The sequence below is a fragment of the Schistocerca nitens genome, chromosome 12, assembly GCF_023898315.1.
Source record: "Schistocerca nitens isolate TAMUIC-IGC-003100 chromosome 12, iqSchNite1.1, whole genome shotgun sequence".
NCBI lineage: Eukaryota > Metazoa > Arthropoda > Insecta > Orthoptera > Acrididae > Schistocerca > Schistocerca nitens.
Window position 1 is genome coordinate 113,934,751 of NC_064625.1, and position 72,089 is coordinate 114,006,839.

General features: G+C 46.3%; 1 non-coding gene and 1 pseudogene across 1 annotated transcript; both read right to left on the minus strand.

Annotated features, from left to right (window-relative positions):
* Positions 1-35,537: 35,537 nt before the first annotated feature.
* Positions 35,538-35,612, minus strand: Trnas-gga (transfer RNA serine (anticodon GGA)). The gene has a single exon. It is a non-coding gene; the product is annotated as a tRNA-Ser (tRNA).
* Positions 35,613-37,082: 1,470 nt separating this feature from the next.
* LOC126215564 (5S ribosomal RNA) lies at positions 37,083-37,200 on the minus strand (annotated as a pseudogene).
* Positions 37,201-72,089: the final 34,889 nt, after the last annotated feature.

A 72,089-nucleotide genomic window follows, 5' to 3' on the forward strand; every position in this document is an offset into this window, starting at 1 on the left:
CGTGTATTAAAGTACATAAACATCTCGATGTACAGTAATAAACTTTCAAAACTTTACTGCCCTATAAAATTAGTTTTATAAGAGCAACACGCCCTGATTTGGCAGGGGAAAGAAGGGAACCAGAGTGGAAAAAAAAATGTCCTGTCGGAGCACAGCAAAAAGGTGAGGATTGAGGCAACTGGTCGCTCACTTTTGTCAGAGTCTTCTAAAGAGCAATGTATTCGCCCTTTCTGTGCTCCGACAGAGCATTTTGTGCTGATTAATTGTCGATAAAACCATTGCCCAAACAAGAAAACTAAATTCTCCTCTGTAAATTACGTAAGCGTTAGTTTCATACATGTAGGAAACTTAGCATGTCCATCATGTAATAGTTCGAGACAGTAAACTGAACTGCGTGTAAGGTATTAGTATGGAGACGTGCGAGCGAATATTGTGATCCCCTTGACAATTACGAGACGGGAATTTAGGGGAATCAGACAGACGTGCTTCCTGTCTTCCGTCGCAGAAGTCCAATACGGGCCAGCTCAGCGAAAGGAAATCGTCGGTCATCCAGCGGCGAACACTTGGCTACGCCTGGGGAGCGGGAGGAAGGGGAAGGGAGGGGGGTGGGGGGTATTCCGACCCGATAAAACCGGAACGGCCCATAAACCGCACTCAGTCCCGACAGGGGTATTCGCTGACCTCTTCTCTCCTCTCCCCCCCTCCCCTCCTGTCCCATTCCCTCTCTGTATCCTGTCCTACCCGCTCCTTTCCCCCCACACCCAACACTTTCACCATCACACGGGGTAGCCCAGTTCCTTCAGTAGGGCGGGGAGTGGGCGGAGGGGGGTGGGTACACATTAAAAATAATTTGCAGCGGCCGTAAAACTGCAGCGACAAAGCTGGCTCCACTTTGCACGGTGGCTATCTCAGTTACGGGAGGCGATTCCTGTCTGCCCCCATACCCACACACGGCCGCCGCAGTGCAGATAGGCCAGTGTCCCGAGCTAACACGTGTAGCGGTTCCTCGGAGCTCCATGGGAGTCCTGAAGTTTCACCCTCGATTGTATCGACGTTACGGGGTCGTTACCGGCGCGTTATATACGTGCCTCGGTAATTCCGCCGGAATCGTTTTATTCACTGTTAATGGCTTCTGGATGGTCCCTGGATCAGCCGGGGCGCTTAATGGCTGTAAAGGATATGCTACGGGTGAGCGGTGGGACAGATAGCAGCCGTCACGTACCAACTGGGAAACACGAATTTCCCCTCTTCGCTTTAGTCTGCCACCGTGCTATTGCTGAGCGGCACCTGCAAACAACGGATAAGAATTGTGGGACAATAACAGAATGATACCGCCGCGCACAATCCCGTATGGAAGTCACAGGCACAGGCATCTTACGGCAAGTTGAAAAAGAGAGAGTGAGCGAGAGAGAAGAGATACTATACGTGTGTATGATCAACCATTTCCCACAAAAATTTTTATCTCCTTCATACCTCCTCTGTGCTACTACAAATGACGTGTCACTGGTCTCATTTGCACTATGATTGCAGAACACGCGAGGGGCCTATTTGCTTCCACCGCCCTGACTGGAATGCATAGTAAGTTCTAACAAATGTTTGGTTTGGCAACCTGCAGTTCAAATGGTTCAAATGGCTCTGAGCACTATGCGACTTAACTTCTGAGGTCATCAATCGCTTAGGACTTAGAACTACACTCCTGGAAATGGAAAAAAGAACACATTGACACCGGTGTGTCAGACCCACCATACTTGCTCCGGACACTGCGAGAGGGCTGTACAAGCAATGATCACACGCACGGCACAGCGGACACACCAGGAACCGCGGTGTTGGCCGTCGAATGGCGCTAGCTGCGCAGCATTTGTGCACCGCCGCCAGCAGTGTCAGCCAGTTTGCCGTGGCATACGGAGCTCCATCGCAGTCTTTAACACTGGTAGCATGCCGCGACAGCGTGGACGTGAACCGTATGTGCAGTTGACGGACTTTGAGCGAGGGCGTATAGTGGGCATGCGGGAGGCCGGGTGGACGTACCGCCGAATTGCTCAACACGTGGGGCGTGAGGTCTCCACAGTACATCGATGTTGTCGCCAGTGGTCGGCGGAAGGTGCACGTGCCCGTCGACCTGGGACCGGACCGCAGCGACGCACGGATGCACGCCAAGACCGTAGGATCCTACGCAGTGCCGTAGGGGACCGCACCGCCACTTCCCAGCAAATTAGGGACACTGTTGCTCCTGGGGTATCGGCGAGGACCATTCGCAACCGTCTCCATGAAGCTGGGCTACGGTCCCGCACACCGTTAGGCCGTCTTCCGCTCACGCCCCAACATCGTGCAGCCCGCCTCCAGTGGTGTCGCGACAGGCGTGAATGGAGGGACGAATGGAGACGTGTCTGGCCGTACACCACTGGTGATCGTCGAGGGGACACTGAATAGTGCACGGTACATCCAAACCGTCATCGAACCCATCGTTCTACCATTCCTAGACCGGCAAGGGAACTTGCTGTTCCAACAGGACAATGCACGTCCGCATGTATCCCGTGCCACCCAACGTGCTCTAGAAGGTGTAAGTCAACTACCCCGGCCAGCAAGATCTCCGGATCTGTCCCCCATTGAGCATGTTTGGGACTGGATGAAGCGTCGTCTCACGCGGTCTGCACGTCCAGCACGAACGCTGGCCCAACTGAGGCGCCAGGTGGAAATGGCATGGCAAGCCGTTCCACAGGACTACATCCAGCATCTCTACGATCGTTTCCATGGGAGAATAGCAGCCTGCATTGCTGCGAAAGGTGGATATACACTGTACTAGTGCCGACATTGTGCATGCTCTGTTGCCTGTGTCTATGTGCCTGTGGTTCTGTCAGTGTGATCATGTGATGTATCTGACCCCAGGAATGTGTCAATAAAGTTTTCCCTTCCTGGGACAATGAATTCACGGTGTTCTTATTTCAATTTCCAGGAGTGTAATTAAACCTAACCAACCTAAGGACATCACGTATGTCGTGAATCCGTAATCTTGAGGCTGTAGGAAACTCTTAGCGAGGAACTGTAGCTTTAGAAATGATTAATTTCCAATCACTTTGTTTGTGTGGGATGTTACTCGCTTTGTATTAGCAGAACACGAGAAACTGCACAATTACATTTCTGTTTAGAGTGACAAATGATTTCTATCCTTCAACAAATTAATGAACTGCATATTTCCCTAATTGGTATCACGCTGTACTCAGCTACATGTCTGTCTTCCGACACTGCCGAATCAGCTCTGATTTGCAAACTGGACATCGCTAACTAAGTTTTAACTGATCCCGCGGCAGAATACACGTCTGTGCTCTGAGACTGCCCGTCGCGTTATTATCTTCAGCCAAACCACTTCGTCCGCCATCCAAGTTACGCGTGATCAGTAGATCATCGAAGTGCTTCGTCTGTCTTTTCGTTATACATCTGTTTATTGTTCTGCTGGTTATTAATACTTGTGAAATAATGGAATGATAGCACGCTATTGTGAGACGCTTTAATTTTAAATTGAAGTAAATACGCGGTTTAATTTTTCAAATATTGATGTCAGAAGATTACCATTTTGGCGTATAACTTCCGAACGCAGCAGCCAATCGCGGAGAAGGACCACAATTTATGTGGTCTTTCTCAAGACACCCGCACCGAACAAACCTTCTGCCATCGGTACCTCACACCACATTACGTCATCTTACCACAGTTGCCTTCTGAACTGCTCTAAAGAGAGCTCCATGTAGCCGAATATGACGGCTGCCAAGCCAGAAATATTACAATCCCTGGCACTAAAAAGCAAGTGAAAGTGTCGAAACAATCAAGCCGTCAGGTGCAGATTGAATCTCAGTTTTATTATAAAGAGCGTACTCTTTGCCATTGGCCCCTGAATTATCTTGGATTTATCGTGAATCTCTCGCCCAGGGCAAAGTCTCAAACTAATCGTAGATAGCGCAGGTGACTCCCGTGTATAAGAATGGTAAGATAAAGGATCCACAAAATAATGGAACAGTGTCCTTAACGTCGGTTTGCTGCCGAATTCCGGAGCTCATTGTAATTTAGAATGAATTTCCTTTAGACCGGAGTGCTTCTGTCCTCAAATCAGCGCGGATTTAGCGACGATCACGCGTGTGAAACTGAGCTTGCCCTTTTCTTATTAGATATCCTGTGAATACACAGAAAGAAGGATCCTTTATTGTATGATTATATGACAGCGGAACAAACACTGGTAGCAGTTACTTCTGTAAAATATCTGCGAGTATGCGTGCGGAACGATTTGAAGTGGAATGATCATATAAAATTAATTGTTGGTAAGGCGGGTACCAGGTTGAGATTCATTGGGAGAGTGCTTAGAAAATGTAGTCCATCAACAAAGGAGGTGGCTTACAAAACACTCGTTCGACCTATACTTGAGTATTGCTCATCAGTGTGGGATCCGTACCAGATCGGGTTGACGGAGGAGGTAGAGAAGATCCAAAGAAGAGCTGCGCGTTTCGTCACAGGGTTATTTGGTAACCGTGATAGCGTTACGGAGATGTTTAATAAACTCAAGTGGCAGACTCGGCAAGAGAGGCGCTCTGCATCGCGGTGTAGCTTGCTCGCCAGGTTTCGAGAGGGTGCGTTTCTGGATGAGGTATCGAATATATTTCTTCCCCCTACTTACACCTCCCGAGGAGATCACGAATGTAAAATTAGAGAGATTAGAGCGCGCACGGAGGCTTGCAGACAGTCGTTCTTCCCGCGAACCATACGCGACTGGAACAGGAAAGGGAGGTAATGACAGTGGCACGTAAAGTGCCCTCCGCCACACACCGTTGGGTGGCTTGCGGAGTATAAATGTAGATGTAGATATAGAACCGTGGATGAAGGGCAACAGGCAGATTCCATATTCCTACAAATCCGAAAGTGTTTGACACACATCCCAACTGCAGACAGTTAAATAAAGCCATAGCATACAGAACAGCTTCCCAGCAACCTGAGTGTCTCGAAAATTTCTGAAATGGTAGAACCAAATACGGTTATCCGACAGGGAGTGTACATCAGAAACAAGGGTATCGTCAGCAGTGCCCTAGGGACGTGTGGTATGGCCGCTGTTATTGACTGTTTACATAAATTATATGACTCGCAGGGTAAGTACCAGTCTGCCGTTGTTGGCTGATGGTACTGTGGTGTATGGGAAGGTCTCACCGTTGAACGGCTGTGGGAGTAGAAACGTTGATTTGGACAGAATTTCTCTCCACCGTGACAAATGGAAACTTTGTTTAAATGTAGGAAAAAACAATACAGTAATGTTGCAGCATAGCACGTGAGGACGACAGTGGGGAAGGAGAATGGTAAACTTCGGTGTACTGGGATAATTTTAAGGAAGTGTTGCCAATCTTTAAAGGACACCGTGTGTAGAACACCAGCGACCCGTTTCTGACTACTGCTCGAGTGCTTAGGATCTCCAGCTGATCGTATGAAGGGAAGACGTAGGAACAATCCAGACGCGTGGTGCTAGATTCCTTACCGGTAGCTCCGATCAAATCGCAAGTATTAATGAAAATGCTCCGTGAATTCAAATGGAATTCCCTTGAGGGAACAAGATACTCTTTGCGCAAGACAGTATTCAGAAAGTACATGAAACCACCATTTTCAGCTGACTCCTGTCACCAACTAGATATCGTTTAAGGACTGTGAAACCCAGTCAACAGAAATCAATACTCGAACGGAAGCAGGTATACAGTCGTTTTTCCCTCATCTCATTTCCGAGCGGGAAAGAAAGAACACCATAGACCAAGCAATATTGAAAACGGTATGAATATCATCAAAATCAGTAAAGACAGGCACCTCCTCCATTTCCAAGAAAATTATCCATTAAAAAAAAGCATTAACACAAAATAAACAGTTGCTCAATGACCAGATAAATATTAGAAACCAGACTTTATATATATATATATATATATATATATATATATATATATATATATATATATATATATATAACAATTGATGAAATTACATGCAAAAGAAAAGAGCCTTTTCAGTCCTTCACCCCTTCCCACTCTCCCACAACCCCCCCTCCCGCACTCACAGTTTCTTTTCACTTCTCGCTAATCATAGTTTCCTCCTCCCTTAAGAAAAAAAAAAAAAAAAAGAAAACACTTCATCGCTGCTCCTTCTCTGCTCTTACACTGTACATAAATACAGAGAAACATAATTAACTAGAAGTACACACATACAACAATCTAATTAAAAAAAGTGTTGTAGGTCAAAGACAAAGTAGTAGAAATGTTATGTTAGCAACACTACAAAACATAAACCACACCGCTACGGTCGCAGGTTCGAATCCTGCCTCGGGCATGGATGTGTGTGATGTCCTTAGGTTAGTTAGGTTTAAGTAGTTCTAAGTTCTAGGAGACTGATGACCTCACAAGTTAAGTCCCATAGTGCTCAGAGCCATTTGAACCATAAACCACAACACATACTTGAAGTACAAAAACACACAGAATACATTGGTGTGCGTAAAAGTGTGTCGTGAAAAAGATAATAAATGCATAGTGCTGCAGAACAGCTAAAAATAAGACCAAAATTATGAGTGTCTAACACAGAAAGACAACGATGTGCTGGCAGACGGCATTTACCGATGTAAGACAGAAATCGGCCGAAAAATCACCTTCAGCACAAATCAACCTATTCTTAACGAACTGTTTTTCGTTCTAAAAGGAAAATCAAAATGCAAATAACTTAATTACAGGTCACTGATGATACTTTACCTGAATAAAGCGAAACGCGGCTGGTGAAAAAATCACGCATTTTTGTAGTTGCAACGACAGAACAAAAATACCGTCAAGGAAACGAAAGAGGATGAGTGGCAGAGATACTAGGTACATTCCGCCATGTCCGTACGGTTCCTTGCGTAATATATATGTAAATGCAATTGCAAATAAGATAAGGAAAACGGCATGACATTTGCTTCTTGTTACCACGCTATAAGAGAGAAATCAGCCGAAAAATCACCTTCAGCACAAATCAACCTATTATTAACGAACTGTTTTTCGTTCTAAAAGGAAAATCAAAATGCAAATAACTTAATTACAGGTCACTGATGATGCTTTACCTCAATAAAGCGAAACGCGGCTGGTGAAAAAATCACGCATTTTTGTAGTTGCAACGACAGAACAAAAATACCGTCAAGGAAACGAAAGAGGATGAGTGGCAGAGATACTAGGTACATTCCGCCATGTCCGTATGGTTCCTTGCGTAATATATATGTAAATGCAATTGCAAATAAGATAAGGAAAACGGCATGACATTTGCTTCTTGTTACCACGCTGTTTTCTATCCTTTCTATTTTTTATCCGTCTATTGTCACAGCAGCGAAGATCTACGAAGCACAACTCCTAATAGAGGCATTCGTCGTCGTGTTGCAGAGACACGGTAATATGATGTCTGTTTCCTCTCCTCGAAGTTTATTTACGTTGTTTCTTTTTTCAACCTATGACCCTCATTCATGGAGTATTATAGTTCAAGACTTTGTTCACGTATTGTTTAAACTTATATTTGTATCCCGTAACAACGTTATTAATAGTGCGTGCAGTCTACTTTTTACAAACGTTTTGAGTAGTAATTCTCTTCTTACCACCCTTCCGGCTTCTTAACAATCTCATATCTGCTCCTCGAGTTTTGCTCTTGTGTTTGTTTTAATTTAACTTTCGCTTCAATTCAGTGGTAATAGCATCTGCACACATACATAAAATAAATTTTTTCGATCTTTTCACTTTTTTTGCTTCAATGATCTCTATATTTCCCACATTTTTCTTGAAATATCTACAGCTTATCATCAATATTTTTATCATAATCCTACGTTGTAACGCAGTGCAGATATCTAAAATGTGGTACATGCTTAATTATGAAGTTGTCAATTATTATCTTCGACTGCATAACAATTGTATTATGTAATGAACTTTGAAGAGAGTTTTCTGTGTATATTTAGTTTAGGCGGTGTAGTGCTAGCTAGCAAGCTTAACAGAAATAGTATTGAGTTCATTGTATAAAATTTGCAGATGATGCACTACACAAACTTACGACGACATATTTGTGTACTAGCCTTTTGTTCTGCACTCCTTCACCCATGTACATATCTAACACATAAGTTGCAGCAATTTCTCCTCTCCTCTCTGTGTTGCAACCTCTTCCTTCCCCTGTATCTCTGTTTACCTCCTACTCTCTCTGTCCTCCACCTCCTTCCTCTTTTTTCTCCCTGTCCATCTCATCCTTCCTCATTTCTCTGTCCACCGCATCCTCTCCCCTCTCTAAGTATTCATCTCCTTCCCACCTCTCTGTTCGGCCATGCCCATCCACACGTGTTGCCCCTACAAGCCGTACTAGCACCACCTGCACAACAGCCTGTCATACGGGGCAGACTACAGGTTAGGGGGATGATGAACGCTTTTTTTGTTTTGTTATTTCTAACACCCACAGTGCTCATTCCCAAATAGCAAGCGGTATGTGTACCAAATTTGGTAGAACTTGATTCAATGGTTTAGGTGGAGTGAGTGGACATTCACTCTCACGAGCGAACACACACATACAAACACATACACACAAACACACACAAGGATGGTACAGATGGCAAAAACATTTTTAACGATTGAGGAAACTAATCAAGTGGTTAACACATTGGAGTCATATTTGAACCCAGCGAGGTGGCGTAGTGGTTAGCACACTGGACTCGCATTCGGGAGGGTGATGGTTCAATCCCGCGTCCGGCCATCCTCATTTAGGTGTTCTGTGATTTCCCTACATCACTCCAGGCAAATACTGGGATGGTTCCTTTTAAACGGCACGACCAACTTTCTTCCCTAATCCGATGGACAGACTGACGTTTAAAATGCAAGGGCAGTATTTCTCAAGCACTGAGCTGCTATTGCAGATGCACAAGGAGATTGCAGACGGAGAGTGAACTTACCCACACGGTACCACCACGAGTTTGACATAAGTGTTGGATGGAAATGTCACAAAAGTGTAACATACACATCACGACACGGTTGTATGGATTAATATTGTGTTCCTGCGTGGTATTTTAATACGAAAGCCCATCAGTGCAACCTCTCATAAATGCACGCTGCGTACAGTTGGAGGTTATCAGGCCGTGGTGGGCTGATGAACTGTGACACCGGGTGGTGGTGTCACTGAAATCCCCACTGAACACACGGACACTTCTGGGATAAACATGACATGCCTACAAAGGTAGCCAACTGAAAACTCCTGAGTAATACACAGCCATATTACGTCGCTGTTTCCTCCACACCCTGGACAGCTTTTCAGTATAAATATTTTGCTTTTTAGTAATTGCGTAGTGATATGTTGGTTGACTTTCGTCCCACATACTATATACGATTTGTATTTCGACAGTTCACTGTTTGCTGCTCGACGCATCTACCATTTATTTTCAGCGATATCACTGTACTTCACTGATTCTGTAGCAAAGGACACTGCTGTCAGGTTCTTATTTTGTTGTTGGCTTACCAGTGATTTGAATCTACATCACTTCTGAAGATGACAGTTTACACCAGTGAGACCGCTAAAGTGAAGGAAATTAAGGTTTCCTTTGCATCTGACAACATACGTTTATATCTTCGATGGAATAAGATTCCCTTTCAAATTTTACGGCACTTGTATTTATCCATTTAGAGACAAGTGTAATCCACCGAGCGAGGTGGCGCAGTGGTTAGCACACTGGAGTCGCATTCGGGAGGACGACGGTTCAATCGCGCGTGCGGCCATCCTGATTTAGGTTTTCCGTGATTTCCCTAAATCGCTCCAGGCAAATATCGCGATGGTTCCTCTGAAAGGGCACGGCCGACTTCCTTCCCCATCCTTCCCTAAGCCGATGAGACCGATGACCTCGCAGTTTGGTCTCTTCCCCCAAACAACTAACCAACCAACAAGTGTAATCTGTTTTGAGGGATACGGTTTCTCTAGACCGTATTAGGCATGGTGATGTGTTTTGATTTTGAAGTTTCCATATTCTCGTGTACCTCTTTTAGGTGTGTGTCAGTGTTTCTCAACGTAAGGGTAATTGCCCCTTGAGGTATAAAATACAATTTTCTGAGGAGTAAAGAAATAGGATTTGTGAAACTAAATAATTATTAAAATATCTTCAGTATTATCAGTATTTCACAAGTACTGTGATAATGATTACATAAACTACCAGTAATTACGTTTTTGTTGTTTCAAATACTAACAGTAACAAATGTATGACCATATTATTCACATACACTATGTGATCAAAAGTGGCTGAAAATGACTTACAAGTACGTGCGCCCTCCATCAAAATGGCTCTGAGCACTATGCGACTCAACTGCTGAGGTCATAAGTCGCCTAGAACTTAGAACTAATTAAACCTAACTAACCTAATGACATCACACACATCCATGCCCGAGGGAGGATTCGAAGCTGCGACCGTAGCGGTCGCTCGGTTCCAGACTGCAGCGCCTTTAACCGCACGGCCACTCCGGCCGGCCGCCCTCCATCGCTAATGCTGGAATTCAATATGGTGTTGGCCCAATTTTAGCTTTGTTGACAGCTTCCACTCTCGCAGGCATACGTTCAATCGTGTGCTGGAAGGTTTCTTGGGGAATAACAGCCTATTCTTGAAGGAGTGCTGCACTGAGGGGAAGTATCGATATCGGTCGGAGAAGCCTGGCGCTAAGTCGGCTTCCAAAAGGTGTTCTGTAGGATTTAGGTCAGGGCTGTGTGAGGGCCAGTCCATTACAGGGATGTTATTGTCATGTAACCACTCCGCCACAGGCCATGCATTATGAACAGGTTCTTGATCGTGTTGAAAGATGCAATCGCGTCCCCGAATTGCACTTCAACCGTGGGATGCAAGAAGTTGCTTAAAACATCAATGTCGGCCTTTGCTGTGATAGTGCTTCGCAAAACAAGGGGTGCAAGCCCCTCCATGAAAAACACGACCACACCGTATCACCACCGCTTCCGAATTGTAAAGTTGTCACTACACACGTTGGCAGATGAAGTTCACCGGGCATCCGCCGTACCCACACCCTGCCATCGGATCGTGACATTGTGTACCGTGATTTATATCTCCACAAAACGTTCTTCCACTGTCCAGTCGTCCTCTGTTTACGCTCCTTACACCGAGCGAGGCGTCGTTTGGAATTTACCGGCATGATGTGTGGTTTATGAGCAGTTGCTCGACCATGAAATCCAAGTTTTCTCACCTCCCGCCTAACTGTCACAGGAGCTGCAGTGGATCCTGATGCAGGTTGGAATTCCTTTGTGATTGTCTGGACAATCAGTCAGTCAACATACAAGGTCGGTCTGTACGCTTTTGTGCTGTACGTGTCCCTTCTCGTTTCTTTCTACTTCACTATGATGTCGGAAACAGTGGACGTAGGAATTTTCACTCTCCTAGAGTGAAAATCTTGCGTACAGGCGTATCACACAAGTGATACCCAATCAAATGGTTAAAATGGCTCTGAGCACTATGGGACTTAACTTCTGAGGTCATCAGTCCCCTAGAACTTTGAACTAGTTAAACCTATCTAACCTAAGGACATTACACACATCTATGCCAGAGGCAGGATTCGAACCTGCGACCATAGCGGTCGCGCGGTGCCGGATGCAGCGCCTAGAACCGCTCGGCCACTCCGGCCGGCGACACCCAATCACCTGATCACGTTCGAAGTCCGTGAGCTGCGCAGAGCGCCCCATTCTGATTCCACGATATGTAATGACTACTGAGGTCCCTGATATGGAGCATCTGTCAGAAGGTGGCAGCACAGTGCACCTAAGATTTGTATCTACACTCCTGGAAATTGAAATAAGAACACCGTGAATTCATTGTCCCAGGAAGGGGAAACTTTATTGACACATTCCTGGGGTCAGATACATCACATGATCACACTGACAGAACCACAGGCACATAGACACAGGCAACAGAGCATGCACAATGTCGGCACTAGTACAGTGTATATCCACCTTTCGCAGCAATGCACGCTGCTATTCTCCCATGGAGACGATCGTAGAGATGCTGGATGTAGTCCTGTGGAACGGCTTGCCATGCCATTTCCACCTGGCGCCTCAGTTGGACCAGCGTTCGTGCTGGACGTGCAGACCGCGTGAGACGACGCTTCATCCAGTCCCAAACATGCTCAATGGGGGACAGATTCGGAGATCTTGCTGGCCAGGGTAGTTGACTTACACCTTCTAGAGCACGTTGGGTGGCACGGGATACATGCGGACGTGCATTGTCCTGTTGGAACAGCAAGTTCCCTTGCCGGTCTAGGAATGGTAGAACGATGGGTTCGATGACGGTTTGGATGTACCGTGCACTATTCAGTGTCCCCTCGACGATCACCAGTGGTGTACGGCCAGTGTAGGAGATCGCTCCACACACCATGATGCCGGGTGTTGGCTCTGTGTGCCTCGGTCGTATGCAGTCCTGATTGTGGCGCTCACCTGCACGGCGCCAAACACGCATACGACCATCATTGGCATCAAGGCAGAAGCGACTCTCATCGCTGAAGACGACACGTCTCCATTCGTCCCTCCATTCACGCCTGTCGCGACACCACTGGAGGCGGGCTGCACGATGTTGGGGCGTGAGCGGAAGACGGCTTAACGGTGTGCGGGACCGTAGCCCAGCTTCATGGAGACGGTTGCGAATGGTCCTCGCCGATACCCCAGGAGCAACAGTGTCCCTAATTTGCTGGGAAGTGGCGGTGCGGTCCCCTACGGCACTGCGTAGGATCCTACGGTCTTGGCGTGCATCCGTGCGTCGCTGCGGTCCGGTCCCAGGTCGACGGGCACGTGCACCTTCCGCCGACCACTGGCGACAACATCGATGTACTGTGGAGACCTCACGCCCCCACGTGTTGAGCAATTCGGCGGTACGTCCACCCGGCCTCCCGCATGCCCACTATACCGCCCTCGCTCAAAGTCCGTCAACTGCACATACGGTTCACGTCCACGCTGTCGCGGCATGCTACCAGTGTTAAAGACTGCGATGGAGCTCCGTATGCCACGGCAAACTGGCTGACACTGACGGCGGCGGTGCACAAATGCTGCGCAGCTAGCGCCATTCGACGGCCAACACCGCGGTTCCTGGTGTGTCCGCTGTGCCGTGCGTGTGATCATTGCTTGTACAGCCCTCTCTCAGTGTCCGGAGCAAGTATGGTGGGTCTGACACACCGGTGTCAATGTGTTCTTTTTTCCATTTCCAGGAGTGTATATCTACATCTATATAGATACTGTACAATCAACCGTATCCTGCGTTGCGGAGGGCATCCCATACCACTACTATTCATTTCCTTACCTGTTCCAGTCGGATACAGAACGAGGGAAAAGCGAGTGTCTACATGCCTCCGTAAGAGCGCTGATTTCTCGTATTTTATCTTCTTGGTCCTTAACGCGCATTGTATGTTGGAGGTAATAGAATGGTTGTGCAGTCAGCTTCAAATGTCGATTCTCTAACTTTTTTCAGTAGTGTTCCTGGAAAAGAACGTCACCTTCCCTCCAGGGATTCCCATATGAGATCCTGAAGCAACTCTGTAACACTTTCATGTTCATCGAACCTAACGATAACAAATCTAGCAGCCCGCCTCTGAATTGCATCGATGTCGTCTTTGAATACGACCTGATACACATTCCAAACACTCGAGCAGCATTCAAGAAAGTGTCGCGCTAGCGGAAGCTTCCTACATGCGATCTCTTTTATAAACGAACCACACTTTCATAGAATTCCCCCCAACAAACCGAAATCGACCATTCGCCTTCTCTATGTGAATCTTCACGTGTTCGTTCCCCGTCATATCACTTTGCAACGTTACGACCGACTATTTAAACGACTTGACCGTGTCAAGCAGGTCAGTAGTAATACTGTATGCGACACTTAGGGGTTTGTTTTTCCTACTCATCCGTATCAATTTTTATTTTTTTCTGCATTTAACGCCAGCTGACATTCATCACACCAACTACAAAGTTTGTCCAATTCATTTCGTATAATCGTACACTGAACTTTGACAGCTTACCGTACGTCACAGCATCATCAGTAAACATACGCAAATTGCTACCCATCCGGCCCGCAAAAACGCTTATGCATAAAGAGAACAATAATGGTCTGTCACACTTCCCCGGTGTACTACTGACAATAAATACTCTTTTCTCTGATGAACACTCGCCATCGCGAAGAGCAACTTGGTTCTGTTTCGTAAGAAGTCATATCTGTGGGCGTATTCTATACGCTCGTACCTTCTTTTATAGCATGCAGTGGGGCACGGTGTCAAATGCTTACCGGAAATCCACAAATAGAGAATCTGTCTATTCACCTTCATCCATAGTTCATGTGAAAAAAGACAAGCTGAGTTTCGCACTTGGGATACTTCCTAAACCCATGTTGATTCGTGGACAGAAAAAAATGGTTCAAATGGCTCTGAGCACTATGGGACTTAACATCTGAGGTCATCAGTCCCCTAGAACTTAGAACTAGTTAAACCTAACTAACCTAAGGACAACACACACATCCATGCCCGAGGCAGGATTCGAACCTGCGACCGTAGCGGTAGCACGGTTCCAGACTGAAGCGCCTAGAACCGCTCGACCACAATGGCCGGCTATTCGTGGACAGAAGATCCTCGATACTAGATAATGCATTATATTCGAACGATGAATGTATTCAAGGATTCCACAGCAAACCGATGGCAGCGATATTCATCCGTAATTTTGCGGGTCCGTTCTTAAGCCCATCTTTTATACAGGAGTCTCCTGCGCCTTTGGTTCAAACGGTTCAGAGCATTATGCGACTTAACTTCTGAGGTCATCAGTCGCCTCGAACTTAGAACTAATTAAACCTAACTAACCTAAGGACATCACACACATCCAAGCCCGAGGCCGGATTCGAACCTGCGTCCGTAGCGGTCTCTCGGCTCCAGACTGTAGCGCCTAGAACCGCACGGGCAGTCCGGCCGGCACCTGCGCCTTTACCCAGTCGTTGGGACATTGCGTCGAGCGAGAGATTTGTGAGAAATGCAAGCTAGGAAAGTGTCCAGTCCTGTAGAACTGTCTTTGAGAGACCGAATTGCGATTCCACACGGACATTGTGATCTATTTGCTTTTAAATCTTTAAGTTGTTTCTATACGCCAGGGATGCTTATTATTATGTTGTCCTTACGGGAGTGTGTTCGATGCTCAATCGATAGTGTGTTTGCACGATTTCCCTGCGTGAACGAGTACTTAAACGTGAATTTTAAAACTTGGGGTATCGTTCTCCTATCTTCAACTCCCACACCAGACAGGTCAACAAGTGATCGGATGGAAGCCGTAGATCCACTTCGCGATTTTACTTAAGACCAGAATTTCCAAGGGTTCTTTGCTAGACCTTTTGCTAAGGTGTGACGGTGGTAGTTATGTGCTTCACACATAAATCTTCTCACAGACTCAAGAATCTCTACTAAACTTTGCTTGTTGTCATTTTCACGTGACCTTTTGATCTGGGAATCCAACAGCCTCGGCTTTCTCAGCATTTTCCGAATCTCGTTATTAAATAATGGTGGATCTTTCCCGTCCTTAATCCACTTACGAGGCACACACGTCCCCAGACAACGATGTACAATTTGCTTAAACTTCACTCGTAATTTCTCTACGTCCATCTTCCTGGACATAGCTGTCCCACTACACACATGCTTTGTACTATGCATCTAGCATAGTAAGACTGACACATAAATATTACATATGCTTAAATATCTTAATATAATGTCTTCCTTCTCCGAGCTGTATGTAGCTCCCATAATACAACAATAACGAAGACTTAATTGTCTTCATAACAATGAATAAAGTAATTGGTAGAAGATTACAACAGTAAACATGAAATACTTCAAATACTGTTGTAGAGCCTATACATTATTATTATTATTATTATTATTATTATTATTATTATTATTGGTGTTTTGCCCTTAAAGAGCGCAGTTTGACTAAACTACATGGCCAATTCCTTTTGCTACCTTCCTTGCTGCCCAAACTTCCCTCATTCGCTCGCTGTGGTTCCGGTTTCGGGTCCTCTGTCCATGTTTCTTGTCGGCTTCGTGTCTTCGGCTTCATCTTGATTGCCTTTTTGGTCGCCCATATTTCTTTCATCTTCCGGCAGTGATCTTACTTGCGTTCTTCGGTCCATTTTACGCCTGTTCGTTTGTCACACTGTACCTCATGTAGTTTACTATTCTTAATTATGTTTCTTAATTGTATTCTGTCGTTTATTGTGTCTGCTGTTATGTTGAGTTGGTTCAGGTCGTTTTTTAACATCGGCCACCCATTTATTGTTTCTAGTGGTTACCCAGCGAAGGATGTGTTTGGTCAGTATGTGTGATGCCATTCTGTGTCGGTTCCATAGAATTGTAGTCTGCGTTTTCTAATCTTTTCTGTGGTTGTCTCCATATGTTTGTATAGTTTCTCTGTAGGTTTCTTGATTCATGTTGCATTGTTGTTAGTTGCTCCAAATATTTTCCTAAGTATTTTCCGTTCTACTTTTTCTAATTGTCTGATACGTGTATGCCCTAGGATTAGTGTGGTCTCTGCTGCATATAATGCCTCGGGTAGCACCACCGTTTCGTAGTGAGATAATTTGGCTTTTTGTGAGATAGACTTCTTGTTGTAATGATTCCACACTACTTTGCATGCCTTGTCCAGTTTAGTTTTTATTTCTTCGTTTGAGGCTCTGTTATGTCCGCTCATTTGTAGTGTTTCACCGAGGTATTTGAAGTGTGCCGTTTTTTACACTACTGTCCATTAGAATTGCTACACCACGAAGATGACGTCCTACAGACGCGAAATTTAACCGACAGGAAGAAGATGCTGTGATATGCAAATGATTAGCTTTTCAGAGCATTCACACAAGGTTGGCGCCGGTGGCGACACCTACAATGTACTGACACGAGGAAAGTTTCCAACCGATTTCTCATACACAAACAGCAGTTGACCGGCGTTGCCTGGTGAAACGTTGTTGTGATGCCTCGTGTAAGGAGCAGAAACGCGTACCATTACGTTTCCGACTTTGATAAAGGTCGGATTGTAGCCTATCGCGATTGCGGTTTATCGTATCGCGACATTGCTGCTCGCGAGACCCAATGACTGTTAGCAGAATATGGAATCAGTAGGTTCAGGAGGGTAATATGGAACGCCGTGCTGGATCCCAACGGCCTCGTATCACTAGCAGTCGAGATGACAGGCATCTTATCCGCATGGCTGTAACGGACGTTTGCAAGAAAACAACCATCTGCACGACCAATTCGACGACGTTTGCAGCAGCACGGACTATCTGCTCTTAGACCGTGTCTGCGGTTACCCTTGACTCTGCATCACAGACAGGAGCGCCTGTGATGGTGTACTCAACGACGAATCTGGGTGCACGAATGCCAAAACGTCATTTTTTCGGATGAATCGAGGTTCTGTTTACAGCATTATGATGGTCGCATCCGCGTTTGGCGACATCGCGGTGAACGCACATTGGAAGCGTGAATTCATCATCGCCATACTGGGGTATCACCCGGCTTGATGGTATGGGGTGCCATTGGTTACACGACTCGGTCGCCTCTTGTTCGCACTGACGGCACTTTGAACAGTGGACGTTACATTTCAGATGTGTTACGACCCGTGGCTCGACCCTTCATTCGATCCCTGCGAAACCCCTACATTTCAGCAGGATATTGCACGACCGCGTGTTGCCGGTCTTGTACGGGTCTTTCTGGATACAGAAAATGTTCGACTGCTGCCCTGGCCAGCACATTCTCCAGATATCTCACCAATTGAAAACGTCTGGTCAATGGTGGCCGAGCAACTGGTTCGTCACAATACGCCAGTCACTACTCTTGATGAACTATGGTATCGTGTTGAAGCTGCATGGGCAGCTGTACCTGTACGCGCCATCCAATCTCTGTTTGACTCAATGCCCAGGCGTATGAAGGCCGTTATTACGGTCAGAGGTGATTGTTCTGGGTACTGATTTCTCAGGATCTATGCACCCAAATTGCGTGAAAATGTAATCACATGTCAGTTCTAGTATAATATATTTGTCCAATGAATTCCCGTTTATCATCTGCATTTCTTCTTGGTGTAGCAATTTTAACGGCCAGTAGTGTAAATCGTTCGTACTTTGTGTTCAGAGATGAGAGTTTCTTTGTGCTTATAAACTGTGTCTTTTTCGTAAAAGGTCTGAAGTCCTTTTTTGGAAGCGATTTCGTGTAGTTTTCCGAAAGTGTCTTTTGTTTCGTTTATACCTTTCGTGACAATTACGAAATCGTCTGCAAATGCCAGTCATTTAATCTGTAGGCTTCCTAAGGTCATTATTATTATTATTTTTATTGTTATTTATGGCTGTGGTGAGACACAAAGAATTGTCAGCTTGAAGTGTTCCAGGTTCAGCCATTTCAGAAGTAAGGAGTTCGAGTCTGCCCGTGGATCATGGACGGATATCCAAAGTGTTTAAGACGGCAGGTCTCGTATAGGGGTAAATCCGAGTTAGTGTCCCCACCCACTACAGATTTTCGTACGTTACTAATAAATTTTATAGCCATAGTACAATAATTCGTTCTACAATTCAGTTAGACGCTATTATTGGTGGTGGCAGATGGAGGGACTGCCGGGTGGTATCGGCTAATGTCTGGTTGAACTCACAGGTAATAGCCACAGAAAGATTGGGAACGTCTGGTGTATAGTTAAGTGCATCTGATAAACAAGTCGTTCTTGGGAATTGTGAATGACCTGAGCATTCTACCAGTTAATGTTAACGCTCGCTCCTGTAGAAAACTGTCTTACGCTGCTCACAAAACAGGTGTAAGTTCTTTCGCACACTCCATGTAAAATCGTGTAGGTGTGTCAATAGCTACTGTCGATAACACGCTTTCGAAGTACTCTAAAAAACTTCGGGATGTCTGATACAGCGTATCATAATGCTGATTGGTTACTGCTGATGTACCTCAGCGATATGGAAAGGCTACTTTCCAAGAGCCGGTGGGTTTCACTTGCTGCTGTCTGTGTAACTATCAATTACATCCCAACGTTCTTGCTCGAAATCGTAAACATTTAATGTTACCGATACTCAACACGTCGGCACGAAAACTACCTTTGATTTCGAAGTTCCCTTCGCGTAACCTCCATTTCCAGTGTGTAAAAGCGTATTAATTTGTAATGTGACTCTTGTAACATTATTGCAAGAGCAAAAACTGTGCCATTAGATCAACTAAAAGAAGCGAATTCACTTTCTCTCATTCGTACGGAATACGACGCATGATTTACGTTTCACGACTGAAACTCGAGATTAATGGAAGTTATACACTCAAACAAATTGAAAGCCAGAGCTATCGTCGTATTAACGCCATTACTTAAAGTAGCGTGCCGACGTTAAACTACAGCCGGAAGATTACGCCGGAGTCAGTTTTTGGCAACTGGATCGTTCTGCGAGTAGCGATATATTTCCGGGAGACTCCCAATAAATCTGGCGCTAATGCCGACACCCTTGTTTATCTTTCTCGTTCAGCCATGCTTCAGTGAACACGCTATGTGTTCACGTCTGACGGGTCTAGATAACAGATAATAGTTTTTAGAAACAAGACCAAACTGAACAGTTACTATAACTACTAAAACTCTAATACCCCTATGTAAAGAGACTATGGTGTGTTAATAGCTTTTAAATTATCCAGTCGTGTACTGTACTGAGGTTCATGTACGCGACGTATTGAAAAAGTAACGGGAAATTTTTAGTTTTCCATTTCGTGTTAGTTGCAATTAGCGTTTTCTTTTTTCGTTTTTGTGTTGGGCAACACGTGTGAAAGTAACTGTACCGTGTCAACTATATCGGCCAGTTAGTCTATTGCCGCATGTCGAATAAGTTATATGTGCTTTGGTAGTATATGCCTTTACCTTTTGGTACAGAAGTTGATCGGCGGATTTGTATTACTTTTACCATAACAACAAAATAAAGTTCAGCAAATTTTCAGAGATGTTAAATATCACTTTTCTCGAGTCGGCTATGAGTAAACAAGGGTTTAGAAATTGTGCAAGGGTTATTCAATAAAGACTGGATTGATTTTTTTTCCTCACATGTTTCACTCCTTTTCAATGTTTACATAATATTTTTCAAAGTACTCCCCTCTTGCTCGTTCTGTACTGTCTCTGCCAGCCCTCGAACTCATGGTGCCGGCCGTGGTGGCCGAGCGGTTCTAGGCGTTTCACTCCAGAACCGCGCTGCTGCTACGGTCGGAGGTTCGAATCCTGCCTCGGGCATGGATGTGTGTGATGCCCATAGGTTAGTTAGGTTTAAGTAGTTGTATGTCTAGGGGACTGATGACCTCAGCAGTTAAGTCGCATAGTGCTTAGAGCCATTTGAACCGTCTCACAGCGTACGAAGTATTGCATCATGTCTTCACGAATTGTTTTAAATAGATGGGAATATTATTTTTCTGGGGGGGATCTGAAAGAAGCTGTCTACAAGGGACATACCAGCTACCCGCAATGACATGCAACGACGTATAACTGCAACCTGCTCGGACATTATAGGATATAGGTTCTGCCTTTTTGCAAACACAATGTTTTTTTTTCTTTTTAGCCTAACATGTTTCATTACCTCTGGGCCATCATCAGTGGGTTTTGTTTATTGAAAACAGTAAAAAGTGAACACGTTTTATGTTTTAACTGATGTAACAAAGTGAGACCTAAAGAAAGTTGTTCGTTTTGCTTCTTACCGGTGGCCATGCGGTTCTAGGCGCTTCAGTCCGGAACCGTGCGACTGCTACGGTCGCAGGTTCGAATCCTGCCTCGGGCATGGCTGTATGTGATGTCCTTAGGTTAGTTAGGTTTAAGTAGTTCTAAGTTCTAGGGGACTGATGACCTCAGATATTAAGTCCCATAGTGCTCAGAGCCATTTGAACCATTTTACACTCCTTTTAGTTTTTGAATGTCAACAGCCATTCTTTCATTTAAAAATGTGCACACCCGCACAAAAAAATAGTTTCTAGGTATCTTATTAAAATCTGCTTATTGTTTGTAACAGTTCGAGTCCCCAACCACCAATCCATTCTCTGAAAATCTCACATCAATGACACTTCCCATTTTCGAAATATTTGAGACGCTAGTTTAAGATGATATATTGTATTGTATGTTAACCGGGGGCCTAGAAACGACGGAGAGGCTCCGTCCCCGCTGCAGCCGCAGTGGTCCACAACCCCACGACGACTACAGCAGTCCACTTCACCCCTCCGCCACCCCACACAGAACCACTCTTTCAGCAGGGTTATTGTGCGGTTAGGCCCCCGGTAAACACCCCACCCCCCACCCCCGCCACCAGGCAGCGTCTCGCACCAGAGTAGTACAGTAATTGTGGTGTACGCGTACGTGGAGAACTTGTTTGCGCTGCAATCGCCGACATAGTGTAGCTGAGGCGGAATAGGGGGATCCAGCCCGCATTCGCCGAGGCAGATGGAAAACCGCCTAAAAACCATCCACAGACAAACCGGCTGACCGGACCTCAACACAAGTCCGCCGGGCGGATTCGTGCTGGGGACCAGGCGCTCCTTCCCAATCCGGAAAGCCGTGCATTAGAGCGCACGGCTAACCAGGCGCTCTTCTTCCTGTTCTGGTACGGTTTACTTCTAATAGACTGCCGACTAACGTCACGAGTTTGCATTTAAACCGTCAGTGGCAGAGAAGGGCGAGTCGAATCTTCCAACGTACAGGCGCTTTGAGGTCGGAGGTGACGTCATAAGCCCCTTTCGCGAGTTTGAAGCGAGTACACAGACCTCAATTCTTGTCTGTAGTCGCCGACCGCAGCACCAGCGGTAAGGGTTCGTGAAAGGCAGCGCCTCTGCTTATGTATCTACATGGGACGCCCGCATGATTTCGATGCTTCGCCTGAAGATGATGAGTGTGATCGTTGTCGAAACGTCGCGGAATTTCAACGTAGCCGCCCGGGTGGAAGCCCTACAAGACTTCTTCGTCACTCTCGTTGCTGTTTGCTAAACCAGACCCGGCACTTAGCCGTCTGACAACCGCAAGCTACACGGGACGTGGGTTGCACGGCGCCAGCACCGCAGCGTCGACCTGCAGCCGCGCCGTGTGTTGTTTTTCGGCGAGGGATAGTTTGCGATGACGCGGACACACAGTTTACATTACTCGCGCCTGACAGTCAAATTGGATTCGACCGGCTTAGCGCATGTGTAAGTCCATATCCCGGCGTGGCGGCTGCGGCGCGCAGTAAGCCGTATTTATCGCCGTCTGTCGCTATCCGTTATGTCCCGCGCGCGGATATACTCCCGGCGTGGCATTCCCTCCCGCCCCTTACCCGTTCCTTTCTTTTTATCCCCTTCTGCTCTCCCGGTACACGCACGCCGCTTTCCTGTCGCACGCGGAACGTGCCGTCTCGGCAGAAGGAGCGAGCGAGCGGGCGGGGTTATAAAAACCCTCCGCCACTCGCCGTAAAAGTCATTTAACTCGGCCACTGCGGCGGCGCCGCCGCCGCACCTCCGGAAGCGCGATGAATATTCGCGCACAGTGAATGACCGATGAACACACGTCACACCACCTGCACCCACGCTCGCTCACACACACACACACACACACACACACACACACACACACACACACGCACACATGCACGCAAGCCAACGTCATTCCGCTGGTACGTGCGATGCGCTGCTGGTGGAAGCGAAAAAGAGAGAGAGAAAGAAAGAAAGAAAGAGTTACGGAATTCGTAGCGCTCATTTAGCATTCATGGCAGGCTCCGCAAAGCAGAAACGAGATTAAGCTGGTGCCACCTCTAGCAGCGGAAACCAACCAACCAATCCCATCCCACACCCATTCCGTCCCAACCCACTCGAGTCCCTCAGGCGTCCCGCGTTCTCACATTCCTCGTCCGACCTCGATCCTACGAGCGAAGTTCTCATTATTCAGGGAACTTGCATCTCTCTCTCATTACACACGTTGTAATGACTTGTACTTGTTTCCGTCGACTAACCATTCCTCCTGTTACATCTTCATCCACATCTTGCAAACAAACAGGAACTCCTCCTCCCCCCCCCCCCCCAACCAAAAAATTAATATAACTACAAATTACTGTGCTCATCCAATAAAAGTCTAGGATATGTCTCCTTTGATGTGTCATATACGTAAGCGTGAAGGTAACTGTGGCTGGTCTCGGCGGAGGTTCGAGTCCTCCTCGGGCATATGTGTGTGTGTGTGTGTGTGTGTGTGTGTGTGTGTGTGTGTGTGTGTGTGTTTGTCCTTAGGGTAATTTAGGTTAAGTAGTGTGTAAGCGTAAGGAATGATGACGTTAGCAGTTAAGTCCCATAAGATTTCACACACATTTGAACATTTTGAAGGTAACTGAAACCAACAGTATTTGACTTTTCCCAGGATTAACGGAGAATTACGCTCAGATGTGCAAGCAAGCCTCAGAACACCATAACGTGATAGATAGTAATGTTTGAACGAACGCTAATCATCACACATTTGCCAAAATAGGAAGTTTCCCCCTACCACAGGACATCATAAAACTGGCTACTCCTTGATTCCCTGCTGCATAATGACCGACACAGCACAGTGCACGTGTTCGCTCATCATACGATGACAGTTAACACGAAAATTGCCATTAAAACAAAGCAGCATGCATATGCAGAAAGCCGGCCGGTGTGGCCGTGCGGTTCTAGGCGCAGGTTCGAATCGTGCCTCGGGCATGGATGTGTGTGATGTCCTTAGATTAGTTAGGTTTAAGTAATTCTAAGTTCTAGGGGACTGATGACCTCAGAAGTTAAGTCCCGTAGTGCTCAGAGCAATTTGAACCATACGCAGTAAATAAATGGCAATCAAAGTAAACATACTGTTCAAATGGCTCTAAGCACTATGGGACTTAACTTCTGAGGTCATCAGTCCCCTAGACTTAGAACTACTTGAACCGAACTGACCTAAGGACACCACACACATCCATGTCCGAGGCAGGATTGGAACTTGCGACCGTAGCAGCAGCGCGGTTCAGGACTGAAGCGTCTAGAACCACTCGGCCACAGCGGCCGGCATTTCAAGAGGAACAGTAAATATAGATAGAGGTGTATTTTTTTAAAAAATGGCCATGTACAAGCAGGATTCGTGCAGAGAGGGTTTCGTATACACTCCTGGAAATGGAAAAAAGAACACATTGACAACGGTGTGTCAGACCCACCATACTTGCTCCGGACACTGCGAGAGGGCTGTACAAGCAATGATCACACGCACGGCACAGCGGACACACCAGAAACCGCGGTGTTGGCCGTTGAATGGCGCTAGCTGCGCAGCATTTGTGCACCGCCGCCGTCAGTGTCAGCCAGTTTGCCGTGGCATACGGAGCTCCATCGCAGTCTTTAACACTGGTAGCATGCCGCGACAGCGTGGACGTGAACCGTATGTGCAGCTGACGGACTTTGAGCGAGGGCGTATAGTGGGCATGCGGGAGGCCGGGTGGACGTACCGCCGAATTGCTCAACACGTGGGGCGTGAGGTCTCCACAGTACATCGATGTTGTCGCCAGTTGTCGGCGGAAGGTGCACGTGCCCGTCGACCTGGGACCGGACCGCAGCGACGCACGGATGCACGCCAAGACCGTAGGATCCTACGCAGTGCCGTAGGGGACCGCACCGCCACTTCCCAGCAAATTAGGGACACTGTTGCTCCTGGGGTATCGGCGAGGACCATTCGCAACCGTCTCCATGAAGCTGGGCTACGGTCCCGCACACCGTTAGGCCGTCTTCCGCTCACGCCCCAACATCGTGCAGCCCGCCTCCAGTGGTGTCGCGACAGGCGTGAATGGAGGGACGAATGGAGACGTGTCGTCTTCAGCGATGAGAGTCGCTTCTGCCTTGGTGCCAATCATGGTCGTATGCGTGTTTGGCACCGTGCAGGTGATCGCCACAATCAGGACTGCATACGACCTAGGCACACAGGGCCAACACCCGGCATCATGGTGTGGGGAGCGATCTCCTACACTGGCCGTACACCACTGGTGATCGTCGAGGGGACACTGAATAGTGCACGGTTCATCCAAACCGTCATCGAACCCATCGTTCTACCATTCCTAGACCGGCAAGGGAACGTGCTGTTCCAACAGCACAATGCACGTCCGCATGTATCCCGTGCCACCCAACGTGCTCTAGAAGGTGTAAGTCAACTACCCTGGCCAGCAAGATCTCCGGATCTGTCCCCCATTGAGCATGTTTGGGACTGGATGAAGCGTCGTCTCACGCGGTCTGCACGTCCAGCACGAACGCTGGTCCAACTGAGGCGCCAGGTGGAAATGGCATGGCAAGCCGTTCCACAGGACTACATCCAGCATCTCTACGATCGTCTCCATGGGAGAATAGCAGCCTGCATTGCTGCGAAAGGTGGATATACACTGTACTAGTGCCGACATTGTGCATGCTCTGTTGCCTGTGTCTATGTGCCTGTGGTTCTGTCAGTGTGATCATGTGATGTATCTGACCCCAGGAATGTGTCAATAAAGTTTCCCCTTCCTGGGACAATGAATTCACGGTGTTCTTATTTCAATTTCCAGGAGTGTATATTTAATATTGCGAACAGGTACTTCATCCGTATCGGATCCTCGACCATTTTTGGCTATTGTTGACATTGATACTAGCAAGATATTGGCCCCACGGATTCCAATTCCAATTCGAGGATGTTTTAATTTCAGGTTTGATCACTGATAACAAATTACAAAAGAAATATTTTTTCGTACGATATGATTATAAATTAACAATTTTCTGATTTTCTTCCTTCACTGTTACTGAGAAACCTTCCTTCTCGCAGAATTTTATGGTTCTACGTCTAGCTGAAGTACCATATACGTTTCAATGAGTGTGATTGCGACTATCAGTATACACTGAACCTCCATAGAAACTGGTATAGGTATGCTTATTCAAATACAGAGACATGTAAACAGACGCTGCCGTAGGCAACGCCTACATAAGACAAAAAGTGTTTGGTGCAGTTGTTAGATCGGTTACTGCTGCTGCAATGGCAGGTTATCAAGGTTTAAAGCGAGTTTGAACGTGGTGCTATAGTCAGCGCACGAGCGATGAGACACAGCATCTCCGAGGTAGGGATGGAGTGGGGATTACCCATACGACGTCAGAAATCGCTGCGGCCGGGAAAAGGTCCTTCCGCTGGCCATCAAACGCCCGAGAAATTAACATTATTGAGCAAATCTGGGATGTTTTGCAATGTGCTGTTCAGAAGAGATCTACCCGTCTCGTACTGCTACCGATTTATGGTGTCAGTTCCCTCCAGTCCTACTTTAGGCATTAGTCGAGTCCATGCCACGTCGTGTTGCATGAATTAGAGAAGGTATAAAATGTAGACTGGCAATGGCAAGGAAAGCGTTTCTGAAGAAGAGAACTTTGCTAACATCGAGTATAGATTTAAGTGTCAGGAAGTCGTTTCTGAAAGTATTTGTATGGAGTGTAGCCATGTATGGAAGTGAAACATGGACGGTAAATAGTTTGGACAAGAAGAGAATAGAAGCTTTTGAAATGTGGTGCTACAGAAGAATGCTGAAGATTAGATGGGTAGATCACATAACTAATGAGGAAGTATTGAATAGGATTGGGCAGAAGAGAAGTTTGTGGCACAACTTGACCAGAAGAAGGGATCGGTTGGTAGGACATGTTCTGAGGCATCTAGGTATCACCAATTTAGTATTGGAGGGCAGCGTGGAGGGTAAAAATCGTAGAGGGGGACAAAGACATGAATGCACTAAGCAGATTCAGAAGGATGTAGGTTGCAGTAGGTACTGGGAGATGAAGAAGCTTGCACAGGATAGAGTAGCATGGAGAGCTGCATCAAACCAGTCTCAGGACTGAAGACCACAACAACGACAAACACCGCTGTGCTGTGCGCATGCAGGGGATGGCAACTGAAGGGATCCCGTTATGAAATGAAAGGCATCCCCAACCAGCAGGAGCGGTTGTAGGGTGGTATGGCGGGCAACAGTCATGTTGGTATGCACAGCTGTCTGGGACCCCTGCAGACACGTCGTCGGCCTAGAATCTCATTGAACAGTGGAATTGTCTTCAGCGATGAGATCTTCTAACTGTGCGCCGATGACCAGCGGAGACATGTTTGGAAATGCTCTGGACAAAGGTGGGATACCAAAGTGAATGTTGGCTGCCACACTGCCCGACCATCAGGAATGATGGTCTGGGGTCCCATTTCATTCTATAGCAGGAGCCCTTTGGTTATCATCCGTGGGACCCTTACGGCACAGCGGTTCCTCGACGAAATTTTACGTCTCACGTTGTTGCTCGGCGTGGCAAGCCACCCTAGCCTTAGGTTTCAGCAGGATAACGCGCTACCGCACACGGCGAGAGTTCCTACTGCTTTCTTCCAGCTTGCCACTCCCTACCTTGCCCAGGAAATTCGCCGGATCTCTCAACTGTTCAGAATGTTTGGAGTATTATGGACAGGGCTCTCCAACGATTTTGATTATTTAACGCTCCAGTTGGACGGAATTTCGTACGGCATCTCTCAGGAGGACACCCAATAACTGTATCAGTCAACGCGAAGCGCCGGCCACTGTGACCGAGCGGTTCTCGGCACTTCAGTCAGGAACCGCGCTGCTCTGTCAGTCGCAGGTTCGGATCCTGCCTCGAGCATGGATGTGTGTGATGTCCTTAGGTTAGTTAGGCTTACGTAGTTCTAAGTCTAGGGTACTGATGACCTCAGAAGTTAAGGGGAGCCGGAGGTGGTCAAATCCAAAGAATTTAGTTTTTCTTTTTCTACCGAAAATGAATTGGAACATTGGAACATTCCTCTTCAATGTAAACTTTGAATTATTGTTCTGCTCGCCCTAGAAGTGGGGTTATTACCATTTTCTCCCACGCCTGAAGAGGAAATGGACGGCCGCTGAATGCATCTACACTCCTGGAAATTGAAATAAGAACACCGTGAATTCATTGTCCCAGGAAGGGGAAACTTTATTGACACATTCCTGGGGTCAGATACATCATATGATCACACTGACAGAACCACAGGCACATAGACACAGGCAACAGAGCATGCACAATGTCGGCACTAGTACAGTGTATATCCACCTTTCGCAGCAATGCAGGCTGCTATTCTCCCATGGAGACGATCGTAGAGATGCTGGATGTAGTCCTGTGGAACGGCTTGCCATGCCATTTCCACCTGGCGCCTCAGTTGGACCAGCGTTCGTGCTGGACGTGCAGACCGCGTGAGACGACGCTTCATCCAGTCCCAAACATGCTCAATGAGGGACAGATCCGGAGATCTTGCTGGCCAGGGTAGTTGACTTACACCTTCTAGAGCACGTTGGGTGGCACGGGATACATGCGGACGTGCATTGTCGTGTTGGAACAGCAAGTTCCCTTGCCGGTCTAGGAATGGTAGAACGATGGGTTCGATGACGGTTTGGATGTACCGTGCACTATTCAGTGTCCCCTCGACGATCACCAGTGGTGTACGGCCAGTGTAGGAGATCGCTCCCCACACCATGATGCCGGGTGTTGGCCCTGTGTGCCTCGGTCGGATGCAGTCCTGATTGTGGCGCTCACCTGCACGGTGCCAAACACGCATACGACCATCATTGGCACCAAGGCAGAAGCGACTCTCATCGCTGAAGACGACACGTCTCCATTCGTCCCTCCATTCACGCCTGTCGCGACACCACTGGAGGCGGGCTGCACGATGTTGGGCGTGAGCGGAAGACGGCCTAACGGTGTGCGGAAGACGGCCTAACGGTGTGCGGGACCGTAGCCCAGCTTCATGGAGACGGTTGCGAATGGTCCTCGCCGATACCCCAGGAGCAACAGTGTCCCTAATTTGCTGGGAAGTGGCGGTGCGGTCCCCTACGGCACTGCGTAGGATCCTACGGTCTTGGCGTGCATCCGTGCGTCGCTGCGGTCCGGTCCCAGGTCGACGGGCACGTGCACCTTCCGCCGACCACTGGCGACAACATCGATGTACTGTGGAGACCTCACGCCCCACGTGTTGAGCAATTCGGCGGTACGTCCACCCGCCCTCCCGCATGCCCACTAGACGCCCTCGCTCAAAGTCCGTCAACTGCACATACGGTTCACGTCCACGCTGTCGCGGCATGCTACCAGTGTTAAAGACTGCGATGGAGCTCCGTATGCCACGGCAAACTGGCTGACACTGACGGCGGCGGTGCACAAATGGTGCGCAGCTAGCGCCATTCGACGGCCAACACCGCGGTTCCTGGTGTGTCCGCTGTGCCGTGCGTGTGATCATTGCTTGTACAGCCCTCTCGCAGTGTCCGGAGCAAGTATGGTGGGTCTGACACACCGGTGTCAATGTGTTCTTTTTTCCATTTCCAGGAGTGTACTTACATCCTGGTCGGAAGTTTAAAGTGGTTGTCAACCCCAACCATTCCATTACACCTAAAACCACGGCCTTAAACATTGTCTAAATTACAGTAAATATCTATCATGTAGTAAACACCACCAAATAATAAACCTACTCCGAGAAATAATTGTGTATATAACCTATAATTTATAGTATCGTGAAAGTCTGACATCGTTATGTAACTTCTATGCTGTTTACTGAAAGATCTTTGTGAAATGAAAATTACCAATTACTTTCTTCCTATGGCAATAGACACTTTGTTTAGCACACTAGAACGGTTAAGTATAGCCTGCGAAACAGTGACACTAGAAAATTAGCGTGATAACCCAAAACTTCAGTTACGAAATGAAGTTGCGAAACATAGGCCAAACTGTTTATTGATAGACGCAGATAAAATCATAATGAGGACGATAAACGCTCCTAGCGATTATTTACTCTAGAGCTTGACTAGAAACTATATTCTTACTGAAAGCACTTCTGCTATCTGTTTCATATGCTGTTAGAACAGCCATTGCCGTATCGTCCTGTCAACCGTTAGTTCCATCTTTTGTCTCATTCGCAGAGTATGGTTCAAATGGATCTGAGCACTATGGGACTTAACAGCTATGGTCATCAGTCCCCTAGAACTTAGAACTACTTAAACCTAACTAACCTAAGGACATCACACAACACCCAGCCATCACGAGGCAGAGAAAATCCCTGACCCCGCCGGGAATCGAACCCGGGAACCCGGGCGTGGGAAGCGAGAACGCTACCGCACGACCACGAGATGCGGGCCATTCGCAGAGTACATAGATTTCGTAATCGCATCTTCATACCTATTTGACATGCGATTTTAATAAGGAAAACTGACTCAGGAATAACTTCTATCCAGAGTAGGTTCAAATGGCTCTGAGCACTATGCGACTTAACTTCTGAGGTCATTAGTCGCCTAGAACTTAGAACTAATTAAACCTAACTAACCTAAGGACATCACACACATCCATGCCCGAGGCAGGATTCGAACCTGCGACCGTAGCGGTCACGCGGTTCCAGACTGAAGCGCCTTTAACCGCACGGCCACACCGGCCGGCTATCCAGAGTAGGGCGATTACCTCATTGCACGTATTTTTCTTGTACTATTACGGAGAATATTTCTAGTATCTTTTACTACGTCTTGTTAGGTTGCGAGTTTTTGATCCTGTAAAACTCTGCGTACCAAATGTCTCAATTTTACTTGCAATGATGCGTGTAGAGTGTAGGAAAGTAGAGTAAGGGTGAGAGGTAAGAAGAAAGAGAGGGAGGCAGAGAGGAGTTGGAGGTGAGCAGAGAAGCAGAGAAAGTGAGAGATGGGCGGGAGGGGTCGCAGAACAGCGCATTATGACGGGCTGATCGATCGTTTGACGTTGGCAGCGGCTCCACAGCAACCGGAAGGTTTGAAGACCCGTGTCAGCGCGGGGTGTGATTGTAGCGTCTCCTGCTTCTCCAGACGTACGCACAGTAATCAGTGAGAACTACACCCGTATATGCCTTCTAGACACCAAAGATTACGAATTTTATCAGGTTACACAATTTTCTTGTTTCCGCGTTACCAGCCTTTACGTGATTACTTGAAATTGAAGAAAAGTAATTTATATTATTTTGTAGTGAAAGTACGGAATGGTCCATCAGACACGTACTGGAAGGGGAATTTCTACCATATTTCCAACAGTACACCTACGTGATTTATCTCATTAGAATGAAACCGTTAATGGTGCTCCTTACTGGTAAATGTTAGCTGCACTATTGTTTCAGACGTCTGCGTATGGTCTTTTAGGTGAGCTCAGTACTTCAACTATTTTTAGCAAGTTCCTAGGCAAAAAAGGAGTCTTGTTGTATTTCTGTTGTAATAAAAATGTGAGAAATGTTTTTGAAGTTATGCTCTTTGAAGATCGTAAAAATTCAGTTTTTCAACGATCACCTTGATCGTTAAATGAAACAACAAGTTTACTGTTACCAGTCACTGTTTATTTATCTTCACGATGCGTTTCAAAGGTTTCAACCTCCATCATCAGGTGGATTTACGTTTGTTAATACGACATTTGTATGTGTGTTGTGTTACGATTTTTTGGAGGAACTTGTAGCACTGTCTCCAGTGGTCGCAGGGTCCTTTCACAGGCGTAACGCATCACATATACACTGCCATATTTTACAAAATATGACGCATCACATGTATACTGTCATATTTTACAAAATATGACAGTATACATGTGACGTGTTCCGACTGTGAAAGGAACCTGTGACCATTGGAGACAGCGCTGCAAGTTCCTCCAAAAAATCGTAACACAACACACATACAAATGTCATGCTAACAAATGTAAATCCACCTGATGATGGAGGTTGAAACCTTTGAAACGCGTCGTGGAGATAAATAAACAGTGACTGGTAACAGCAAAATTGTTGTTTCATTTAATGTCAATAAAAGTCACGGTAAAGCCTAACCTAAATTGTTCGCTTTTTAAGTTCACCGTGTTCGCTTCATCCGAATATCTGGGTGCTGCCAGTAAGGAACAACTGAGAGTTTTCGAAGTCTTGGATGGCGGCCACTGGAGTAATAATACAGCGCGAGATCGCAGTTGGTCTCATCACAGAGACGCGCAACGAGCAATTCGTCGGGAAAATTCGGTGTTATCGATGCTTTAAGGAGAAGGGAGAAAGAAAATGTAATAAACCAGTGGGTACACAATTGTTTTCCGTGTTTGTTGTTCAACAGAATCGTCGTCAGTAGTGAAAAATTAAATTACCTTCCATGACAATTAGAAGTATTTTTTGCAACAAAGCGACATCGTGACAAAATTATACGTGAGCGAGAAACATGAGGTCAGGTATAGATTGAATGACCTAAAAACCATGAGATTAAGCTATTAAATAACGAAGACTGATAAAAAATATCGTTTACTTGGCGTATAATATTTACTAATCTTTTCGGTATTTTTACTCAAATTTAAATTGTCGTCTAACATTCGGTATTGACCATCTTCCTAAGCTTTGTCGATACGATGTACAATGTATACATCACCAGTGTTATACCAGTTGATTTGCTGACTGAATTTGGTGTGTGTGGGCGACTTACTTTGCTTTACGTAATGAATACTGGAAAAATTTTCAGAAAATGAGACAATAATTATGTGAAATCTTGGCTTCTGTCTCGGGTTCTTCGGCCGACGTTCATCTGATGATGATGTCGCCACGAAAGCCTTAACAATTTTGTACTTGAAATATGTTATTTGCGATTTTGTCGGCTGTTTCTTCTACAAAACTGGACTGACCCTCATGGCGAAAGGCACGAACGCTTACTCCAGCTAGGAAGATTGTCGGACGTGATTGTTTTGTGGTCCAGGCGTTACGGTGTGGGCAGACCGTTATCTCGCGTTGTGGTTCTGACCTACAAATCTTGAAACACGGTACACCCACGTGTCAACGTTATCGTCACGGGAGTGCTTTCGACCCTGGCTTCATTCTTGTGGATGAGAGTACACGACCGCATCGAACCTTAGGGCGAGCATGGAAGCGCGTTGGAGGGCATACTTTGCCGTCCGTGGTTATCACACGCCCCATCCGGAACCAAGTCCCACCTTTTTTAATTTCCAGGGCACCAACATAAATCGCTGTGACTTCAAAGTAATTACTGTCTTTGAATAGAAGTGTCGTTTCTCTTCATGTCCTTACGAATTTCTTTCAGTTACCATCTCTACTACACTGTATCAGATTTTTCTGTGTATGGTCCAAGTTTCATCTATCAATGTTACCCAGCAGTGAAATGTCAAGCGAAGGTTGTATTGTATGTATTGTACGTTAACCGGGGACCTAGAAACCACGGAGAGGCTCCGTCCCCGCCGAAGCCGCAGTGGTCCACAACCCCACGACGACTACCGCAGTCCACTTCACCCCTCCGCCGCCCCACACCGAACCCAGGGTTATTGTGCGGTTCGGCCGCCGGTGGACGCCCCCAGGGAACGTCTCACACCAGACGAGTGTACGAGGTGCGGCTAGAAAAAAACCGGACTGATGCTGGAAAAAAGATTTATTTACAATTATTTACAATTTCATGTTATCTCCTTCAATGTACTCTCTTCCTCGGTCTCTACACCGCTCCATACGAATTTTCCACTGTTCATAGCAATGCTGCAGATCATTTTCGGTAAGTCCATACATTACTTCCGTCGCTTTTTCTTTTACTGCTTCAACAGTCTCAAATCTAGTTCCTTTCAAAGCTGACTTGACTTTAGGGAAAAGAAAAAAGTCACAGGGGGCCAAATCAGGTGAGTAGGGTGGATGATCTAAGATGGGAATGTTGTGTTTTGCCAAAAACGTCTTCACTGACAACGCACTGTGAGCTGGGGCATTGTCTTGGTGAAGGATCCATGACTTTTTTCTCCACAAATAGTTCCGTTTTCTCCGTACTCGCTCACGTAGGGTAGCCAGGACGCTAATGTAGTAATGCTGATTCACTGTTTGTCCCTCTGGTACCCAATTTTTTCAATGTTTGCATCAGTTTTTGCTGACAATGGTCTGCCAGTGCGAGTGTCATCACTGGTGTCTTCGCGGCCATCTTTAAATCGTTTAAACCACTCAAACACTTGTGTTCGCGATAAACAATCATCGCCGTACACTTGTTGTAACATTACAAACGTTTCACTTGCAGATTTTCCTAGTTTGAAACAAAATTTGATGTTAACACGCTGTTCTTTCTGTACACTCAACATTTTCCGACGCACAGACAAAACGTCAACTACTTAAAACAGACGCCACGGGCAGACTGAGTGCAGGAGGCAGATGAAACTCGAGCAGTAGGCGGAGCGAGAGTCACGTGACAGGCCACGCGACTTTCAGCCTTATTGCATTCGTTTTATTGTTTCACCAGTACTAGTCCGGTTTTTTTCTAGCCACAGCTCGTAACCCTTATGTTTGCGTGGTAGAGTAATGGTGGTGTACGCGTGCGTGGAGAACTTGTTTGCGCAGCAATCGCCCACATAGTGTAACTGAGGCGCAATGAGGGGAACCAGCCCGCATTCGCCGAGGCAGATGGAAAACCCCGGACCTCGACAGAAATCCGCCGGGCGGATTCGTGCCGGGGACCGGCGCTCATTCCCGCCCGAAAAGCAGTGCGTTAGACCGCACGGCCAACCGGGCGGTCCATGCGAAGGTTACTTCCGACATTAAATTTAACTCTCCCTTGTAACGTCTTCAGACGTTCTTTCTCCCATGTTTCTGATTTCGCTTTTGCGATCGGTAGCTGGAGTCAATCGAAGTTAATACTGCTCTTTGCATCTTTCTTCTTCCGCTCAGTGTTCACGGAAATCGTCGGTTTGCTTCCTGTTAGGGTATATGTGGATTTATATGTGCCTGTGCAATAGTGAGGTCCCAAATTAGTCATATACGATATCTGTTTTGTTGATATGTATTAAAAGTGTAAGGCGGCGTTATTTTACAACTCAGAAACCGCGCTTACATCCAATACGACATAAGTAAGCCCCTTCAGTGATAGAGAAGACAGGTTTGTGCTCGTTCATTAAACCATGTATGTGACTGACTGCGTCTAGTACACTTAATTTATAGTATAATGTCTTGCATGTTGGATAACTGGGGAACAAGCAGAGCTGTGAAACCCGTGGTAGAACGGAAGGACACAGGAAGCTGACACATTCCTTCGGACAATAGGACGACACAGCCGCTTTCGGTGCTAATCCCGGGACACGCCCGTGAGCTGGACCACCTGCAAAACGGGAACGCTTGTCCGGAGGGCAGGCGTGAGAAGGCGCCCTGGTCGGCCAAAAACGCATGGCAGCAGGTATTCGCGTACTTACCTCCGGATATAGAAAGTTCGTTTGAGCAGTTGTCAGACAGACCCACACAACAGGCTGTACTGCGCAAGTGCAGCTATGATGACGTAGGCAGCCCGTGCTTGGTGCTTTCTCTGCTGATACGCTTTTCGTTGCATTTCTGTGTGGAATTTTGTGCGTGGTTTGGCATCACGTGACCATATGCAGCCCTGTGGAATGTTGTTGAGAGGACCTAGGGAGCTGTACCTGTAGCAAGTGTTTTATCAATTCTACCCAGAATGAGATTTTCACTCTGCAGCGGAGTGTGCGCTGATATGAAACTTCCTGGCAGATTAAAACTGTGTGCCGGACCGAGACTCGAACTCGGGACCTTTGCCTTTCCCGGGCAAGTGCTCTACCAACTGAGCTACCCAAGCACGACTCACGCCCCGTCCTCACAGCTTTACTTCTGAAACTTCCTGGCAGATTAAAACTGTGTGCCCGACCGAGACTCGAACTCGGGACCTTTGCCTTTCGCGGGCAAGTGCTCTACCAACTGAGCTACCGAAGCACGACTCACGCCCCGTACTCACAGCTTTACTTCTGCCAGTACCTCGTCTCCTACCTTCCAAACTTTACAGAAGCTCTCCTGCGAACCTTGCAGAACTAGCGCTCCTGAAAGAAAGGATATGCGGAGACATGGCTTAGCCACAACCTGGGGGATGTTTCCAGAATGAGATTTTCACTCTGCAGCGGAGTGTGCGCTGATATGAAACTTCCTGGCAGATTAAAACTGTGTGCCTGACCGAGACTCGAACTCGGGACCTTTGCCTTTCGCGGGCAAGTGCTCTACCAACTGAGCTACCGAAGCACGACTCACGCCCGGTACTCACAGCTTTACTTCTGCCAAGAAGTTTCATATCAGCGCACACTCCGCTGCAGAGTGAAAATCTCATTCTAGCTTTACTTCTGCCAGTACCTTTCTTTCAGGAGTGCTAGCTCAGCAAGTTTCGCAAGAGAGCTTCTCTAAAGTTTGGAACGTAGGAAACGAGGTACTGGCAGAAGTAAAGCTGTGAGGACGGAGCGTGAGTCGTGCTTGGGTAGCTCAGTTGGTAGAGCACTTGCCCGCGAAAGTCAAAGGTCCCGAGTTCGAGTCTCGGTCCACCACACGGTTTTAATATGCCAGGAAGTTTCAAGGAAGCAGTTCTTGGCGTATTATTCATTTCAAAACTAGACTCCACAGCTCAAAGTACATTTTGCTATGTGGTGACATTGACAGATTTGTTTGATTCGTACTCTGCAATATTGTTATGTAGCATTTTCAATGAGGTTTACATCTGCACAGCACTGCATAAAGCTAGCAAGATAGAAAACAAATTTCTTGAAGAAAAAGGAGGTTTCTTGTGCAGCTTACACCAGAATAAAGGACAACAAATTTTGTGACTATTTTAAATGCGTATAAAATGAACAAGGGTGTCTGCGAGTCAAAGAAACTGTACAACTGACAATTTATATTCTACTCTAGGAATAAATATAAATCGACGTGGGGAGTTAAAACGGTAAAACACGGTATGCTGCCAGTCTACAATTTAGCATAGAATGTCATTCTATAAATTTAAGATGTAAACACAAATTAAGAAATAACTTCAGGACTAGAGGAAGTACTAGACAAGTGCCTTGTGATCGAAAAACATTGCTTCACAGAAGCACTCCGTCATCAGGCAACATGTGGCCGACCGGGACCATCCGACCCCCGTGTCATCCTCAGATGAGGATGCGGATAGGAGGGGCGTGTGGTCAGCACACCGCTCTCCCGGTTGTTTCGATGGTTTTATTTGACCGTAGCGGCTACTGTTCGGTCGAGTAGCTCATCAATTGGCATCACGAGGCTGAGTGCACCCCGAAAAATGGCAACAGCGCATGGCGGCCCGGATGGTCACCTATCCAAGTGCCGGCCACGTCCGACAGCGCTTAACTTCGGTGATCTGACGGGAACCGGTGTATCCACTGCGGCAAGGCCGTTGCCTGTTTCACAGATGGCAGATTTGTAAAATTCAGCTACAGCTGTGAATATATTTTAAACAACATTTTAAGTTCAAAACTACTGACCAAATTTGCCTGCTTAGCTAGTTTCAAGCCTATGTTTACGTATGTTCGGATGTATATAGCATTAAGAGATCTTACAGTGTCACAAAAGGGACAGGACGTCAGAGACTACTCTAGCAGCACCGGAATTTCGTAAACCATATTAAAATGTTTCATTCCGCTCTAATTACACATTTCTATGTCCAGATGCGCTCTAAAGTACCTGATATTCAGCTTTTCTATGTGGTTTTCGTGATACCAATTTTCTTGGAGGTTCTTCGTTAGGGTATAATGTCATTCGTCCCAGAAAATGAAAATTTGCACTTGAAACTGAACGAAATTGAAAGTAGACAATAGGGCGGAATGAAACAGTTTCAAATAAAGTAACTGCCTCAGCGGAAAAAATTAATAGAAGCAAATTTCTCTACAAAACTGAGAGAAATAGCTTCATTAAGACATTAATGGTGGATTGCTAATAACGTGGAAATAATATAAAATCAGAATATTGAAACTAGTAACTTATTTTGGTCTTTCATGGTTATGAGAATGTGTATTAATTCACTTGACGGCTCCCGGCCACAGAAATCTGTTTCGTTTTCATTTGACGTGGGAGCTGTAAACGAAGATACCAGCAACATCACGAAACATATACACGGGCCACGTGGAGAAGGAGTCCCCCACTATAACTCAGCTTGCTCTGTGCATGCGCGAATCTGGCAGCTTGGGCACGCCGGAAAATTTTTTTCCGGGTAGCATCTGGCTAGTTGCTGCTACTGCTCATACGGCAAACTGCCACGCTCCAAGTAGCCAGAAGCGGGTGAAGGCACTGCTCATACGCGAATTCAGGTCTGCGCATTCGCAAAAGCCCGCTGTTAACTGCTCAAACGAACCTAGAAAGAACTTCCAGAAACTTCTATCTGGATTCTAAAGTGCGACTGGTCAGCGTCCAGAGACGAGCGCCTTTCGGAAAGATGATTCGCCACCCAAATTTAAGGGTGTGAAAAGAATTTGAGCAGCGAAAAGAGGAGAGAAGAAAAAAGGAGAGAGTCGTTGCGGGGTCGTGAAACAGGAGAGTCGTCTTGGAGGTCCACGGCAGTCGACGGTAGTCTTCGGCTGTAATTTTGGTGAAGTACAATTTTGCTATTGTCTCGCTGAGGCGAGAAGTTCTGCGATTACAGCTTCTGATCATTACGGTGATCTTGCTTACACACTGGCGTGTAGGGAAGCGAATCTACGTTGGTGAATGACGTGTTCTACTCCGTTCTGCGCTGAGTTTCCAAATGGTTCAAATGGCTCTAGGCACTATTGGACTTTACACCTGGGGTCATCAGTCCCCCTACACATAGAACTACTTAAACCTAACTAACCTAAGCACGTCACACACATCCATGCCGTAGACAGGATTCGAACCTGCGACCGTAGCAGGCGCGTGGTTACGGACTGAAGCGCACAGAACGGAGTTTTCACACTGCTCATTGAGATAGTAGTTCCTTCTTGCAATTTAGTACAACGGGGGATGTCAGTTACTCTGCGCCTAACGACAGATCGCGAGTACATTATAGGCCGGCCGGCGTGGCCGAGCGGTTCTAGGCGCTTCAGTTTGGAACCGCGTGACCGCTACGGTCGCAGGTTCGAATCCTGCCTCGGGCATGGATGTGTGTGATGTCCTTAGGTTGGTTAGGTTTAAGTAGTTCTAAGTTCTAGGGGCCTGATGACCTCAGATGTTAAGACCCATAGTGCTCAGAGCCATTTTAACCATTTTTTTTTTTTCGAGTACATTATACGGCAGAGCCAGGCAGTTTCAGGGCCAGTATTAATACAGTGAGAATCTGATATTTGTTATTATTGTTTTGTGTCTTTAAACTATTTTTATGATGGATAAATGTGTTAAAAGCATGGTTCAAATGGTTCAAATGGCTCTGAGCACTATGGGACTTAACAGCTATGGTCATGAGTCCCCTAGAACTTAGAACTACTTAAACCTAACTAACCTAAGGACAACACACAACACCCAGTCATCACGAGGCAGAGAAAATCCCTGACCCCGCCGGGAATCGAACCCGGGACCCCGTGCTCGGGAAGCGAGAACGCTACCGCGAGACCACGAGCTGCGGACTAAAAGCATGGCATTTATTCTTTATTAGCTAGTATTTTCCTGTTCTAATTAATCTTGTCTCTTGTGTACGTTTTAAAAATTATTCGTTAAAACGGGGACTGGATTTTGATTTTGTCGGCTTACCCCGATATTCTATCGTATCCACAGGATAAGGTTAGGTACCGAGTAGGTTATCACATTACATTTTATACAGGGCTATTACAAATGATTGAAGCGATTTCATAAACTCACTGTAGCTCCATTCATTGACATATGGTCACGACACACTACAGATACGTAGAAAAACTCATAAAGTTTTGTTCGGCTGAAGCCGCACTTCAGGTTTCTGCCGCCAGAGCGCTCGAGAGCGCAGTGAGACAAAATGGCGACACGAGCCGAGAAAGCGTATGTCGTGCTTGAAATGCATTCACATCAGTCAGTCATAACAGTGCAACGACACTTCAGGACGAAGTTCAACAAAGATCCGCCAACTGCTAACTCCATTCGGCGATGGTATGCGCAGTTTAAAGCTTCTGGATGCCTCTGTAAGGGGAAATCAACGGGTCGGCCTGCAGTGACGCGAAGAAACGGTTGAACGCGTGCGGGCAAGTTTCACGCGTAGCCCGCGGAAGTCGACGAATGAAGCAAGCAGGGAGCTAAACGTAGCACAGCCGACGGTTTGGAAAATCTTACGGAAAAGGCTAAAGCAGAAGCCTTACCGTTTACAATTGCTACAAGCCCTGACACCCGATGACAAAGTCAAACGCTTTGAATTTTCCGCGCGGTTGCAACAGCTCATGGAAGAGGATGCGTTCAGTGCGAAACTTGTTTTCAGTGATGAAGCAACATTTTTTCTAAATGGTGAAGTGAACAGACACAATGTGCGAATCTGGGCGGTAGAGAATCCTCACGCATTCGTGCAGCAAAATCGCAATTCACCAAAAGTTAACGGGTTTTGTGCAATCTCACGGTTTAAAGTTTACGGCCCCTTTTTCTTCTGCGAAGAAAATGTTACAGGACACGTGTATCTGAACATGCTGGAAAACTGGCTCATGCCACAACTGGAGACCGACAGCGCCGACTTCATCTTTCAACAGGATGGTGCTCCACCGCACTTCCCTCATGATGTTCGGCATTTCTTAAACAGGAGATTGGAAAACCGATGGATCGGTCGTGGTGGAGATCATGATCAGCAATTCATGTCATGGCCTCCACGCTCTCCTGACTTAACCCCATGCGATTTCTGTCTGTGGGGTTATGTGAAAGATTCAGTGTTTAAACCTCCTGTACCAAGAAACGTGCCAGAACTGGGAGCTCGCATCAACAATGCTTTCAAACTCATTGCTGGGGACATGCTGCGCCGAGTGTGGGAGGAACTTGATTATCGGCTTGATGTGTGCCGAATCACTAAAGGGGCACATATCGAACATTTGTAAATGCCTAAAAAAACTTTGAGTTTTTGTATGTGTGTGCAAAGCATTGTGAAAATATCTCAAATAATAAAGTTATTGTAGAGCTGTGAAATCGCTTCAATCATTTGTAATAACCCAGTATAATTAATCAGAATAATGTACTGCTACCGGGGGACGCATAAGTGTTAGGGCTTCAGTAGCGTTAAAATAGCCATTGCGCAAATTATCACTTGCATGTACTCAAGGCAAGTCTGCCCATCAGTAGCCAGTAGGAGAAGTGGAGTTACGTTAGGACAGGAACATTGAAACACCAAGTATAACCAGAACTCACGCAGTGACAGCTCTACCTTGGCCCGCGGTGACTGCTATCGCTATGCAGCAGCGCTGCTCAGTCGCTGCTGGTCTGCTCGTTTTTCTTCGAATTTCAATGTACCTGTTAATGCATATCGATAAAACAGATATCAGATTTATTAATTCCAGTCCTTGATCACAATATCAGTTCTTTAGACGATGACTGGTTTCAGTCCGTGATGGCCATCCTCAGACCTTTTTTACAGCTTGTCCTAAAGTGATAAGGCCATAATGGCATCGTCAAAACATACAAAAATAATCATCGCATTATCGTCATATAGATCTAAAATAAGGTGTAGAATAGGCCACATAGTCAGTATTGCAACTGGGTAGTTGCAATAGCCATTTGCAATACTGACTGTGTGGACGATGTGGCCTGTTATACACCTTTTTTTAGATCTATATGACGATGCTGTTAGTATTATACACACTCCTGGAAATTGAAATAAGAACACCGTGAATTCATTGTCCCAGGAAGGGGAAACTTTATTGACACATTCCTGGGGTCAGATACATCACATGATCACACTGACAGAACCACAGGCACATAGACACAGGCAACAGAGCATGCACAATGGCGGCACTAGTACAGTGTATATCCACCTTTCGCAGCAATGCAGGCTGCTATTCTCCCATGGAGACGATCGTAGAGATGCTGGATGTAGTCCTGTGGAACGGCTTGCCATGCCATTTCCACCTGGCGCCTCAGTTGGACCAGCGTTCGTGCTGGACGTGCAGACCGCGTGAGACGACGCTTCATCCAGTCCCAAACATGCTCAATGGGGGACAGATCCGGAGATCTTGCCGGCCAGGGTAGTTGACTTACACCTTCTAGAGCACGTTGGGTGGCACGGGATACATGCGGACGTGCATTGTCCTGTTGGAACAGCAAGTTCCCTTGCTGATCTAGGAATGGTAGAACGATGGGTTCGATGACGGTTTGGATGTACCGTGCACTATTCAGTGTCCCCTCGACGATCACCAGTGGTGTACGGCCAGTGTAGGAGATCGCTCCCCACACCATGATGCCGGGTGTTGGCCCTGTGTGCCTCGGTCGTATGCAGTCCTGATTGTGGCGCTCACCTGCACGGCGCCAAACACGCATACGACCATCATTGGCACCAAGGCAGAAGCGACTCTCATCGCTGAAGACGACACGTCTCCATTCGTCCCTCGATTCACGCCTGTCGCGACACCACTGGAGGTGGGCTGCACGATGTTGGGGCGTGAGCGGAAGACGGCCTAACGGTGTGCGGTACCGTAGCCCAGCTTCATGGAGACGGTTGCGAATGGTCCTCGCCGATACCCCAGGAGCAACAGTGTCCCTAATTTGCTGGGAAGTGGCGGTGCGGTCCCCTACGGCACTGCGTAGGATCCTACGGTCTTGGCGTGCATCCGTGCGTCGCTGCGGTCCGGTCCCAGGTCGACGGGCACGTGCACCTTCCGCCGACCACTGGCGACAACATCGATGTACTGTGGAGACCTCACGCCCCACGTGTTGAGCAATTCGGCGGTACGTCCACCCGGCCTCCCGCATGCCCACTATACGCCCTCGCTCAAAGTCCGTCAACTGCACATACGGTTCACGTCCACGCTGTCGCGGCATGCTACCAGTGTTAAAGACTGCGATGGAGCTCCGTATGCCACGGCAAACTGGCTGACACTGACGGCGGCGGTGCACAAATGCTGCGCAGCTAGCGCCATTCGACGGCCAACACCGCGGTTCCTGGTGTGTCCGCTGTGCCGTGCGTGTGATCATTGCTTGTACAGCCCTCTCGCAGTGTCCGGAGCAAGTATGGTGGGTCTGACACACCGGTGTCAATGTGTTCTTTTTTCCATTTCCAGGAGTGTATTACTTACGAAGTCTTCGAGTCACTCACATACTTGGGAACCAATCCCATATGCTCGTACCTTAGTTAGGAGTCTGCAGTGGGGCATCGAGTCAAACGCTTTCCGGAAGTCAAGGAATATGACATCCGTCTGATACCCTTCATCCATGGTTCGCAAGATATGATGTGAAAAAATCAAATACTGATTTGCCGTGGTCCCTGCACGGTGCAACCTGCTACTGTGTGCTGGAGACAGAGGACAGAGGTACAGTGCAGTGTGGGGAGGTCTGTGTGGTGAGGGCGAAGCTGAGCCCGGAGCGTAGCGTCCGGTCACGTCCGCCGGCCGTATACACACACATATATATTGCGGGGGCGGATTGGCCACGCCCGCTGCCAAGTCACGGAGGCGGCCAACTGCTGGCCCGAGGAGCGGCGAGCGGGTCGGCAGCCGTGACGGAAACGCCGGCAGCCGGTTATGCATTCGCGAGGCCCGCCGCACTATTTCAGACGCCGCGGGACGCTCGATGCTGAGGAGGGGGCGCACCGTCCGCGCTGCACCCCGGTCTGCGGGCGCGGGGGTCGCCAAAGTGAGGACGCTACGATGCTAGCTGCATGGCGTCTGTAGGAGAGAAAATCCACCCGGCACGTCTCGCACAGACGCGCAACAAACACGACAACATGATCACTGGGCAGACACGAACTCAAGACGCAAACTCACAAGGGGAGGCCGCCAATTGTGACATTCAGATTCGATTCATACTGCGCATAATAAAAGCTCATGGCCAGAGGTGTAATGTGGCAAAGCACCAAGATGCACTTCTCAGCCGTTGTCGAGAAAATCGACAGTTAAAAGAAACCGTTGCGATGAAATACTCTCTAAGAGTAATAATTTTCTACAGCGTCGTGGTGCAGCGGTAAGCGCTCGGGTTCGTAATCCGAAGGGCGCCGGATCGAATCTCGCGCCATGCAACTTTTTTTTTTAGTATTTGTTTTTTGGAATTCAAATGTGTATATATATATATATATACACACACGCGCACACACACAAACATACATATATATAATTCCCGGAAATCAGTTGCAACAATTATGCATATAATAAGTCGTTGAAAGTAGTTTCTCGTGCAAAAACTGGCGACTTCGAACATCATTAGGTTTTCCGCAAAGAAAGTTGTATTTCACAAATTTTATTAATTGTCTTCATAATGTTAACCACGTATAGTTAACGGAAGACGTAGAAACGATATTCCGAAACGAATACGTATAGCGTAAGTCAAACGTTCGAATTAGAACAGAGACCCCACGAACACAAATTTGCTGTGGCAGGTATGAAATATAGACTCCGTTACTCGCTCGTTACACTTGAAGGACAGATGTTGAATGGGCCGAAACGAGCAGCCGTATAACAGCGTAGTTGCCTGCTAACTTCGAATGAAGGTAGATGCGGTCCCTAGCGCAACTTATAACATCGTCGAAAATCAGTGCGGACGGGAGAGCTTTGCTACACCCTGTTAAACAAACGGAAAAATGGAGGCGGTACTATTGCAGAGCGATCCGCCTTCACCAACATGCATAAGAAATTCATTAATAGTTAATACAAAAAACAAATAAAAAAATTGCATGGCGCGAGATTCGATGCGGCGACCTTCGGATTACGAACCCGAGCGCTTAACGCTGCGCCACGACGCTGTAGAAAATTGTTAATCGTAGAGAGTATTTCGCCGCAACGGTTTCTTTTAACTGTCGATTTTCTCGACAACGGCTGGGAAGTGCATCTTGGTGCTTTGCCACACCACACCTCTGGCCATGAGCTTTTATTATGTGCAGTATGAATCGAATCAGAATGTCACAATTGGCGGCCTCCCCTTGTCAGACACAGCCATAGACACGTATATAGATGTGGAGACAAAAAGAAAAAAATTAAACATACATAACAACGTCAGACACAGACACATAATGTAAGGAGTATAGCTCCTAAAATAGGGCCGGCCGCTGTGGCCGAGCGGTTCTAGTCCGGACTCGTGCTGCTGCAACGGTCGCAGGTTAGAATCCTGCCTCGGGCATGGATGTGTGTGATGTCCTTAGGTTAGTTAGGTTTAAGTAGTTCGAAGTCTAGGGGGCTGATGACCTCAAATGTTGTCCCATAGTGCTTAGAGCCATTTGAACCATTTGAACCCAGAATAGGTAAATAAGGTAATTATGAGAAAAATAGATAGTATCACGTGACTAACTCAACTATCTAAACTGTCCTTTAAATGTGATAACTAATTGATGAAAAGAAAAATCGCTGATACATGTCGAGACAGTCATTATACCTAAGGATTGTGCTGTACGGTGAGGCGAGGCTCGAAGTCTAAGTTCCGAGACTTCCCTTCAACTCATAGCACTGGACAACGGAAACAGCATCATGCACACAAACATACAACCTATCGGCACATATACAACACGTAGAGCTACGTATAGATATAGCAACTCAAACTGTGCAATACGTGTACCCTAGATAAAGACTTAAGGTGTAATAACTAGTTCAAATGGCTCTGAGCACTATGGGACTTAACATCTAAGGCCATCAGTTTCCTAGAACATATAACTACTTAAACCTAACTAACCTAAGGACATCACACATCCATGCCCGTGGCAGGATTCGAACCTGCGACTGTAGCGCCTAGAACCGCTCGGCCACTCCGGCCGGCCACACAGTACATAGTGAGTAAGTGTGGAATGTATGAATTCACTTGTAGAATGACTTCGAACACCTTCTGTAAATGGACTTCTATGCCACCTTTGTGACCTTCGTTGACCTTCAAAGACTCGACTGTTACACATCATTGGATTTGTCTCGATGGCCGCTATCAGTTAATAAGTACCAAACTATAGCATGTCATTAAAGGAAAAAAAAACAAAGTTGACCTTCATATCTCTGACGCGACCCCACCTAGCAACAAAAAACCAACCTCATATTATGGCCTGCGTTGTCTCATACAACTTTTGTCCCAGAAACGTTTCAGCTCCTATGATACTTTTCGGAGATATTCTGTGTGGCAATAGTGACTCAACCTGGAGTAGAAATATCTCATCAGTGTCTGATGTTAGGCTTTCCCAGAGAATTAACAGTTCGTACGGCTCTGGGTTCAAATGATTCAAATGGCTCTGAGCACTATGGGACTTAACATCTATGGTCATCAGTCCCCTAGAACTTTGAACTACTTAAACCTAAGTAACCTAAGGACAGCACACAACACCCAGCCATCACGAGGCAGAGAAAATCCCTGACCCCGCCGGGAACCGAACCCGGGAACCCGGGCGTGGGAAGCGAGAACGCTACCGCACGACCACGAGATGCGGGCGTACGGCTCTGGGGCGTCCAGTTGAGATCAAAAGTCAGTTCAGTGTACTAGCAATAAATTCGCCAGCGAGACCTGTGACGTCACCTCCGTGTACATGGGGCCAACGAGATTTACGGGCCCTGCAACGTGTTACTGTGTGCCTACTGATTCCTATCGTAAGCGACCCCAAGTCAACCGTAATCAAGGAACGAGACTTCGCTTACATCTACATTATGTCTATACTCCGCAATACACCTTGCAGTGTGTGCTTACAACACCCCTCCGCATAACTGCCACTACGTCTTCATCTACAGAGGTTGGACAAAAATATGGAAACACTGCGAGAAGAACTTTCTTCAACATACATACAGCCTGGAGATTGCGTTGCAGCATTCGGCTACGGACGGCATCTGGGCAATGTCCTCACTACATTGCATGCGATAGTCGTAGTCAGAATAGTGCTTGTCAATGGGATGAACTACATGAAATAAAATCGTTGTAACTTCTGAGCGGTCTGCGTTAGGACGTTCAGACTGCCCGACAAAACGCGGGGCATGACTGGAATTAGTATGGTTTGATTTAGCGACGAAGCTCACTTTGATTTGAAGGGGTTCGTACAACCCGAATTTCGCGACTGACTGTGTGGTGTGCAATATCCACTCACAGAATAATCAGTGCGATATTACTTGATGGCACAGTGACTACCGAACAGTACGAGAATGTTTCAGAAGATGATTTCATTCCCATTATCCCAAGTGACGCTGATTTCGAGAAGATGTGGTTAATGCCAGACGGAGCTCGACCCTGTCGAAGCAGGAGAGTGTTCGATGACCTGGTGAAGCACTCTGGGAACCGGATTCTGGCTCTGACGTACCCAGAGGCCACTGGCATGGGCCACAATTGGCCGCCAAATTCTCCGGATATGGACATATGAGACTCCATTTTGTGGACCTGTATTAAGGTGTACAGCAAAATACCCAAAAGCAATGTTGAGCTGAAAACAGCAATTCAGGAGGTCATCGACAGCGTCGATGTTCCGACACTTCAGGGGGTCATGCTGAATGTCACTATTCGTATGCGCTACGTCATCGTCAACGATGGCAGAAATATCGAACATGTCCTAACATAAATCGGAATATACAGGGTGTTTAAAAAATGACCGGTATATTTGAAACGGCAATAAAAACTAAACGAGCAGCGATAGAAATACACCGTTTGTTGCAATATGCTTGGGACAACAGTACATTTTCAGGCAGACAAACTTTCGAAATTACAGTAGTTACAATTTTCAACAACAGATGGCGCTGCGGTCTGGGAAACTCTATAGTACGATATTTTCCACATATCCACCATGCGTAGCAATAATATGGCGTAGTCTCTGAATGAAATTACCAAAAACCTTTGACAACGTGTCTGGCGGAATGGCTTCACATGCAGATGAGATGTACTGCTTCAGCTGTTCAATTGTTTCTGGATTCTGGCGGTACACCTAGTCTTTCAAGTGTCCCCACAGAAAGAAGTCACAGGGGTTCATGTCTGGCGAATAGGGAGGCCAATCCACGCCGCCTCCTGTATGTTTCGGATAGCCCAAAGCAATCACACGATCATCGAAATATTCATTCAGGAAATTAAAGACGTCGGCCGAGCGATGTGGCCGGGCACCATCTTGCATAAACCACGAGGTGTTCGCAGTGTCGTCTAAGGCAGTTTGTACCGCCACAAATTCACGAAGAGTGTCCAGATAGCGTGATGCAGTAATCGTTTCGGATCTGAAAAATGGGCCAATGATTCCTTTGGAAGAAATGGCGGCCCAGACCAGTACTTTTTGAGGATGCAGGGACGATGGGACTGCAACATGGGGCTTTTCGGTTCCCCATATGCGCCAGTTCTGTTTATTGACGAAGCCGTCCAGGTAAAAATAAGCGTCGTCAGTAAACCAAATGCTGCCCACATCCATATCGCCGTCATCAATCTTGTGCACTATATCGTTAGCGAATGTCTCTCGTGCAGCAATGGTAGCGGTGCTGAGGGGTTGCCGCATTTGAATTTTGTATGGATAGAGGTGTAAACTCTGGCGCATGAGACGATACGTGGACGTTGGCGTCATTTGGACCGCAGCTGCAACACGGCGAACGGAAACCCGAGGCCGCTGTTGGATCACCTGCTGCACTAGCTGCGCGTTGCCCTCTGTGGTTGCCGTACGCGGTCGCCCTACCTTTTCAGCACGTTCATCCGTCACGTTCCCAGTCCGTTGAAATTTTTCAAACAGATCCTTTATTGTATCGCTTTTCGGTCCTTTGGTTACATTAAACCTCGGTTGAAAACTTCGTTTTGTTGCAACAACACTGTGTTCTAGGCGGTGGAATTCCAACACCAGAAAAATCCTCTGTTCTAAGGAATAAACCATGTTGTCTACAGCACACTTGCACGTTGTGAACAGCACACGCTTACAGCAGAAAGACGACGTACAGAATGGCGCACCCACAGACTGCGTTGTCTTCTATATCTTTCACATCACTTGCAGCGCCATCTGTTGTTGAAAATTGTAACTACTGTAACTTCGAAAGTTTGTCCGCCTGAAAATGTACTGTTGTCCCAAGCATATTGCAACAAACGGTGTATTTCTATCGCTGCTCGTTTAGTTTGTGTTGCCGTTTCAAATATATCGGTCATTTTTGAAACACCCTGTATGTAATGACGTTTATATGTTGAATACAGTGTGTGCACGCCGTAGTTTGTAATTAATTTGTTTTTTTCGTATAGTTCAATAACTGTCATCCTGAAACTTCCTGGCAGATTATAAGTTCTCGGATTCGAGTCTCGGTCCGCCACGCAGTTTTAATCTGCCAGGAAGTTTCATATCAGCGCACACTCCGCTGCAGAGTGAAAATCCCATTCCGGAACTGTCCTCCTGTAGGTGTGAGTGCGTTATATCGGATCTAGGTGACCTCGAACGCTGGCAGTTTGTTGATGTCCGTAAATCGGGTGCTTCTATAAGAAAGGTAGTCGAAATATTCATTGTTTCGAGAGGCACCCAATCTAAAATTTGTACCACATAGGGGGAAAGCAGAAAATCATCTTTCAAGTCACAGCTGGTACAGAAGTGTGTCTTGTGTAATCGTGACAGACGGTTATAGTTTACGTTTGTGCCGAAAAATTAGCAGATGACAGCTGAAAAAGCTATTGTAAAATTGAATATGGCATTTGCCAATCCTGCCAACACTAAATCAAAATTAAGGGATCGCCATAAGCACGAAATTGCAGGACTAGCTGCCTTTCCAAAACCACTGATCATTGATGCAAATGCTCTTAACAGGAAAAAGTGGTGGCGAAGCTATAAAACCTGTATTATGGGCAATGGGAGACAGTCATTTGCTCGAAGGAGAATTGCCTCACACTGTTTCCAACTTCTGGCCGAGTTTACGCCCCAAGAGTGAATTATGGCGTGGATACGGAGACCATTAGGGCATCTACATCGTCATATTCCATGGTCCCGATGAGTTCAGTGCAAGGTCGCATTACTGCTAAAAATTATCTAACGATTCTGGTTAATCTGAAGCATACCATGGTACAACGTCTATTTCTCAGTGGCGACACTACGTTGAAGACCACAGGACCCCTGTTCGCTTAGTTGGTACTATGTGGACGAGGATGAACTATCGCATCTCGCCATCACAGTCACCCCATCTCAGTATTGTTCAAATGTGTGTGAAACGTTATGGGACTTAACTGCTAAAGTCATCAGTCCCTAAGCTTACACACTACTTAAATTATCGTAGGGATAAACACACACGCCCATGCCCGAGGGAGGACTCGAACCTCCGCTGAGACCAACCGCACAGTCCATGACTGCAACGCATTAGACCGCTCGGCTAATCCCGCGCGGACATATCAGTATTATTGAGCCTTTGTGCCCTACTTCAGAGAGAAGGGTGCGTACCGCTATCCACTTTAATCATTGTTACCTGAACTTGCCAATATTTTGCAGCATGAATGGTACAAGATATCCGTGAAAATCATACAAGACGTGCATTTATTCAATTAGAGGCGAATGAAAGCTGTTTTGGATGCAGACGGATTTCCTACACTATATTAGGCACGGTAAAGTGTCCTGTTTTCGGTGACGCCATATTTTTGTCCGCCTACACCATAGGTTACTAGTCCCTAGTCTCCATTCGCGAATGGATCGAGGAGGGGGGTGTGGTGTCACCGCTAGACACCACACTTGCTAGGTGGTAACTTAAATCGGCCGCGGTCCTGTAGTACATGTCGGACCCGCGTGTCGCCACTGTGTAATCGCAAACCTAGCGCCACCACATGGCAGGTCACAAGACACGGACATGACCTCGCCCCAGTTGTACGGACGACATAGCTTGCGACTAGACCTACCAAGTATTCCTCTCATTTGCCGAGAGACAGATTAAATAGCCTTCAGCTAGTCCATCGCTACTACCTAGCAAGGCGCCATGTGTATCATTGCTAATTGCTTACTACTATGCAAGAGATGTATTTCAACAAGAACAAGACATCATTAAAAGTTAAGTAGATGACAATCTCTCTTCTTTTCTTTATAGTTTTTCATCCAGTCTCCTGTTTGAGAATTTACGCCCGTCTGCGTTAGTTTCGCGTGCACCTAGCCACTCATTGTGTCGAGACCTTAGGGAATCGACACAACAATATTTTGGCGCCGAGGAGTGGTGCCGCGCCCACGTTGCAGTCTTTGTGTTATACTTGCTCTAATTTGTTTGTGTCATGGCTTCGCCGCATTCTCCAGATGTACTGTCCGAATTTTTTCGCTTGCAGAATCAGCAGACGCAGGCGTTATTGGAAGCCCTTGGACAGCTCGTCCAGGGTCAACGTGCGCTGCAAACCGATGCGGCACCCGCCGCTTCATCGCTACCGCAGCCACACAACGCTGTCGCACCGCCATTTAGGCCCTTTGAGGCCACAACCGAAAGCTGGACTGAGTGGGCCGATCAGTTCCGGTTCCACCTCACAGCTTATGGAATTCAAGGTAAAGAGCGGCAGCCGTTTTTGCTTTCTTGTGTCGGTGTGTCTACCTACCGTGTGATAGTGAAATTGTTTCCCCGACGCGACGTAGCAACTCTGTCCTACGAAGAAATTTTGTCGGCTTTAGATGCCTATTTCAAAGAAACAGTAAATGTAGTTGCAAAACGGTATACGTTTTTTCGTACAAAACGTACGGCCGGTCAGACTAATAGGGAGTGGGTTGCAACTTTGCAAGGACTTACTAGAGACTGTGCGTTTGCCTGTGAATGTGGCCTCCCATATTCAGATACTATGGTGCGTGATGCAATTGCACAGAACGTTTCTGATGTTCGCATAAGGGAACAGATTTTGAAACTAGTTAATCCCTCCCTGCAACAAGTGATAGACGTATTGGACAGGCAAGACACACTTGACTTTGCTCAGGAATCATTTGAAACTTCGCCAGCAGTGTGTCACATTACTCGGCCCGCTGCACGGGACGCTAAGCGGCCCTCGCGCCCGACTTCGCAGCGGCCGCCTAGCTTGCAACCACGTGCGCCGCGTAAGCAAGCAACTGCAGTGAAATCTTGCCCGCGGTGTGCAACTAGACATTCGCGTGAAAATTGCCCGTCACGCCAAGCTATTTGCTTTTACTGTCAAAAGAAAGGACATGTACAAAGTGTTTGCCAGCAAAAGTTAAGATCAGACAATCACACAAATTCCAGGCCCTTTGCTTCGCGCCGGAATCGAACCCAGGACAATCCGGCTCGTGGACCTTCGCCCATGGACATTAATGTAGTTCATTCCCACCCGTCCAGTGACACTTTAGCTAACAGTGACTGTGTTCGTCCCACCCAAAGTGTGCGTCGACGTCGCCGGAAATCCCGTAAAGTTGCAAGTGCTTCTGGACCTGTTTCAGTTCAAATTGCACGTGACAGTCGCTCTTGTCGTCAACAAGACAATAAACTTTTTGTGGACTTAGACTTTGCAGGAAAAGTGATACCATTCCAGCTCGATACCGGAGCTGCAGTTTCATTGCTCAATCACGACACGTACAAACAACTGGGCGCCCCGCCATTGCGTGCCGCAAATGTTACGTTAACTAGTTACTCAGGACAGCACATACCTGTGTTAGGACAGTGCAGCCTTATTGCAACATACAAGGGACAGACAAAACTTGTGTCATTTTATGTTCTTCGTTCCTCTAGTGCCGTGAACTTGTTTGGTTTAGATTTGTTTCAATTATTTAAAATGTCTATTGTAAATCAGGTCCTATCAGTGAATCAGACTGTGCCTTCCGCCAGTGTTTCTAGTCTTTGTGAAGAATTTGCAGACATTTTTGCACCGGGCCTTGGTTGCGCTAAGAACTATGAAGCGCATTTGGAACTGAAAGACAACGCGCAACCGAAATTTTTCAGAGCGCGCAATGTTCCCCACGCATTGCGTGATGAGGTCGCACGAACATTAGCCGAATTAGCATCTCAAGGTGTCATTGAACGTGTGCAGGCTTCTCTCTGGGCCTCACCCTTAGTAATTTTGCCAAAACCTTCCGGAAAACTGAGACTTTGTGTGGACTTCAAGGCAACTGTGAATCCCCAACTAGTGACTGCTACTTTTCCTTTGCCCCGCCCGGAAGATCTTTTTGACAAACTGTGCCCGGGAAAATATTTTTCAAAATTGGACCTAGCAGATGCGTACTTGCAAATACCTGTGGACGAAGATTCCCAGCGCGTCTTAGTGGTTAACACGCATCTTGGCTTGTATCGCTTCAAAAGACTGCCATTCGGGTGTGCATCCGCCCCTGCTTTATTTCAGCAATATTTACAAACTGTTTGTGCGTCGGTCCCTACTGCTGCGAACTATCTGGACGATATTGTGATCTCAGGAAAGACAGAAGCAGAACATTTGCAAAATCTCCGAACATTATTTCAGGTATTGCGTCAGAATGGTCTTCGCTTGAGGAAGGACAAATGTGTGTTTTTTGCTCGTGACTTACCGTACCTGGGGCATGTCATAAATGCCCAAGGTATACATCAGAGTCCAGAGCACCTTCGTGCCATTCAGGACTTGCCGTCACCGCGGAACTTAAAACAGCTACAGAGTGTGCTGGGTAAGGTAAATTATTATCATCGATTTGTGCGCAATGCTTCTTCCATTTCAGCTCCGCTTCATCGCTTACGCCGTAAAGGTGTTCCGTTCGTCTGGACGCCGGAATGCGAACGCGCCTTTCGCCAGTTGAAATCGGCGTTACTTTCCAATACTTGCCTTACGCCATTCGATCCCCGAAAACCCCTTTTGTTGATGGTAGATGCATCGGATTTCGGGATCGGTGCTGTGCTTGCGCACAAAGATGGCTCGCATGATCGCCCTATTGCCTTTGCGTCCAAATTGCTCTCATCTGCGCAAAGAAATTATTCACAAATAGAGAAAGAAGCTTTGGCTCTTGTGTTTGGTGTAACAAAGTTTCACGATTTCTTGTATGGTCGTCACTTTACCATCATCACGGACCACAAGCCTTTGACATCGCTTTTTCATCCGAACAAGCCTGTACCTCCACGTACAGCGCAGAAATTCATTCGCTGGTCACTTTTTCTCTCGCAGTACCGCTACGATATCTTGTATCGGTCCACTGCTAAGCACGGCAACGCTGATGCGTTGTCCCGTTTGCCTGTTGCTGAGGATAAAGCATTCGATTCTTCCGAACTTGCTTGCATGTTCATTGATTCGGAAGCCGATGAAGTGGTCGCATCGTTTCCGATTGATTTTCGTCGTGTCGCTACAGCCACAGCTGCTGACCCTGTCCTTGCTACTGTTTTGCGTTTTGTTGCTACGCAATGGCCCTTGTCAAAGTCACGGATCGAGGATCCTTTGGTTCGCAGATTTTTTGCTCACAAGGAGAGACTTTTTGTACGACGTGGTGTTTTGTTGTTGCGTTCCGATAATGATCAATCCCGAGTCGTGGTCCCACGATCGTTGCAGTCCTCTGTCTTAAAGCTTCTTCACCAAGGACATTGGGGTATCGTGCGAACGAAACAACTTGCTCGACAGCACTGTACTTGGTTCGGAATCGATGCTGCGATTACGAATATGTGCTCCTCTTGCGTGGCGTGTGCCGAACAACAATCCGCACCGCCGCGGAAATTCTTTGCATGGCCGAAAGCCACTTCCCCTTGGCAACGCTTGCACATAGATTTTGCTGGTCCATTCTGGAATGCTCGATGGTTGGTTGTGGTCGATGCTTTCAGTAATTTTCCTTTTGTTGTCCGGATGTCTTCCACGACGTCTTCTGCCACCATCCAAGCCTTGTCTGCTATCTTTTGCATTGAAGGTCTTCCGCAGACTATTGTTTCCGACAATGGCCCACAATTCATGTCCGCAGAATTTCAGTCGTTCTGCAAGGCCAATGGTATTCAACATCTGACATCCGCGCCGTTTTCGCCTCAGTCAAACGGTGCCGCGGAACGATTGGTCCGGACTTTCAAGTCGCAGATGTTGAAGTTGAAAGAGTCGCATTCTCGGGAGGACGCTTTGTTGCTCTTTTTGTCCTCATATCGCTCTCAGCCTCGCGATGGTCGCTCGCCGGCTGAGTTGCTCCATGGTCGTCCTCATCGAACTCTGATGTCTTTGTTGCATCCGCCACATCAGGTTCCTGTGCAGCGGCAGACTCCTGCTTTTGCTCCTGGCGACGTTGTCTATTATCGCAACTATCGCGGTTCACAGCGTTGGCTCGCAGGGCGCATTCTTCGCTGCCTCGGCCGCGCGATGTATTTGGTTTTGGGGGCCTCTGGTGAGGTGCGTCGGCATCTCAATCAGCTGCGCCTCTGTCGTCGCCTGGGTTCTGCCGCTCCCCGTCTGCTTTCAGCGACGGAGCCGTCAGGTCAGCGCCTTGGGGACCCATCTACTGGCTCGCCTCATCCCCAGGTGTTACCGACGATGCCTTCCATTTTGCCTCATGGCGTCGCGCCGCCGCAGCCGCCGCCGGCGCCGCCAGCAGCGGACGCTTCGCTGCAGCCGCCACGCGCCTCTCTGGGTCACGCGCCGCCGCTTGCTTCCCGTGACCAGCCGTCCTCCGCCATGGACCTCTTGCCCGCTCCGGACCAGATGTCGTCTTCGCCCGTCGGGTGCTCCGACCACATGGAGGTCGACCCTTCTGTCTCATTACGTGCGCATACACCTCATGTTGACGTGCACCCTGGACTAGGTTTGCAGGCGTTTCCTAGCTCCCCTCGGACCGAATGGCCGGGTGCGGGTGGCACAGCCTCGCCTGTTAGGCTCCCCACCTCATCGCATACGTCAACATGGGGTCCTCCCCACGGCGGGCGGAAGCCTTATCTCACGACCGTTCGCCGATTTGCGGGGGAGGAATGTGGTGTCACCGCTAGACACCACACTTGCTAGGTGGTAACTTAAATCGGCCGCGGTCCTGTAGTACATGTCGGACCCGCGTGTCGCCACTGTGTAATCGCAAACCTAGCGCCACCACATGGCAGGTCACAAGACACGGACATGACCTCGCCCCAGTTGTACGGACGACATAGCTTGCGACTAGACCTACCAAGTATTCCTCTCATTTGCCGAGAGACAGATTAAATAGCCTTCAGCTAGTCCATCGCTACTACCTAGCAAGGCGCCATGTGTATCATTGCTAATTGCTTACTACTATGCAAGAGATGTATTTCAACAAGAACAAGACATCATTAAAAGTTAAGTAGATGACAATCTCTCTTCTTTTCTTTATAGTTTTTCATCCAGTCTCCTGTTTGAGAATTTACGCCCGTCTGCGTTAGTTTCGCGTGCACCTAGCCACTCATTGTGTCGAGACCTTAGGGAATCGACACAACAGGGGGTATGGTTGAAATGGCTCTGAGAACTATGGGACTTAACGTATGAGGTCATCAGTCCCCTAGAACTTAGAACTAATTAAACCTAACTAACCTAAGGACATCACACATCCATACCCGAGGCAGGATTCGAACCTGCGACCGTAGCGGTCGCGCGGTTCCAGACTGAAGTGCCTATAAGCGCTCGGCCACACCGGCGGGCACCGTCGTAGTTCCAGATTGGTAATGTTCCAACGTGCGTTAGGCGAGATTAAATGTTGAGATTTTGCTTACTGGAACCTGCGTACGCTTTGAGTATAGAAATTCAAGAGTTAAATACTAACATTCCCTCCATTGAATACATGAGAGTTTTCATTAGTTCAAATGATAAGGTTCGTTCTCCACCAACTTAGCCCATTTCTCAGCTACGACGACGTATATGTAAATTTGATTGATAAAGACTTAATTATTTCATTTGTCATAACACATTCATATATAGAGATAAGGTTTTAATAATCACATATTCAATGTCTAAATGTTAATTAATTTGTTGTGAGTAGTAAGTAATTAAACCCTCTTGTTGTTGATGACTTGAAGCTTTGATAAATTAAAATGTAGAATCAGAAAGGGAGAGGTTGTGTTATCATTTTAGGATAAATCCCAGACTTGTCATTTATATTAATTTGAGTATTTTTGTAATGTCACAGTGGTATTTTTACTAACTTTGAGACAGGGCCAAAATTTGTAGCTTTGTGGAATGCCTGTTTACCACCCTGGGATTGAGTCGACAGTTAAGATATATTATCCGTTGGCGTGTAAGATACGTTACCCACTTGCATAAAGACCATAAGACACATCGTCCGTTTACAATGTGAGAAAAGTGCACACTAACTTTCTGAAGAACGATCCTTTCTAAGTCAGTGCTGATCTGTGAACAAAAGTTTTTATGTCTCAAGGAAATTTTTACAAATCGTTACCAAAATTCTACAGTGATCGTGCTACTGAGAGTGGTTTTTGGCAAACACACTTAAATTTAATTATTCTTTTCCTGAACATAAAATAGAGTATACAGACCAATGTGGACTGCACACAGTTTTTGATAGGTCACACAAGCATTGGGACATACTCTGTGTAAGTAAGGAATTGGCAATATTTAAACCCAAACTCTCAGTTACTAATTCACTGTTTTAGTTATCTGTTTGATAAGAAGTCCATTGAATCAATATTTACTTATAACATTGACTAGGCACTCCACTATTGGGCACTAACCAAGCTGTCAATCACTCCCTCACATTAACGTTTACAAATGTATTCTGTATGGTTTTGAGTGAAGTAATATCTACAGTAAACCTATAATACTACTTTCTTTACCTACGTAACCCATTTTCACTAATTCACTTACATGAACATATACTTTCCAAGCCTGGCGATTAATTAAATGCTAAAAACAATTCAATCATTTGCCATTATAAAAAAAATAATCCCTGCCTACAATGACGGTTTTCAGTGCCCTTACTGCATTATCCGTTTCCCGAGTACTAGCCCTATCTTCGGAAGTACCTTGAAATATATTTGGTATTGTTGTCATTTACTATTTTTTCTGGACCACAGCTACCTGCCTTCAGCGATCAGCAATATGTGCAAGAGTTGTGTCCACAACACACCCGGATTTTGTAGGTATTGCTGATGGGAGCCAGCTGTGATACTGAAAAAATGTCAAACATCGATTAGATGATAGATCAGATGTATCCCTGCTTTCAGAGGTTAATTTATTAAGAACTAAAACCCCTGACGCTGTAAAGAATCGAATTCCCATGTATAAAACAGCTTCAAACGTCTGATTACTTCACAAATGATTTAGTATTAAATACATGACCTTATACAAGTGAGAAAAAGTTTGTTGGAAGTCCGTAGTGTTCTCATAATGAAAGACTGGATGACTATACTTTACAAATTATTTAGTGTTAAATACTTGAACTTACTCATATGAGTGAGAAAAAGTTTGTTGGAAGTCGCTAGTGTTCTCATTATGAAAGACTGGATGACTATAGTGTAGGTAATTTGTGCACCATTTTAAGCAAAAGCAAGTTTTCACGATTCTCAATGTTTCCCTAATACTGACCTTAACGGGATCGACCCGCTTTACAGCGTATCTTAATGCAAGCCGTAAATACATAAACTGTGTGGCTCCATACGTACGCTGCTAAGCTTGTAACCGCATGCTGTCGTACTCTTTATCAACTCTTGGTCTATATTTGAGATGAGCTGATTTCTTTTGCCGAGGTATGACATGTCCTAGTCTTTCTGATATGACCTTCTTGCTTGGTCTGTGATGTCTTATTTCCGTTCCGATAGATACAATAACTATGATACATGCATGTTGAAACATTAATTCTTTTTGTTCCCTTTGATATGAAAGTAATGATGGTTAATTTCTATTTTTTCAGGTAAGTGCGCTGCATCACCAGTTTCTTCGTACTCGCATTGGTGACACAAGAGGGATCGCTTCAAGGTAATTAACAGGTGTTTGCGTATGAAGAAACATGGCCGCTAGACTGATACACAGAATGATTCTGTCTTGAGATCGATTTATTTACACTATTTTTTATTATTCAGGAAAGCACCAGTTCTTAACTGTCACTTCAAATTGACACTTGCAAGTAACAGTACATAGATATTCTGCCAATGTGCAAAAACGAAACTGACGGAGGAATTGCAATATACTCTGAAAATATCAGTGGCTTTGTAGAGGAAGTTACGTATTAATGACGTTTTATTTCGTAATTTATACTACCGCATTTTGGCAACCTACACTCCTGGAAATGGAAAAAAGAACACATTGACACCGGTGTGTCAGACCCACCATACTTGCTCCGGACACTGCGAGAGGGCTGTACAAGCAATGATCACACGCACGGCGCAGCGGACACACCAGGAACCGCGGTGTTGGCCGTCGAATGGCGCTAGCTGCGCAGCATTTGTGCACCGCCGCCGTCAGTGTCAGCCAGTTTGCCGTGGCATACGGAGCTCCATCGCAGTCTTTAACACTGGTAGCATGCCGCGACAGCGTGGACGTGAACCGTATGTGCAGTTGACGGACCTTGAGCGAGGGCGTATTGTGGGCATGCGGGAGGCCGGGTGGACGTACCGCCGAATTGCTCAACACGTGGGGCGTGAGGTCTCCACAGTACATCGATGTTCTCGCCAGTGGTCGGCGGAAGGTGCACGTGCCCGTCGACCTGGGACCGGACCGCAGCGACGCACGGATGCACGCCAAGACCGTAGGATCCTACGCAGTGCCGTAGGGGACCGCACCGCCACTTCCCAGCAAATTAGGGACACTGTTGCTCCTGGGGTATCGGCGAGGACCATTCGCAACCGTCTCCATGAAGCTGGGCTACGGTCCCGCACACCGTTAGGCCGTCTTCCGCTCACGCCCCAACATCGTGCAGCCCGCCTCCAGTGGTGTCGCGACAGGCGTGAATGGAGGGACGAATGGAGACGTGTCGTCTTCAGCGATGAGAGTCGCTTCTGCCTTGGTGCCAATGATGGTCGTATGCGTGTTTGGCGCCGTGCAGGTGAGCGCCACAATCAGGACTGCATACGACCGAGGCACACAAGGCCAACACCCGGCATCATGGTGTGGGGAGCGATCTCCTACACTGGCCGTACACCACTGGTGATCGTCGAGGGGACACTGAATAGTGCACGGTACATCCAAACCGTCATCGAACCCATCGTTCTACCATTGCTAGACCGGCAAGGGAACTTGCTGTTCCAACAGGACAATGCACGTCCGCATGTATCCCGTGCCACCCAACGTGCTCTAGAAGGTGTAAGTCAACTACCCTGGCCAGCAAGATCTCCGGATCTGTCCCCCATTGAGCATGTTTGGGACTGGATGAAGCGTCGTCTCACGCGGTCTGCACGTCCAGCACGAACGCTGGTCCAACTGAGGCGCCAGGTGGAAATGGCATGGCAAGCCGTTCCACAGGACTACATCCAGCATCTCTACGATCGTCTCCATGGGAGAATAGCAGCCTGCATTGCTGCGAAAGGTGGATATACACTGTACTAGTGCCGACATTGTGCATGCTCTGTTGCCTGTGTCTATGTGCCTGTGGTTCTGTCAGTGTGATCATGTGATGTATCTGACCCCAGGAATGTGTCAATAAAGTTTTCCCTTCCTGGGACAATGAATTCACGGTGTTCTTATTTCAATTTCCAGGAGTGTATATTCGCTGATACTTCCACGATTCACAAATATCTAACATTAAATACAAATGATACAAGGATGATGATGAAACGCGTAACAGGTTGCCAGAAATTACTACATGTAATGACTATACAAAGTGCCCTTTGTTGTGATCAGATTTTCGGACAGTTGTTGTATAAACAGACCTACATTAGAGGTGTATGCCGCCGTGAAGGTCAGACGCCCAGCAATCAGTTCTGACCCCCAGTGTCGAACGAAGTCTCATCTTAGCTGCTGGATGCTGTTCAGAATATACATTGGGAAGCGTGAGTTACTGGATTTCTCCTTACAGATACCGAATACCCATCAAATACATGCGCATACGCAGATTGACAAGCTTAGCTCTGTGCAACTAATGAATTGAAACTGATTGAATTCCCCAAAACCAAAAGAAATTACCGTACTTTTCCTGAACTTTTAAGGGAAATTCTTGTCATCGAAATTCCGTGTTTTGGATTTACAGCTCACCCCCTATCGGCTCGGTCATGTGCGTGCCAGTGGGCTAGAATATACGCAGACACATCGATGGAAACACTTAACAAATGAGGACAGCAGGTTTTCCCTCGCTCTAACAGGGAGTTACTCTGCATAAGATAGCAGAAATGAAAACAGCAGAGAGAACAAGTAGAAAGGTCGATATTAATCATTATGTCGGACTAGGATAATTGTAGGGTGTAAAAAACATGTGTGCTCTGAATTTTAGAGTTTTTAGTGGAAATAGAAACAAACACTTGCGAGGTGCCGGGGTGGAGAAGAGTTTGTACATTTTTTAATTCTGACGAATTTTGCATGAGAACGAGATATGCACTAGACTCCCTCCTTACCTACCACATAATTAATTATGCACACAACGGAAATGAAAGGAAATGATGGTGGACCCTGCCAGTTGGTAAAATAAGGAGTGCACTCTCACAATAATTTAATAATAATCATAATCTACTTAGAGAAGAAAAAGAGAATCTACTTAGAGAAGAAAAAGAGAACTTTATCATAATAAACAACAGGAAATGGGATTCTGCATATATCTACGAAATGATATGCGGATTAAATATGACAATGAGATTTATTATACATCAGAACATAAAGGCACATGTTTATCGACACAAACAGTAGGTTAAAGGATAGGGTTTACTGAACTATTATGAGAAGGTTCGAGAACAAGGGGCTCCTACTCTCTGTGATGCAATAAATTGACGGTAATGACGGAGGGTCCTAATGAATCGAATATTACTCTCCCGGCTATATTGCAATATCGCGATTAGTAGTTATAGCTTAAATGGGATCACATGGAGAAACAAGCAAGGCGGACTTGTAGCAAAGCCAACGCACATGCTGTTGAGGACTTCAGTATAAAACTGATATGTCTTACAATGCCAGAGCCGCAAAATACTTTACCAATACTGAAATCTGTAGCAGGTCGTCGGTAAGCAGCGTTCTGATGATGTCGGCGCCGACTTCTGCTGTGCAGCAACTCTCTTTCAACCCCTGGCCTCGAAGGCTGTCTGAAAATTCAAAGTGCTGCCGAAGGAGTGAGACAGAGTTGCAAGACCGTCCGACTCCTACAAAGATCAGATCCCGAAAGCCTGCACCCACGCAACGCAAGAGCAAAGAGAACATTGCTCAACCCCCTACTCTCCTGGAAAATTGTGAATCAGCGTTCAGTGCTGAATCCAAAATTCACCCACACTGTCTTAGAGCATCATTTGCGCCAATAGCGACCTTTATGACGTCAACTAGCCTCAGTTTAAGTCGACCAATCATGCGTCTGCTATTCGGCTAAGGGCACTGAACTTGCCACTTGACCAGCTACGAAAACAACCTGCCTAGACCACCGGCCATCCAGTGCCAGACAGTCACACCCAGCAGAGATTGGTCCACAAGTATTCTCAGAATCATGAGGACAATGCAGTCAGTTGGTGCCAGCAGTCTTCATTCCCGATGCGCCGGAATGGTAAACACACAAACTGTGGCAACACTCAGCCGTCTCGCAGGTCGTTTCCCCGTATATACAACAGGTGAAACACAGCCGGCGTCAGTCGTCTCGCCGGGCGCCTAAGGCCATTGATGTAGTGCCCTCTCAGTATTCGCAGAAGTACAGCCCCCAACCGGAAACGCAGTGTACCGCGTCCTCCGGCGCTCGCCTAGCACAGGCCACCCAGGGAAGTGAAACAACATGCATAGGAATCAAGCGAAAAGTATTTTGAGCTCTCAGTACAAGTAATCTCATTACAATAACATTATTCAGCCTGTTAGCACCGTGCAATGATATAAGACATTAAGGGGCTCCGGAACGCCCTATACTTGCAATGTTAAAATGTTGTTGTTGTTGTTGTTGTGGTCTTCAGTCCTGAGACTGGTTTGATGCAGCTCTCCATGCTACTCTATCCTGTGCAAGCTTCTTCATCTCCCAGTACCTACTGCAACCTACATCCTTCTGAATCTGCTTAGTGTATTCATCTCTTGGTCTCCCCCTACGATTTTTACCCTCCACGCTGCCCTCCAATACTAAATTGGTGATCCCTTGATGCCTCAGAACATGTCCTACCAACCGATCCCTTCTTCTGGTCAAGTTGTACCACAAACTCCTCTTCTCCCCAATCCTATTCAGTACCTCCTCATTAGTTATGTGATCTACCCATCTAATCTTCAGCATTCTTCTGTAGCACCACATTTCGAAAGCTTCTATTCTCTTCTTGTCCAAAGTATTTACCGTCCATGTTTCACTTCCATACATGGCTACACTCCATACAAATACTTTCAGAAATGACTTCCTGACATTTAAATCTATACTCGATGTTAACAAATTTCTCTTCTTCAGAAACGCTTTCCTTGCCATTGCCAGTCTACATTTTATATCCTCTCTACTTCGACCATCATCAGTTCTTTTGCTCCCCAAATAGCAAAACTCCTTTACTACTTCAAGTGTCTCATTTCCTAATCTAATACCCTCAGCATCACCTGATTTAATTTGACTACATTCCATTATCCTCGTTTTGCTTTTGTTGATGTTCATCTTATATCCTCCCTTCAAGACACCATCCATTCCGTTCAACTGCTCTTCCAAGTCCTTTGCTGTCTCTGACAGAATTACAATGTCATCGGCGAACCTCAAAGTTTTTATTTCTTCTCCATGGATTTTAATACCTACTCCGAATTTTTCTTTTGTTTCCTTTACTGCTTGCTCAATATACAGATTGAATAACATCGGGGAGAGGCTACAACCCTGTCTTACTCCCTTCCCAACCACTGCTTCCCTTTCATGTCCCTCGACTCTTATAACTGCCATCTGGTTTCTGTACAAATTGTAAATAGCCTTTCGCTCCCTGTATTTTACCCCTGCCACCTTCAGAATTTGAAAGAGAGTATTCCAGTCAACATTGTCAAAAGCTTTCTCTAAGTCTACAAATGCTAGAAACGTAGGTTTGCCTTTCCTTAATCTTCCTTCTAAGATAAGTCGTAAGGTCAGTATTGCCTCACGTGTTCCAGTATTTCTACGGAATCCAAACTGATCTTCCCCGAGGTCGGCTTCTACTAGTTTTTCCATTCGTCTGTAAAGAATTCGTGTTAGTATTTTGCAGCTGTGGCTTATGAAACTGATTGTTCGGTAATTCTCACATCTGACAACACCTGCTTTCTTTGGGATTGGAATTATTATATTCTTCTTGAAGTCTGAGGGTATTTCGCCTGTTTCATACATCTTGCTCACCAAATGGTAGAGTTTTGTCAGGACTGGCTCTCCCAAGGCCGTCAGTAGTTCCAATGGAATGTTGTCTACTCCGGGGGCCTTGTTTCGACTCAGGTCTTTCAGTGCTCTGTCAAACTCTTCACGCAGTATCGTATCTCCCATTTCATCTTCATCTACATCCTCTTCCATTTCCATAATATTGTCCTCAAGTACATCGCCCTTGTATAGACCCTCTATATACTCCTTCCACCTTTCTGCTTTCCCTTCTTTGCTTAGAACTGGGTTTCCATCTGAGCTCTTGATGTTCATACAAGTGGTTCTCTTATCTCCAAAGGTCTCTTTAATTTTCCTGTAGGCAGTATCTATCTTACCCCTAGTGAGATAAGCCTCTACATCCTTACATTTGTGCTCTAGCCATCCCTGCTTAGCCATTTTGCACTTCCTGTCGATCTCATTTTTGAGACGTTTGTATTCGTTTTTGCCTGCTTCATTTACTGCATTTTTATATTTTCTCCTTTCATCAATTAAATTCAATATTTCTTCTGTTACCCAAGGATTTCTACTAGCCCTCGTCTTTTTACCTACTTGATCCTCTGCTGCCTTCACTACTACATCCCTGAAAACTACCCATTCTTCTTCTACTGTATTTCTTTCCCCCATTCCTGTCAATTGTTCCCTTATGCTCTCCCTGAAACCCTCTACAACCTCTGGTTCTTTCAGTTTATCCAGGTCCCATCTCCTTAAATTCCCACCTTTTTGCAGTTTCTTCAGTTTTAATCTACAGGTCATAACCAATAGATTGTGGTCAGAGGCCACATCTGCCCCTGGAAATGTCTTACAATTTAGAACCTGGTTCCTAAATCTCTGTCTTACCATAATATAATCTATCTGATACCTTTTAGTATCTCCAGGGTTCTTCCATGTATACAACCTTCTTTCATGATTCTTAAACCAAGTGTTAGCTATGATTAATTTGTGCTCTGTGCAAAATTCTACCAGGCGGCTTCCTCTTTCATTTCTTAGCCCCAATCCATATTCACCTACTACGTTTCCTTCTCTTCCTTTTCCTACACTCGAATTCCAGTCACCCATGACTATTAAATTTTCGGCTCACTTCACTATCTGAATAATTTCTTTTATTTCATCATACATTTCTTCAATTTCTTCGTCATCTGCAGAGCTAGTTGGCATATAAACTTGTACTACTGTAGTAGATGTGGGCTTCGTATCTATCTTGGCCACAATAATGCGTTCACTATGCTGTTTGTAGTAGCTTACCCGCGTCCCTATTTTCCTATTCATTATTAAGCCTACTCCTGCATTACCCCTATTTGACTTTGTGTTTATAACCCTGTAGTCACCTGACCAGAAGTCTTATTCCTCCTGCCACCGAACTTCACTAATTCCCACTATATCTAACTTTAACCTATCCATTTCCCTTTTCAAATTTTCTAACCTACCTGCCCGATTAAGGGATCTGACATTCCACGCTCCGATCCGCTTATAAATTACATCTTTCCTCACAAAGTATTTGAGGTAGGAAGTTGAACTTTTTACAGATTATTTATTGGAATATGGGCTACAACTTAACACAGGGATTTTACAAAATTTTAGTTCAGTTATTAAAGATGATTTTTTTTCAATTGTAATGAAAATTCACAACATTTTTTGCAATTTTTTATTTATATATTCAAAAATATACAGTTTTTTGGAAAAAGGCTGTGTTAAATTATGCAGAAGGTACTGTGTAATATTTACTGAAAGTTTGAAACAAATATGTTTGGAAGATCCTTAGAAAACATGTAATTAGTATGAGAAAATAAAAGTTTTGGGAATCGAGCGACAAAGATTGGATTAACTTTTTAGTGCATTCCAGGTCCATAGGATGGATTATCTTCATCCTCTGCAAACTCCTCCTCCAGCTTCGTCTTGTTCCTCCTCCTGTTTACTCTTGCTTGTATTTCTAGACTCTTTACAGCCCTGTCTGCAGCCCGAAGGCGTTCCTTGTCTAAAGCAAGCATCGCTCGTACCATGTTAGAACCTATCTTCATTCCCATATTTCTAAATACCTTTGGCTTTCCAACATTTCTCCTTTTCTTAAAAGCCTTCAGAGGATTTCTAATAACTTTACTTTTTCTCATGATTATACTTCAACAAAACAGAGACTCAAGAAACACAATTAATTACGAATATTTTAGAGATAACGACAGAGTATATAAACATGAAACAATCGACAATCACACCAGCGATATATATTGAACCATCACAGGTTAGCCACAACACATACTTTATCTCACATCACTAAAATGTACATGATGAACACGGACGTTAATAATAACACCATTTGACAGCAGTTTAACAGCGCCACAGTGTGTCACGCCCATGTAGAACACATTTCAAAAAAAATTTAAAAATAGTTGTAGTCTTCGGAATTGAATAAATTATATATCTATTAAAAGGTAATAGTCTGCAGATTCAGAGAACGCAAAAAAGTAAAAATTGAACTTTTCATGATTTTTGAGCCTTTCCGAAGCCCCTTAATAAAATTGATGAGAGTGAGAGGTGACATGCAAAAGAGGGCATGGAAAACCTTCATACTTTTATATTTGGCAAAAATGTCACATATCTACCATTTCTTCGCCATGTGGATTTTGTGCTAGTGATATTCAGAGAGGTGTTCGAACTTCGGTGTGATGAATATTCATTTAGATACCAGAGCAGTCGTCGTAATGCAGAACGGAGCGATTTATCTGACATCCAGAAGGCTGAGTGGTGACAAGTTTTCTTTTCGATGACTCACATTTTATGCTACATTGGACATATACTTTTTCGAGTATATGGTGTGAAACGTTTGAAAGCAAGGTGTCCAGGCAATAGGAGACACCGATATGGTCTTGGGAATGTTCCCGTGGCATTCCCTTGGAAATTTCGTCACTGTGGAAGGCACCGTGGATCAACACAAGTATGCATCTATCCTTGTACACACAGTTTTGTTTTTCCACTTTTGCCGGTGTCAACAAATGCTCATTTGTGATGTTACTGTAATGAAACAGGCGAAAAGATATGAAAATTTTTTTACAATGTCTTTGGGAAACAGGGATCTTTTAAGCTACATGAAAAACACTCTAGATCGCTTTATGTATCTTGTATCCCGCCTCGAAGGCAGTGCGTGGGTCTGCTCCTGAGATCTGCAATATAGGCCAAATGAAGGAAGCGAGTAGGAGCAGGTGAGGTAAAGCTCTTTGGTACTGCAAGTAAAGTTAAAGAACCTTTACTGGTGCATAAACATATACAAACATATTATTTAACTTTTGGTACAAATGAGAACGTACGTCCGAAGCCGTTGATGTATCAAAGCTAATAGTTACCAGAAGTTACAACGGCGAAGTCTGTAATGGCTAGTCCCCCCCCTACGAAGTAGAAGCTAAGTTGCTAGGTCGTCTGCTCTTGATCAACTGGGCAGAAAGTAGAGCGCCACTCGTTCAGCTCCACAGCGTCGGCTAGAGGGCGCTGTGGTCGGCGTAGTTCGTCCGCTCTCGTAATGCCAACCTGCGAGCGTGCACCTACGCTGTGGCATCGGAACTATCGATACCACAATGTAACTCTGCAGGTTTTCGTGACCGTTGTCACTGAAGTTAAAGTCATCTGGGTTTTTAGGCCGCGTCATATTTCCTTCTAAAATAATCGGCGTTTCGACTCCTGTGCTCGGACGTTCTTCAGGGTGTTCCGGTGTCCAATACTGCTAGAACACTGTCAGACACCAGCGTCGCGTTCTCTTATAAAGAGTTTTCCCGCGCTTGTGAAGAACGACGAGCAACCACCTTCTCACTCCGTTAGGTTACCGTTCGTTTCTGAGGTCACTGACAGCATAAGCAGAATTCCAAAGAAAAGTGGTTTCTAGATATCTTTCTTGGGTCAAAATAAAATAAAAGATTTTTTTCCGACTAAAAACGGATGCACCTGATTGCCTCCTCATTGCAGGCAGTGTGTATATAGGCGAAACAGGAAAAACTGTTAAAGAACGCATTCAGGCACACCAACGGCACGCGCTACTACAACAAAGTTTAAAATCGGCTGTAGCGAAACACCGTGAGAACTGTGACTCTGACATCGATTTTAATAATGTACGTGTGCTGGCTAAATAAACCAATGTATATACACTCCTGGAAATTGAAATAAGAACACCGTGAATTCATTGTCCCAGGAAGGGGAAACTTTATTGACACATTCCTGGGGTCAGATACATCACATGATCACACTGACAGAACCACAGGCACATAGACACAGGCAACAGAGCATGTACAATGTCGGCACTAGTGCAGTGTATATCCACCTTTCGCAGCAATGCAGGCTGCTATTCTCCCATGGAGACGATCGTAGAGATGCTGGATGTAGTCCTGTGGAACGGCTTGCCATGCCATTTCCACCTGGCGCCTCAGTTGGACCAGCGTTCGTGCTGGACGTGCAGACCGCGTGAGACGGCGCTTCATCCAGTCCCAAACATGCTCAATGGGGGACAGATCCGGAGATCTTGCTGGCCAGGGTAGTTGACTTACACCTTCTAGAGCACGTTGGGTGGCACGGGATACATGCGGACGTGCATTGTGCTGTTGGAACAGCATGTTCCCTTGCCGGTCTAGGAATGGTAGAACGATGGGTTCGATGACGGTTTGGATGTACCGTGCACTATCCAGTGTCCCCTCGACGATCACCAGTGGTGTACGGCCAGTGTAGGAGATCGCTCCCCACACCATGATGCCGGGTGTTGGCCTTGTGTGCCTCGGTCGTATGCAGTCCTGATTGTGGCGCTCACCTGCACGGCGCCAAACACGCATACGACCATCATTGGCACCAAGGCAGAAGCGACTCTCATCGCTGAAGACGACACGTCTCCATTCGTCCCTCCATTCACGCCTGTCGCGACACCACTGGAGGCGGGCTGCACGATGTTGGGGCGTGAGCGGAAGACGGCCTAACGGTGTGCGGGACCGTAGCCCAGCTTCATGGAGACGGTTGCGAATGGTCCTCGCCGATACCCCAGGAGCAACAGTGTCCCTAATTTGCTGGGAAGTGGCGGTGCGGTCCCCTACGGCACTGCGTAGGATCCTACGGTCTTGGCGTGCATCCGTGCGTCGCTGCGGTCCGGTCCCAGGTCGACGGGCACGTGCACCTTCCGCCGACCACTGGCGACAACATCGATGTACTGTGGAGACCTCACGCCCCACGTGTTGAGCAATTCGGCGGTACGTCCACCCGGCCTCCCGCATGCCCACTATACGTCCTCGCTCAAAGTCCGTCAACTGCACATACGGTTCACGTCCACGCTGTCGCGGCATGCTACCAGTGTTAAAGACTGCGATGGAGCTCCGTATGCCACGGCAAACTGGCTGACACTGACGGCGGCTGTGCACAAATGCTGCGCAGCTGGCGCCATTCGACGGCCAACACCGCGGTTCCTGGTGTGTCCGCTGTGCCGTGCGTGTGATCATTGCTTGTACAGCCCTCTCGCAGTGTCCGGAGCAAGTATGGTGGGTCTGACACACCGGTGTCAATGTGTTCTTTTTTCCATTTCCAGGAGTGTAGAAGAAGGGTCGCTGCCCGAGCATCAAGGAAATGAATATCGGGCCGCGGTGTGCGAGCAGTACAAACAACGCGTTGTAAGTCACGCCGGTGGACAATAATATTTTCGGTAAACATTCCCCCTCTCTTGCTCTGTCCGTTTTGCATCTAACCAATGATGACGGCCAACCAATAGCACTAGGAGGAATGTCAACCAATAACCCTTCTGCAGCGTAGTGTGGAAAAGTGCCTCTCTGTCCAATGATGATGGCCCACAACTGGAAGCCACAAGAATTTAACTGATACTCCCACTTCTCCAGCACAAACCCCCCCTTTACAAGAGAACGAGAGAGAACTGACAGTGGTTCAAATGGCTCTGAGCACTATGGGACTTAAATTCTGATGTCATCACCTAGAACTTAGAACTGCTTAAGCCTAACTAACATAAGGACATCACACACATCCATGCCCGAGGCACGATTCGAACCTGCGACCGTAGCGATTGCGCGGTTCCAGACTGTAGCGCCTAGAACCGCTCGGCCACACTGGCCGTCTCTCTGACAGTGTTCTAGCAGTAGTGAACACCGAAACATTTTGAAGACGATCCCAGCAGCGGGGACGAAACGTCGATTACTTTAGAAGGATATATCATGCGGCCTAACAACCTACAGGATTTTAACTTTAGTCTGAATCGCGAATGTTATTTTATTTAAAATGATACGTGTCGGCCGGCCGCTGTGGACGAGCGGTTCTAGACGCTTCAGTCTGGAACCGCGCCACCGCTATGATCGCAGGTTCGAATCCTGCCTCGGGCATGGATGTGTCTGATGTCCTTAGGTTAGTTAGGTTTAAGTAGTTTTAAGTTCTAGGGGACTCATGACCTCAGATGTTAAGTCACATAGTGCTCAGAGCCATTTGAACCATTTTTGATACGTTTCGGCATAGTCTTTGGCGATCTTCAGAATCCATCATCCACTGTAGTTGACGATGTCTGGAACAGTCAGCTGACCTCAGCTGCTCTGCAGATAGATGCATACTGGTGTGCAGTTTCAACGACTGACGACTAGTGACTTTTCTAGACATCGTCAACGTCAGCTGGTGTTGAATTCTGGAGATGGCCTGAGACTAGGCCGAAACGTATCAGTTTAAATAAAATAATCCTCGCGATCTAGACTGTGTTTCTTTTTCAATTTCAGCAGCTGTAGTCTACTGACTTGTACCAGGTGTACCGGTATGAAATGAGCCTTAAGGTACAAATGTGTCGATAGGGAACATTTGTTGTGAACGAGCCTTAATTTTTTTTTTTTTTGTTGGTTTGGTATCACATCTGTCAAACACATTTAGTACACATCAAGTCATGGAACAAACAACATCATATGTTTTCATCGTGTTAACAATGTCGAATTTTGTACGAGAAAGTGACGATTTGCGGAAAGCATTAAATTTTTGTCAGAAGCAAATGGCAGCAATGCTAAATGTTACACAACAAACATTTTCTGACCGTTTGAAAGCTGTGGGAAAGATCCAAAAGTGCGGAAAATGGGTGCCACATGAATTGAGTGAAAGACAGATGGAAAACCGAAAAACCATTTGTCAAATTTTGATTCAAAGACATGAAAGAAAATCAATTTTGCATCGAATTGTTACTGGCGATGAAAAATGATATTATTTTAAGATCCTAGACGGGAAAAATCATGGGTTAATCCGGGACAACCATCAAGATCGACTGCAAAACCAGATCGATTCGGCAAGAAGACAATGCTCTGTGTTTGGTGGGATCAGAAAGGTGTGGTGTATGATGATCTTCTAAGACCCGGTGAAACTGTGAATACTTATCGCTACAGACAACAAATGATCAATTTGAATTATGCATTGATCGAAAAAAGACCATAATGGGCCAGAAGACATGGGGAAGTAATTTTTTTACACGACAATGCAGCTGTACACAAAGCAAAACTGTTTCAGGATACAATCAAAACACTTGGCTGGGAGCTGCTAATCCACCCGCCGTATTCACCACACTAGGCCCCTACCGACTACCATTTGTTTTCACCAATGGGACGTGCATTGACTGAGGAACACTTCGATTCCTACGAAGAAGTCGAAAATTGGGTGTCTGACTGGTTTGCTTCAAAAGACGAACATTTGTTTGGCATGGTGTCCACAAATTGCCAGAAAGGTTGTCAAAATGTATAGAAAGCAATGGTCAGTACTCTGAATAAATAGTTTTTACTTTTAAGTTCAAAATTAGTGTTTCATTTTCACAAAAAAAAAAACGCTCATTTCATACCGGTACACCTGGTAGATATCAACTTGACTTGATGGTCATATTCTGAAGATGGCCTAAGACTAGGTCGAATCGTGATCTAGACTATTTTCTCTCTAATTTTTTACTGAAAAGATATGTTTTGTTACTTTATTTACTTGCCCTGCACTTTCTTTCGGAATTCTAAGGTAGTTAGAACCGGATAACTCCTTGGGGGGTAGCTGGAGGGGGAGGAGGGAGGGG